Genomic DNA, 72,089 nt, shown 5'->3' with positions numbered 1-72,089 from the left:
CTTTGTAAAATTGAGGAAAATTTGACATAATATTTGAAAACTTTATATTAATTAGTTTTGTTTGAGTGTACAAAAGTGTGTTAAATATCATTTGATGAAAAAATGTGTCTCATACATATCAGTCTTCAGAAAATTACTTTTCCAGACAGTTATACTTAGTTTACTTATTCAAAGAGTAACTGTTGCAGTTGAAATTACTCATGATTATGTCAGTGAGTAACTAGTTTTACAGTTATTTGAAAAACTAACTTAACGTAATTGCATTCCTTCTAAACATTGTAAGGATATACAGAACTCTCTACCTTCATTACATGAGGCTGGATCAATAAAATCAATGTATTTGAAGTAACCTGAAATGAATTTCTAAGGAATTCTAACTAAAGAAGGTAGCTGTAACCGTAGCAGAGTTTCATTTTTGCAATAGATGTAACTTTATGACGTTACTTTTACTATTCTTTAAGACAAATTTTTAACTTTAAAATTTGTAGCGTTGGGGGAAAAAGTTAAATTTCGCAACACTGTTTCAACTATGGGCTCCCGCGTAGCCAAATTATTAGTGATTTAACATTTGGCGCTAGCGGTCCAGGGTTAAATTCCTGGTGGGAGCCCTCCAAAATTTCAGTCCTGCCCAGCTACGCGAGGACAGTAGTTGAGCTAGTTAAGGAGTGGGTTCTGTCTTGAAAGCCAGAAATAGCTGCGATGGACTATGCGCGGACCAAGCGTCATCCTTTGAAAAATCAGCTTAGAGTTGTTGGCATTTGAATAATTAGTCTTGTTTGTATACGTCAAATTGATTTAAGGGCCTTTCTCTTAGAGGGGTAGTTTAGCTTCCAACTATTTCTTTTCTGGACGCTTTTGTTTCCTTTTTTTTTTCGGAATCTCCTACTAAGGCAAGAAAGCTGGGCTTCGTTCCATTTTGAATTTAGGACATCCACGCTTTGTTGCAATTCGTCATTTCTAGTTGCTCATTAAAACTTCAGTGTTTGGTTTAATCTTGATTGTTGTCATAATATTACAATGCGATGACATACCACAGACATAAAATCCAAAATAAAATTTCTTAAATATTTATTTTCTTGTAATTAATGATCATTGGGTGTGTTCAATTTTTCGCAATAAAATATCCAACAGAAAGTAACTGCAAAAGTAAGTTATTCTTAAATTGAGTAGCTGCACCGAACCTACTTTTTGAACCAAGCAACTGACTCTAGTAACTTTCCGAACACTGATTAAGACTGTCCGTTACTAACAATGAAAATAATTTCATTCGTATACAATGTGAACATACTAAGGAATACATGTAAAGGACAATCTGACGACATTGATGAAAATACGCACCTGTCAGAAGCTGGCATCGCTTCCAAAAGAGGATTCACTATATCTTGAAATGCTTGGTCATTCATCAGTGAAAAAGGACGTCCGTGCTCCGAGATGAGTCGGATGCAAGACTGCCTGAGGATGTCTGCGGTCATCTTTACATTTAGGAGAATATTGGCTTTCGGATTACTAGAGATAGCATTTCTCATTTTCTTCTTCTGCAGAAATGACAGCTTATCTTGATGCCTCCGCTTGATATGTTTCTCTAGGTTACCACTATGATCTCCCTATAAAGAAAATAGTTTTATTCATACTGAAAGAATTAATATCAAAGTAAAATCTATGTGCGAGTTTGTGTATTCGTACAATATACCCATATACGTAAATATATGGAGACCACTAACTGTCATTATATAACAATATGCTTAATGTATGGAGATTAGTCACAAATTGGAATCCCAGCACTTTTTACGCCTGATTAAAATACTATAGAATACCCTACACATAGTGGATGGTAGTGAGCTCGCCCTGTTGAATAGGATGGGATTTCTGAGTGGAATGTTCAATGCAGCATATTGATCAAGATACAACAACTGAATTACGGCGAAGTAGGTTAGAAACCCTGCGTGCTCAAGAGCAGCTTCGATAAGGCACCTGAATTGTCTAGAGCTGAACAAGGAAATGGGCGATCTTTATTTCCCAAGGCCATTCCGCAAAACTAATGCCACAAGAAGTTTCCTGTGTGGATTTGTGAGCATGAAATTGTAGGTTGATGATAGTACTACAAGACGTCAAGTGGATTTTTTCCGTTTCGTTATTTTATATCGCTTTGCTACCTATAGAGTTTGAATAACTAATTAATCATTTGATGAGCAGACAAACACAAAGTAGCCGATCCCGTGGCAAATTAATTAGCGTAATACAATGCGAAGTCTAAAGTCTGATTAGAACCTGGACTAGAAGATATTGTCTTTATACCACTTCCATCATCTATCGCATCCTTTATCATCGCGATTAACAGTGGTAGACGCGAAATAAAAATAGAACCTTTGCAAGGACGTCCGAAAGAGGGGCAAGGGGTGGACGACCCCCCTGGAAAATGAAAGTCAACCAAAAATTATATATATATATATATATATATATATATATATATATATATATATATATATCACATATAATGTCATTTCAGCTACAATAATATATGTTAATTATTGCATGAACATAACTTCAAATTAAAGTAATGTTTTTTTTTAAAAGACAACACTTATGGTGTAGGACATGCACCTTGTTTCCCCCCCTGGAAAAAACTACCTTGCTTGCCCTTCCCTGAAAAAAAATGCGGGCGTCCATGAACCATTGGTATCTACTTCGGAGTATAAAGCGTTGTTTCTTCAATGTATAGCGCGGAAGTAGACCGCAACAGCCTCTTATTTGACAGGAAATAGCAACACGAGAATAGGGATTCCTCGTATTTTAGATTTTCTCAAACTAATTTCAAGTATGTGGTGGAAATTCCTTCTATATAGTATGCAAATCGAGGTTTGCAGTTTGAATGGGCGTATTCCTTTTCTCGGTTTTTCCTGGAGACGATATTTTCAATTACTTTGAAGCATTTTGTACCATTTTTTATTTTTATAAGCAATTTCATTAATTATACATATGATAGAATGATCTAAACATGAAACTCATTGTCTCTTCCAATGATTAACAGTTTTCCTTGCCTTTCATTACGCTAGGCCTCTCAGTCGCTATCTTTGTTGTGAACCTAGATTAAGTGTGGGGCTTATCCTCTATGCTTTCATCATACAGCATGGCTGTGGGCTACATGCTTGACATCTTAACACAACTCCTTTCAAATATTTCTCGGGAAACGTATTTCACCTATCGTCCTACGGGAATCAGACGAACGTAACTACAAAAATGCGGTTTTCAGTTTTGTTAAAAAAAAAATCCTCTGAAGGGTATTTGAAGTAAATCGACATTTTTCCACTTCTAATTCTTATCTGTAAGACTGAGTCACGTTTAACAGTCAGACTTTATGCACAGTAAGGCTAATCGGAACTGAACCTACAGTTTATAAAATTGGATCCGAACCACTGTGTGCCTCCACCGGGTATCGAACCCGGGACCCCTGGAATACAAGGCGACGACGCTACCACTGCGACATCGGGGAAGCCGACCTTCACTTCAAGTATCGCTATCACTTTTTAGTAGTCAAGGAGTATTGCATTCATTTCAATTTGGAGTAAGAGTTCAGCATTCACGTAAATCAGCAAACTTTGAGTTTTAGATACAATGTTCAATAACAACTTATATCGTCACGGCCAACAAAATAATGGCCATGAAAAAATTAGTATCAAGACACCATACTAAAATTGCTGCTTGAAGAACACCGTAAAGACTAAAGTCGTTGCCTGCTCCGTGACTGATCAGCTAAGCTGCTATTTGAAACCCTGGCTAAGGTATGGACGTACCATTGAGTTTGTCCCAATATCTATTCAACCTCAACATAGTAAATAACTGAAGAGGTAGGAAAGCTACGTAAAATTGCCGAAATAGGAAATAAAATACTCCTCTACCCCCCACACATGCATATGGAGCCGAGTTTTGAAATGCCGAAGCAACTATTGCCCACGGTCAGACTATATCAGTTGCTTTCAAACGTTAACATGATGAAATGAACGTTTCTATATGCACCTCCATGCAAATAATTTCATAGAATCCCAAATAAAGTTAAATTAATTAATGTATTGAAACTAGGCATTTGAATTTTCCCAAGGCAAACCTGCAGACATGAAAAGATCTGCCCATAGTCTTCAAGCACCTTTAAATACGCTGGCTCATAGCAGAATGTGATGTGTGAGCAAGAGTGCACTCGTGCACAATCCTACGTGTAATTTACAAACGTTAATTATTTTCCATTTCCTTTCGCCTGCATCCTAACATTTTTTTAATCCACGACAATCAGAGCAAAAAGTTTAGTTAGTTTTTTATGATAAGATTGAATTCCTGCAGAAATGAACAGAAACTACTGTGGGACCACAAGGATATAAACCTGAGCAGACTCGCGGCTCGCGTGCACCGTACTCTCGCGTGGAGGAGAGGGGCACAGTAAAGCATGCTTTCTTATGGCCAGAGCTGAATGGAAGAAGGAAAATCTGTGCGTACACTTTTCGGCGTTTTTTTTCCCCTTGTGGTCGCTCTATACGACGTATAACCCCATTGCACTCTAAACTAAGGCTCTCCGACATTTAGACGAGCTGTTTTCAGTTTCCTTTTTCGAGACCACGTTCTCTACGTTGACCCTCACTGGCAGAACAATTGAGAGGAAGAATGTAACTTATAAGATAGAAAACACTTATGATGTTTAAATAGTAATAACACGATCAAGGTGGCTTCGGTCTAGGACGGCTATGAGATTCGACAAGTTAAGATAAGTCCCATCCTGAAATCCTAAATAACGGAATTTACGGCGAGAACTGAAACATTTCAACCTGCCCGAAGATTGCACTTACCGCAACTTTCTTTCCGCAGCCCGGAATAAGACAGTGAGATTCTCGTCGTATGTCATCAAAGGAGAAAAACATGCGAACGGGATTTTTTCTCTTTCTTCCCTTGGATAGCGAAGAACCTTCTCCTTCCATTGTAACCAATCGTAAAAGACCGAGATTCCCATTCACGCTAGTTTTAAGGATCCCAATTTCTTCATCTACCTCCGCTGTAAAATGTAGTTCTAACCTCCTACCCCTCCCTTAAATCGAACACTGCGAATCTGATTGGCTCCATGTAGAAGCAGCTTGTGGCGTATTTGTACACTGCTGAAAAATGCAGAAGCAGAAATAGTTATTTCCGTGGGTTAAAGCAAGATATATATATATATATATATATATATATATATATATATATATATATATATATCTTGCTTTAGTATATATATATACTAAAATGACAAAAAGGTAAGTAAAATAACCTAATTCAATTAATCATATACATATACACACCTGAACGATTATCGCCTGCACCATATTACTGAACAAATCCAAAATAAAACTTTATAATCACTCATTCCACTAAATGCCCTTGAGAACTGGAGATAGGTTGTCGTCGTCTTCTTTGTTTGGCACACACCGCCTATTAGCGATTTCTTGCCAGAGGTCCTATTTGGTAGTATTACACTTCTCTTAAGAAAAACACTTGAGGTGTTTTATCAAACTTTCTAGGGTGCACGCAGTGATTCTAATCCATTTCACCAAAAATATACTTTTGTCCCTATGGATTCATGTCTCACCATATGTACGCTTAGATTTATTTATTGATTTATTTATTTCAGATGTTACCCCTAATGAAGTTAAGGAGTTTTCATTTAATGCCCTTGCATTTTCTTTCTTGTGTCCCTCTGCTTTGATACCGAAATGCTCTTTTGTTGTAAAACACACCTACAAATACTTAAAAAAATAATAATTCTAAAACGTATTAGCTAAAAAATACATTTTTCTTGGACTTCTTTATTAGGCACAAATGTGTACACTAAATACATATTCAACAAATACAAAGTGAGATCACTTACCTTTAAGAAGCCGGGTTCGCATCCAGGATAAAACGTTCAATAAATGTTAGTATTAATATCTCCATTTCCTCTCTTCTTTTTCACTTAGAATTCCATCAAATAAACAGGCGTAATTCTGCAATTCCCCATCATTTGACATTTACAATCAGTGAATATGATAACAAAAGTGCTCACATGTCTACAAATGTCTTTATACTTCACTACCTTCGAGACGTTACGTTGTTCACGTCGCAAACAACAGAAAAACGCTTCGCTAAATAGGTAGACTCTCGAATATTTGGCCAGATAAGACGTTTTCATTTTAAGGCATGTCAGACACATTTTAAATGAAGGAACGTTAGAATTTTTTTTAAAAAAATATCTTCGGTATCGTAGATGTGTGATACAAAGTGGAACAATTTTGAAAAAATACAATTTAGTCAGATATTAAATTATGAACGTTGGACTTTACATAGCAGCAACATTAATATTCGGATACACTTAATAAAATAAGGAACAAAGGAAGTAGCTAAAAATGAGTACATAAAAAATATTACGTGGTAGAGTGGCACAGCACGCTACGACGCCAGGGGTTCCGGTTTCGAATCCCGACCTGTGCAGGAGTGTTCTTTGTGATTGTCCCTTCATCAGTTTCACCATTTCGTCGCTCATACTCATCGTTGCTTTCTTAACCGCCAGATTACCATTTCGGATGTACAGACGGGATAAAATGAAATGTACTTCCGTTTTCCTACCAACTCAGAAGCGAGTTGGAAACTCTTCATTGCTCCTGTATAGATAAGAAAGTGGGGGAGGGCAATAGCAGACAAGGCCAGCACGCAAACTTGTTTCCGGCAAAGCGTCTTGTTGGAGTCTTGGCAGTTTGTGGAAGGATTTTGTGTTCCTCCCCCACCCCAACCCCGCCTTTCTCTCTCTCCTTGAGTTTGTGTTTGTGTGTGTGTGTGTGTGTGTGCGCGCGCCGACACCTGTTTCATTTTAAGTTTGACGTATTTTTATTGCATCGACTAATTGCTGTCATGACTGGAAATGAAACAGGTTAGCAATGGAGACATAATGAGGGATCAAAAATACAAAAATTCCGGGCATGAGTACTTAGTAGTAGTAAAGGTAAGGTAAAGTTCGTCGTGCGTATAGAACCGTGCCATGAAGGCACATTTAAGGGTTTGTGGCAGTAGGGTGTCGCATATTCTCGAGTTCGGACATTTTGGAGGTCATATGACCAGCACCACGCTCCAGCCGTCTTTACTCCCCAAGGATGTAGAAGAAACGAGAAAATAAAAATGTTTTACATTCTGCGTATGTGACAAGTAATTTTTTGGATATTGTCTTTGAAGTATCTGTTAACATCCTAACCCGCAATTTTGTTTAAGGATAAAACTGGTTGAAGGCCGCGAGTGTTCCTGAGAAGTAATGAACATATCACAGAACGCGCAATAGTTTAGCTCGCGTTTTTCTGAAAAAAAGAAAGAATGATATACAAATCAATTCTACGAATGCTTACGTCATTGTGACCATGGAGTGCATTTTGCACACTAACGAGGATCTGGCGTCATGACATAAGGTCAGTATAATGGTCTGTGGGGTTTGGACTGTGTCCTATCCATTTACGTTTGTAGTTGTCCTTTCACAAATTTCATCTTAACACACCTTTCATACTTATCTTTGTGATTACCCAAAAGTGGAAGAAAAGCGAAATAAAATAAATAAACACATCGATTATTGTGTCCCTGCGTTTTTCAATCTTTCTTCATGACCGAAAATTTATGTTTCACTGATGTAATGCATCACTTTAATCATGTGAATTATTTTCCGTCATCGTTGTGTGCTTAATCATTCCTTAAAGCATAGACTCTAATGCTGTTGTCCTTAGTGTAATTGATCTTATTGTGTGGAAGTTTTGATGTGGACAAAATAATGGTGAAGAATAAATCTCAATTGATTGTTCGAAATTTAAAATATAATAACTCCGAGGTGACGCATATTAACTGTTCTTAGTTCGAAGTCAAAGAACGATTTCTCCTATACATTAAGAAGGATTCCGGCCTCCGTGGTAGAGTGGTTAGCACAGCTTGCTTAAACACCGGCTTTGGCATTGTGTTCATTCGGTGTTCATTGTGAGTGTCCCTTCATTAATTTCATCATTTCATCGACCATCCTCATCGTCGCGTTTAGCCAAAAGTGGCACAAGAAGCGAATTAAAATAAAGCAAATCAATCAATCAATCGATCATAGGGTCTCCGGTTTCATAGAGCAGTATGCAAAGCACTTCGTCATGGATGCCCTCAAAATTCAAATAATAATTTGCAACAGAAAACCTGCTATTAGAGTATTTTAATAGTTTAGGCATATTAACAATTCACGTCAACCAACAATAAACAATTTATTGATTGATTTTCTTTTATTATACTTCGCTTTTTGTGCCACTTTTGGCTAATTTGCAAAGATCAAACATTCATGGCCAGGCCAGGATTCGAACCCGGAACCCCTGGTTCTGAGATTTCGGCCTGTGTATGGGGTTGGTGGCCATCCACCGTCGTGAGGAAATTGAGGAGCTACAAATTAGTAGCGTGACGCGGCCATGGAAACCTGCAAAGACTGAAGACCACAGATTAGCTGAAGACTTGTCTTGTTAACCACGCGTCACCCCATAATTCCAACCTCGGCAGGTGGAAGTGAAGCCGGCAGTCGGTAGGTAGGACGTGGCCCTCACGGACCGTTGCGTCACGGGTTATTATTATTATTATTATTATTATCATCATCTTCAATCAAATAAAGCTTTATCGTTATATATTACCGTATTTCATCGCATAATCGTCGCACCCTGTTTTTCAATCCAAAGAGAGAGAGGAGGGGGGGAAGGCAGAACACAAAATCCTTCCACAAACTGCCAAGACTCCAACATAAAGCTTGCTGGAAACAAGTTTCCGTGGTGGCCTTGTCTGCTACTGCCCTCCCCCACTTTCTTATCTATACAGGAGCAATGAAGAGTTTCCAACTCGCTTCTGAGTTGGTAGGAAAACGGAAGTACATTTCATTTTATCCCGTCTGTAAAGCAGTCCCAATGTCTGCTCCAAGTTGCACAGCTGCTTTCAGAGCCCTTGGTTTGAGAAGGGGGTGGGGGTGAGGAAAGGGTCTTGATTTTTCATACCGAAGCTCCTTCATTTCTTTCTCCCATTTATCTTGGTTGAATTTTCTGAGATACGGAATTTACCTCATTTTGCTTTTCATTACGTTTTATTGCGTTACCCACGGTACGCTTACATGTACTTAACATTTTCAATTTCCTTGCACGTACCGACACCCTTTGGTTAGATACGGCAAATATAAATAGCTGTCGTTCGTCAAATGTTGTTTTTTTGTTTTGTTACCCATTTTTCTCGTACTTCAGTCAGGGATCAATGCAGTTACTCATAACAGATGTAGTCAGGAAGTAGCATGAATTGTTCTTTCCCCGCATTGTAGTTGACCGGTAAAAAACTATGTAACAGTAACAGAAGGCTTTCAAGATTTGTCTGAATATTAAAGTGATCTTTTTTTTCACACCCAAATATAAATAACTAATTTCAGATTTGAAAACGTAACAGGGGTGTAAGGGGTGACCTTCCACGCAGTACATACACCCAATCGTCAAAATCAGTTCCACGTAGTACACCCTGGGCTGCCTTTTGCTGACTAACAAGTCTCTGGCGACTGGCCAGTATAATTCTGTATGTTCTCCTGCTTTTTGTCATGTGTGCTGAGTGCCCCTTTACAGCCTCAGCTTTTAACCTAAGTCAGAATATTTTCATATTTCAGTTATGCGACCTTACAGTTATGTTATTTGTTGTGGTAAGGGGCTGGACCCAGTATAACGTGGCGGGTGCAAAATAGCCTAAGTGCTGAAACACCCAAAATTAAACAAAAAGAGAAAAACGTAACAGGGAATATAGCTTTAATAAATGCGTATAAATATTTCACAATGGATTATATTTATGTACATGTTGTTAATTGTGAAATATTGTGAAGAAATGAAACAAAATGCTACGTTTCGGTTACTAATGTGAGCCACTGTATATGTAATGTTTTTATTTCATTAACAATGTACAATGGTCAAATACAACTTTGCAGACCTCCGTGGCGGAGCGGTTAGCACATCGCAATACGACGCCACAGGTCCCGAGTTCGTATCCCAGCCTATGCATCATTTTCATTTTTCTTTGTGATGTCCTTTCGTCAATTTTGTAATTTCATCACCCATCCTCGTCTTCGCGATTAGCCAAAAGTGGCAGAAAACCAAAGTTAAATATAACAAATCAAAATCAAACATTACTTGGCATGACAAGAATGGATAGGTTATTTTGAAGCTGCTGTTATTAAAAGCAAATTTTATGTAGCTTTCCTAGACAGAAGTTTCAAACACAGAAACTGATTGATTGGATAACGCCTGTGGATTCCTACTCGAGCAGAAAATGTATATGTTTCCATTTATTACTTACAACAATAGCAGACTGATTTCCCGCTAAATCAAAGAAAACTTGCATTCACAGTTACAAATTGACGTGTTGAATGATTTCTCTCACTCCAATTCTGCTTAATCGAACAGCACACCACAACGTGGGTCATTAAATATTTGCAACTTACTCTCGAGTTCCTCAACTAAAAATAAATTGACTGCGAAACAAGACCTCGTCTGCGATAACTATATACCACGTTATATGAAGAGTATACGCAAGTTGAAATTCCATCATAATAATTTGAATTCTTCTAGTAGCTACAAACATATTTTTTCATACATATTTTCTTAGCAAAATATGAAGTTCCTCACTTCAACAAGGATAACATATACACAGTATTCCACAAGAGTTTTTAGTTCGAGCTAGTCGTAATATGAATATACACGTCACTTCATTACTTAGTTTAAAAAAAGTGCCAGGCAATGTGAATTCGACGGCATGCCTGAAATTATTTGCAGTATCTCATGTATCAAGGGGGCTTTTTAAGTAAAATGAAGGACACATACCACATGCTTGGGTCAATTGAGAGTAGTAGAAACGTAATTATACTGCATGTTGCAACTGAAACAGTATCCTCGAAGCCGAAGTCGTTGAGTGATCCACTCATAAACTCTCTACCAAACATTTCAAGTTCGAGTAGACACCTGGGCATGAGCGTTTTCTTTGGTAACCATCCCTTCATAGATTTAATATGATCATCATTAATGTTCATAGTCGCGATTATCTACAAGTGGCAGAAAAGCGATACAAGAACAATACAAAAGTAGAAGAAACAAAAGAGGATAAAAGGATGAACTTAGTTAATGATAGGAAGTTTTATAAAATTACTGTTTCTTGAAGAATCTTGTCCTTTGTTCCGATTGTATTTCTCAGTCACACGTTGCTCAATGTCCATGTCGACTGTCGTTCTTACATTCTTGAAAATTACTTTAATGTCTGCCTATGCTCTTCTTTCAAACGTGGTAGGCGCTCTGTCTGTTTCTACACCACAAAGTTTAATTCATCTCCTGTCCAAAAAGGCACGAATTACTGAAAGTAATTTTCAAAATTGTAAGCAGATGAGGGCCCTTGTAAAATACGTGTACTGTCCTTTTATTCGCTTAGTTTTGAGAATCACTCTCCATACAATTGTTGCCTACTTCAGAGTCCAAAGGCCCTGTCTAGCTACAGACCAGTTGCGCAAACGCGGTTTCATTTGTTTCGTACACAAATTCCATCCTTTATACGTATTTCCTACTTGCTAAAAGCAGCGGCGGCTCAAGGGGGAGAGCCGCCGTGCCATGGCACTACCCTCAGAAGAAATGCATACCTAGCCCCTAGCCCAAGTATTGTTAAATTAATACATTGATAGTTTACAGACAATGAGATTCGAATCTTTCAATCGGTCAAGCTGACGTGACGACCGCCCCAACCACAGACTAGATATGAACCGCCCCAACCTCCTCACTGCATCGCCAGCTGTTTCGTATCCTCGGCGAGGCAGCGGTCGGCGCCACCCAAGAGCTGGCCTAACCAAGTTGAAACGCGTGCAGAGGGTTGGTGAAGTCTCAGCGAGTAACCTTTGCACCATAAGCCGGGAAGAAGGTGGCAGGGGGTGGTGTTAGCCAATGGGGTTAGCCCATAAGACACCAGCCGTGCCCGTTTAGCACAGCGAGGGAACTTTCTCAGTGTTGACACCGTTGCCATCTTCAGAGATAAGTCGCTAAATACGACGGATTTGTACGACCCGTTGGGGAAGTAATTCGTGAAAAAGGTACTATCTACTTTTCTGCCAACATTTGGAGAAACGAACCTAGTATTTTTCCGAAGTTAAATGAACATTTTGATAATAGATAGATGCGCCTAGAGGGCCATCCAGACTTTTTAAAAATATAAAAGTAAAAATTCCTTTGGCATTTCGACAATTTCTTTTTACATCAAATGTAGAATATTTTCAACGTCCAGTTGGAATACGTGTGCATGGGGGAGGAGAAGGTGAGAAGATTTGCTTTCCCTTCCTCTTGTAATTGTGTTTTTAGTGAAGTGTCCTGTAGTGTTTAAAGATAGGTTAGTGAGTGAAGATGAATCGTATTAGTGTGTTATTACTTAAACACACTGTTTTCCACGTTACCAAACAAGGATATACATCTTGGCCAGTGGGGCAACCTCAAGGAGGGGGGCCAAGGCATTGCGGAGGTTTTTTTTCTTCGATTTCTTGATCACGTTGACAGTACCCGCCGGCCGCCACTGGCTAAAAGTGCCTTTCATATCGCCTCAGGGCGTTGTCTACTCGGATGCTTCGTGATCGAAGGTCACGTGTACAAAGTTTCAGATTTTCCGATTTGCGTGGTGCTGCTGCTATCAGTTCGGTTCGCCTTCTCAAGGTCGCGCAGCAAGCAATTATTTTTCGTCTTCCGATAGGAAAAAGCTTGCCTCTCGCTTATGTGGACGAACGCGTGGCACGGATGACTTTTTGGCTCGACCATGGTTGGTCCTTTATGTTTCGTCCTTCAGCATTTTAATCTAAGAACGAATCATTCTCATCGAAAAACATAATGTATTTTTTTTTAATTGATGTAACACATGTAAACCGAGAGCGAGAGATAGATAGATAGATAGATAGAAACGTTTTCCTTCAACAAACGTTTGTTTTCCTATTGTATAAAGTGAACGCACATGTTAAAATTCATCTTACATAGATATTCAAATTAGAACAAATTCACGTAAAGTGATTAAGTATGCAGAAAAGAAATATATTTGTGATAAATACATAGTTAGTCAGTAAATTCCGATAACCAGAATTCTGTCACGCCGAATGAAACGTTTTGTTTTACAATTTAATGTTTTCACTGACATCCAAAACGAAAATACGTATTATAACTTAATGACTTTCAAGGTGTCAAAATATTGTAATGTTACTATGCTGCCGATCACAATTATGAGAACGCTACGGGTCCCGGGTCCGAATCCCGGCCTGGGCGTGGATGTTTGTGAGTGTGCATTCATCAATTTCATATTGTTATCACCAATCACCATCTTCGAGAATTAGCCAAAAGTGGCAAAAAAAAAGCGAAGTCAAATACAGCAAATCAAAATCAAACAATTATGAGACTTCTTCGAAAACGCCTTCGATAACGGTATTTGCTATTCGTAACGGATATGTGTATCACTTTTTCGAAACAGACTTTTGTGGAGGAAAAGAACTGTAACGTTACAAAAGTAACGAGCACAATTATACGAGAGACCTATGTTATTCTCTCCGGAACACGGCATCGGACACGGTATTGCACATCGGAACGTCTGTATGATACCAGCTATAAATAACGTTGTTGCTTTGAAAAAAGGAGTGTAACGTTTTTTTCAGTAGTGACCTCAATTAAGTTACTGGTTAATTGTAACGTTACTATCACTTTCCACACACACTAAAGTTACTAGTCAATACGTGACGAACCTCTTTCTTACCCTGTAACGTTACTGGTTGCCGGCAATGGATGTAACGTTAAAGTGTCACGTGAAGACCTACTCCTTTAGAGATCAGTTATGGTTCGGTACCGTTATGCACACCTGTAACGTAATGTTCATATACCTGAGGTAACGTTTCTGTTCACGAAAAAAGTTATTCTGTTTCTGGTTGTAACGTAACGGAAACCGTAATTGAAAATACCGTTCCATTTCGTTACGTTACGACTCCCTGCCTCAAAGTGTGACCATCTGTTTATTGGATCCCAAAAATGTTTATGACCTGACCTGTCTTCGTGTCGATGAACAAGGGTCCTTGTGCTTCACCGTGTTTAATGGTTAAATTGATGAAGGGACACTTACAAATACCCATGTCCAGGCCGGGATTCGAACCGCACCCCTGGCAAGATCATAAACCGCTACAAAACCAGAGGTCCCAGGTTCGGACCTTGGACTGTTATGGTTGCATCATGTCTGTCCCATCGCCATTTCATCGTGTCATCATTCAATCTCATCATCGCATTTAAACCAAGAGGTAGAAAAATGGTACATTATATTAATAGCCTAAAATAACAGGAAATTTTCCCAGGGAGCCTTTACCAGACTTCAGAAAATGGACACATATTCAAGAATTGAAGTTGGAATATCCAAAGTTTTATGTGATGGAATCGATGGACATTTTACTTGGAGCAGAGTTGTTTCCTTTTCTTATTCAAATTGGCAAACGTGTTGGGCCAAAGAGAACACCAACTGCACTACGTACTGTTCTTGGTTGGATTCTGTGTGGCAGTTTGGACTTGCCCAATGTAAGGTCAGTAGCATCATTTCATGTATCTTGTAGTCTTGATAGTGCACTTTGTCAGTTCTGAGAGGTAGAGAAGGTCCCAAGGCAAATGCACCTGACATTAGAGGAGAAACAATGTGAAGAGCACTTTTCAGTGACTCATGTTCGAGAAAACAATAAGTTCTGTGTGAGCCTTCCATTCAAGGAAGACAGTCCTCCCTTAGGATACTCTCGTGAAACAGCGGTGGTGATATTACAGCAAATGGAACGGAAGTTTGCAAGATCTCCTGTTTTTCATCAGAATTCATGCACGAATATTTAGACTTTGGACATATGGAGCCTATTCCTGCAAGTGAAGTGAAAAAAAGAATCCATGTGATAGTTTCTATAATTACCGCATCATGCTGTGATCAATCCAAATTCCACCAGTAAACCTCTTCGTGTAGTTTTTGATGCCAGTTCAGTGACTTCAACTGGGATAAGTCTCAACGATAAGCTTCTAGTTGGGCCAAAATTGCAAAGTGATATCTTTCCATTCTTACTTAGGATCAGGAAGCATCCAAGTCCTTCGTGTTCAGACATTCCCGAAATGTATAGACAAATATTGATCCATCCATCCGATACAGACTTCCAGCAAATAGTATGGCGAGACAATCCTCAAGAATTGATAAAGGACTATAGATTGATGGATTGATTGATTGATTGATTTCCTTTATTTTACTTAGCTTTTTGTGCCACTTTTGGCTAATTTGCAAAGATGGGGCTAAGTGATGATATGATTAAATTGATGAATGAACACTCACAAACATCCATGCCCAGGCCAGGATTCGAACTCGGGACCCCTTGCGTTGTAATAAAGGACTATAAGCTACTCACGGTGACGTATGAGACTTCCAGTGCAACTTATATTGCAACAAAATGTCGTCAACAGTTAGCTATTGATGAAATGAATGCGTTTCCATTAGAAGCCCCAGTGTTATTAAATGATTTTTATGGTGATGATTTGGTATCTGGTTCCAGTACTGTGGAAGAAGATATCGAACTGCAGTCACAATTGATAGATAAAAACTAACTAATTAACTAACTCTCTAGCCTTCTTAAACCCGAAGCTTAACGGCTGCAGCAACACAGGCCTTCCATCTGTCCCTACCTTGAGCAAGATATATATACTCTTTTCCATCCCTACCGATTTCCTTTCGGTCCATTTCAACTTTGTCCCTCCATCTTCGTCTTGGCTTTCCTACAGGTCTCTTACCATCAGGTTTCCCAACAAGAATCCTGCAAACTCTTCTTTCCTCTCCTTTTCGTGCCACATGACCTGCCCACCTAAGTCTTCTTGATTTAATTATTCTAGTAATATCTGGACATGAATACAAATTATGTACTTCTAAATTATGTAACCTTCTCCACTCACCTGTCTCCTCATCCCTTTTAGGTCCAAATATTTCCCTAAGGATCTTATTTTCAAATACTCTAAATTTATGTTCCTCTTTCAATGTAAGGGACCAAGTTTCACACCCATATAATACTACAAGCAAAATTACTGTCTTGTATATTTTAACTTTTAGATTCTTACATATTTAACGAGAAGACAAAAGATTATGAAGAGAGAAATAACATGCATTTCCTGAATTAAGCCTTTTTTTATTTCCTCTTTAATAAAATTTTCATTTGTTAATATTACTCCGCAGTGGCGGCTCAAGGGATAGAGCCGCCATGCCATGGCAGTACCCTCAGGAGAACCGCATACCTCTCCAAGTATTGTTAAATGAATACATTGATAATTTACAGACAAGGAGATTAGAATCTTGCAATCGGTCAATCTGACGTGACGACCACCCCAATCTCCTCACTGCATCACCAGCTATTTCGTTCGTACCCTCGCGAGGCAACAGTCCGTGCCGCCCAAGAGCTAGCCTAACCAAGTTGACACACGTGCAGAGGGTTGAAGATGTCTCAGCGAAGAACATTTCCACCATGAGCCGAGAAGAAAGTGGCAGGAGGCGGGGTTAGCTCATAAGAAACCGTGCTCGTCTTGGCCTGGCACGGCGGGGGTATTTTCGCAGTGTTGACACAGTTGCCACCTTCAGAGAAAAGTCGCTAAATACGACTGATTTGTAAGACCCGTTGGGGAAGGGAAGTAATTTCTGCCTACTTTTGGATAAATGAACCTAGTACTTTTCCAAAGCTAAATGAACATTTTTGATAATATTGTTGATAGATGCACCAAGAGGGCCATTCAGACTTTTTTTTAAAAAATATGAAAGTGAAAAATCCAATGATGATGCGAGTTTCCTTTGGCATTTTGACAATTTCTTTTCATGACAAAGATATTTTCGACATCCAGTTATAATTCGTGTGAATGGAGGAGGAGACGGTGATAGAATTTGCTTTTTGCTTTCCTCTTGTAATTCTTATATTTTTAGGGAAGTGTCCTGTAGTGTATAAAGATAGGTTAATGAGTGAAGATGAATCGGATTAGTGCGTTATTACTTAAACACACGTTGTTTTCCACATTACCAAACGAGGATAAACGTCTTGGCCAGTCGCGAAACGAAAGGGGAGGGGGTGGCATTGCGGAGGGTATTTTTTTTAATTTTATTTATTTCTTGATCACGTTGGCACGACCCATCATAGTTGCCGCCGGCCGCCACTGCTCCTAAGTATTTGAATTTGGAAACTGGTTCAAAAGAGTTGTTATCAATAATTAGATTTTGATTATTACCTAACACTTGGTTTCGGCCTGTAAGCATATATTTAGTTTTCTCTTCGTTAACTTCCAAACCTATCTGTTTACCAGTTTTGAAAAATAATTTAGCATTATTATTAATTGTATTTATATCATCCCCTAATAAGTCTACACCATTTGCATATGCTAACAACTGAGTCACACCATTTAATTTTAGTCCTTCTTCAGTTTCTTTTACCTTTCTAACAGCATATTCTAAGGCAAAATTAAAGAGTAATGGAGATAATGCATCTCCTTGTTTTAACCCATCATGAATTGTAAATTTGTCAGACACATTAATACCCTCACGAATTTTACTTTCTATTTCACTGGTGCATACTTTTATCATACTAACAAGTTTCTTAGCTATTCCAAACTCGACTAATATATTATATAATTTATCTTTTTGACAAAATCATATGCTTTTTTGAAATCAATGAATAGCTGATGGACATTTTGATTATATTCCCAATTTTTTCAAGTGTCTGTCTGATGTGAAAATTTTGATCTGTAGTTGATCTGTTACGTTTAAATCCACATTGATAATCATCTATAATTTCATTAGCATATGGGGTTAGTCTTATTAAAAGAATGTTAGATAATATTTTATATGTTGTTGAGAGTAGAGAGATCCCACGGTAATTATTGCAGTTCATTTTATCACCTTTTTTAAACATAGGAACAATTATGGATTCTTTCCACTGTTGAGGGATTTCTTCTTTATTCCATATTAAACAAATTAGTTCATGAATTTGACATATTAACGAATTTCCACCATATTTAATTAACTCAGCTGGTATTAAATCAATGCTAGGGGCTTTGTTATTCTTTAGCCTTTTAATAGCTCTAGTCAAGTTATGTTCTGGAACTAAAGTTTCTGCTATGTGTACTTAATTTACTTCTCATTTATCTCCTACATGAACATTTTAAAAGGTCATTAAAGTTGTGCTTCCATCTATTTAGAATATCGCTTGGGTCAGCTAGAAAATCACCGTCTTTATCTTTTATCAAGTTTACTTTAGGTAGCCACCCCTATCTAAATTCATTTACACATTTATATAAATTTCTGATATTTTTTGTTTTTGCTGTTTGTTTCAATTTCGTTAATTTTGCTTTTCAAGTAATCTCTTTTTTTACTTCTAAACGTGCGGTTAACTTCTCGCTTTATTCTATTATAATTGCTTAGATTTGTATCATCAGAGTTATTTAACGACCTAAGTCTAGCTTGATTTCTTATTTCTATTAGATTATGACATTCATTATCAAACCACGGCTTACTTTTTCTTGGTTTATGGTATCCTATACTTTCTTTAGCTGCTGATTCCATTGCATTACGTATGCGCTCCCAATTCTTATTTACGTCTGTTTCATTTATATTTTCATCATCATTTAAATCCTGCGAAACATCAAATCTATTTGACAGTTGAGTTTGGTAATCTTTCTTAATTCTATTATCAGCAAATTTTCCTGTATTAAATTTTAGAACTTTTAGATTTTGTTGCTTATGATTTATCACTGCGAGTCTTTTTCTTAATTTAGCAATTACTAAATAATGATCACTGGCACAGTCAGCACCTCTATGTGAACGAACATCAATTATACTAATATGCCTTGTCTTATCAACGAGAAAATGATCTATCTGATTATGAGTTTTACCATCTGGAGAAGACCAGGTATATTTGTGGATATCTTTATGTTTAAAAGTGGAATTTTTGACAATTAAATTCTTTGAGGTTGCAAAATTAATCAATCTCATACCATTATCATTACTTAATTCATGAAGACTTTCTTTACCAATCGTGGGTTTAAATGTCTCTTATTTACCAATCTGTGCATTACAGTCACATAACAGAATTTTCATATCATACTGAGAAAATTTATCAAAGACCTGTTCTAACTCTGCATAAAAATCATCTTTAGTATTATCATCTTTATCTTCCGTTGGTGCATGTATGTTTATTAAAATAATTTTACACAACCTACCCTGTAAAACTGCATATGATATCCTATCATTAATAAATTCTACTGCTTTAAGAGCAGAGATAATTCTATTATTTACACACATTTTCGTACTTTTAATTTTGAATACTTATTTCTTAATTCTTATATCTAATAGTATGCGAGTGTATGACAATTCTGGTTTATATTTAATAAATGTTAGTTAAATAATGAAAAAACAGTGTATTTGTCGATTTTTGGGTAATTTCAGGCTCCTTGCCAGAACAGAACATATTGTCCGTGGGGCGCCAAATTTTGCACTGTAATTAACCATACATAGGTGCAACTTTTGCACACTACCGCAAAGTGCTGTGAAATTTGAAAAAAAAATAAAAAAAAATGCCCATTTTACTAAATTTTTGAAATTTCACGTCCCTTTCCAGAACAGAAGACATTATCCTAGGGTGGTGAAATTTTGAACAGAAGTTACTTATGTATAGAGGCAAACGCCAAAAGCATCATAAAAAATTTGCTTTTTTCGATACCCCCTACTGCAGATCTTGCTACAAGAGGTATCAGTGCTTCAGCCTTATCTCAGTGCGAGTTATTATGGTGGGAGGGACCAGAGTTCTTACGAGCACCCTCATTGGCAACATTTGATCATCATGAAACAAGCAACGAAATCTTGGAAGAAGTAATAAAGGAATAGAAGAAGATTGCCATTACAGTTACGTGCATTACAGTAGAAGAAGATCTGATCAGTAGATATTCAAGCTTTACTAGAATACAAAGAATAATAGCATGGATCCAACGATTTGTGTTCAATGCTCGTCAATCAGTGAACCAGAGAAGGCAAGGAACATTGACAACTGGAGAGCTTATGACAGCGACGACATCTCTAGTAAAACAAGTTCAGAAAAGTGATTTCTCAGAAAAGTGATTTCTTTGTTTACAAACTAAAATTATTCTGCCAACGAAAATCAGGTTATTGTGTTTTTCACCCTTTGTTGATCAGGCAGGTGTCATTCGTGTTGGAGGAAGGCTACAAAAGGCGAGAATAACAGTGGACCATAAACATCCAATGTTGCTACCTGCAAAACACAAATTGACTCAGTTATTAATTAAAAATTAATAAATAAACAGAGTTCCTTGGAATGAGATATGGAAGAAAGGAGTGGATAAAAACCTAATAAAAGCAATCCAAAGTTGGTACAAAGGATGCAGATGCTACGTGAGGACGAGAAACCACCAGTCAGAGGAATTTGAAATAACAACAGGAGTTAAACAGGGAGATATACTATCACCATATCTATTTATAATCTTATTAGATGAAGTAATAAAGGAATGCCATATAAAAATGAAACAATTCCATGTAGGATACTGGAATATGAAATCAATTAAACTAACAGAGCTCATATACGCTGATGATATTATACTAATAGCTAATACACAGGCTACTTTACAATATAACCTAAATATTCTTAATGAAGAATTAAAGAAAAAGAATATGGAAATAAATACAGATAAAACTAAAACAATGATAATTAGCAGAGAAAAGACAAACCATAAGATAAAACTGAATAACAAACCTTTAGAACAAGTGACAAATTTCAAGTATCTTGGAGTAATTATAAACAGTCAAGGAAAAGAAGAGGAAGAAATAAGAGATAGAATCATGAAGACAGGAAAGCTATATCAAATGATAAACAGAGGATTTAGAGGCAAAAAAGAAATATCTACCCAAACAAAATTCACTGTATATAAAACAATTTATATACCAACACTTACATATAGTAGTGAAAATTGGACAATGACTGGAAAACACCTGCAAAGTGTACAAACAATGGAAATGAGGTACCTTCGAAGAATAAGTGGGAAAACCAGGAAAGATCGGATAAGGAATCAAACCATTCGGCAATCTTTAAATGCTCAGCCACTACAAGAAACAGTTGAACGTAATCAACTCAGATGGTTCGGCCATTTGAGCAGAATGAGTGAGACGAGACTGCCAAAGCAGATATGGGAAGCACATCCACGAGGAACAAGACCAAAAGGAAGACCAAGAAAGACATGGAATATGAGTGTCAAAGAGATTTTGGAGAAACGAAGCATAAGATGGAAAGAGGCACAGGAAAAGGCGTTGGACAGAAACGTCTGGAGAGCTCTCTGTAACCCCTCGACACCGGCAGGTAGAAGAGGACGCGACTAAGTAAAGTAAGTAATTAATTAAAAATGAACATTTAATTAATCTTCATGCTGGTCCTCAGTTAGTGTTGGCCTCATTGCAACGAAAATTCTGGATACTGAGAGAGCGTGATACGGTGCATAACCTTGTGAAGAAATGTGTAACTTGTCATCGCTTCTGTACACAAGCTGGAGAACAATTAATGGGTAGTTTACCGGAATCTAGGATCAATCCTTCTCGTCCATTTATAAACTGTGGTTAGGATTATGCAGGGCCCATACTGTTGAAGGAAATGGTTGGACGCTCTCGTAAGCAGTATGAGGGTTATGTTGCCTTATTTGTCTGTTTCGCAATGAAGGCCATTCACTTTGAAATAGTAAGCAGTGGAACGACAGAAACGTTTTTGGCTGCACTTAGGAGATTTGTATCTCGTCGTGGAAAACCCAGTAATATTTACAGTGATTGTGGGACAACGTTTGTTGGGGCTAATAGAGAGTTAAAGGAATTCATGAAACTTTCAAGCACTTTCAAGTCCTCTAAGCAGCTTAGACATCCAGTGGCATTTTAATGTTCCTCGTAAGCCTCATGCAGGAGGCTTGTGGGAGAGTGGTGTCAAATCAGTAAAATATCACCTCAAAAGAGTTGTTGGGAATGCCATATTTACCTTTGAAGAGTTTTATACAGTATTAACACAAATAGAAGCATGTTTAAATTCCAGACCGTTAACAGCTCTATCCAGTGATCCCAACGACTTACTCTAGGCCATTTCTTAGTAGGAAATGCATTGATAGCTACTCCAGATAGGGACTTTGCTACAACAAAAATGAACAGACTATCAAAGTGGCAGCTCGTGCAAAGGCTGACGCAGTACTTCTGACGCAGATGGTGTAGGGACTACCGATCTCAGTTACAACAACGTTCTAAGTGGAGTGGAGGTGGGAGCAACGTAATCTACTTGCTGATGACTTGGTTGTGGTCAGAGAAGATCAACTTGCACCTCAACAGTGGAAACTTGGCAGAGTAATCAACGATCATCCAAGTGAAGATGGATTGGTTAGAGCAGCAACATTGAGAACCAGTCAAGGGACCTACAAGATGCAAATAGTCAAACTGTCTCTTTTAACATTGAGTGAAGTTGTACACCAATGAGAAAAAATATATACTTTCAAATTTATGCATAAAAAGCCATCATTAGTCTGTTCAAATTATTTGTAATTTTGTGTTGTCATTTTTAGTAAGAATGTTTGGAAAATTGCATTCAATTTACAATTGTTCATTAAGAATATGTTATATAGTGTGTATTTAGTAAGGTGTTGAAATGGATCATTTCATATTGGGCGGTATGTTCCGTACTTTGTACATTTAGAGCCAGGATGGCTGCCAGAGTACTCTCAGAACACTAGTGCCTACTGAAAAGGGAGTGAAAAGTATGTGAGAGCGGAAAAGCGACGCTACGAGATCTATTGCAGGCTGTCTGCAATTAATGTATATTTTGCAACGAATACATCATATATATGTATTTGAGTGTTTCTATTATGTGTAGTAGTCTGTCTACAGAACCATTAACATTCCTGGAAATGCTACAAACAGCGTCCGAAACATGAAGAGCGCTTCCTGTTGGTCAACGGGCGCGAACAACTGTCGAACTCACCAATCCAACAATTAAAGTAAATGATGATGCCATACCTAGAGCTCAAGTAGTTAAAAGTCTTGGACTAGTATTTGACTCGTCTGTCATGGGATGAGCATATTAGCCATCTCATCAAGAAATCATTTGGAACACTTAGGTTCTCGTTTAAATTTAACAAACTATTATCTTCAGAAATCACGCAGCGATTACTTGAAGAACGTATATATCCATTTCTCGACTATTGTGACGTAGTGTACTCTGGTAGAATAAATAAAACTTTGGAAGTAAAATTTCAAAAATGTCAAAATGCTGTTCAGTAGTATAAAAGTATATACTATAAACTCAACAAATGATGAACCCCCCTCAGGCAGATTTGGCTACACTTAAACCTTGCTCAAGATGAGCATATGAGCTTTTTGCTCAAGTGTAGCACCCTGTCTAATCCAAGATTTTTGTAAAAATGCCCTCGGGAATTTCCCGAAACTACAGTGTACAAATGATGAGCCCCCTCAGATTGATTTACCCATACTTACAAAAGTTGCATCAGCCAGATTGTTGTCCATAAGCTTGTTAAAAATATGCCCCTTCTTGATATTGTTTTGGATACACTTGAAATTAAGCTAAAATCCTCATAAAACACACACCCACACACACACACATACACACACACACCCACCCACACACACACATGCTTACTTCTGGTTTATTTCTATTGCATCATGCTGTGCAACAAATTATTATCCAATATTATGCATGTGTTGTTTTCTGATTGGTTAATTATGACATAATGTGATGATGTGTTATATTCTGATTGCTTTGTTGTTTCAGATGTTTTAATCCATGCTTAGGGTATATAAAGAGATTTTGCATTACATATCAGCCAGTATTGTGAGAGTGGCTGAGGAGTACAGATGTGTTGTTACAGTGCTTCTCATACTTACAGGCCTGTTTGGTTTAATATATAATATTTCTTATTATTCATATTAAATATATTTCTGGTATATTGAACAAAAAGGGCTTATATTTTGTATAAAAAATCTGATATTTGTTGCATCCAGCTTGTTTGTTGTAATCCACTCTTATTTAGAGTCAGGCTTATATCTGTCCCAGCCTGTTATACAAAAATCAATACATAACACAGTGCTAGGTCATTGCCTTTCTAGGACATGCATGTCTGTGCAGGTATTTGCGGAAGGTCAGTGTAGATCAATATTTATTCTCTTTTTCCACTTGTAGGCTATTAGCTTTACAACCTTTCATAATAAGCATAGAGTTTTGATTTAAAACACAAAACATTTTGTATAATAAACCGAGAATGAAAATTAATAATATTAACATATTAAATATACACAAGAAATATACAAAGCACACAGCTGAACAAAATATATATATATATATATATTAAGTACAAAATTTTGAATTGAACCCCAGGAAAACTTATATAATAAACCAACAACAAAAAATGCCAAATCAAAAATATTGCAATCAGTGTAATAAAAATATATCCAGCCCCAATTTTGCTAGGCACCAAAAAAATTGTGACCCAGGCAAATATAGAACTCCCACAAAAATATGCCCCAAATGCCATAAAATATTTAGCAAGGCATATTTCAATAGACATGTAGGCTCTTGTTCTGCACAGTCATCAACATTGCCCCCACAACCATCTACATCTGGTCTGAAAAGGAAGCATGAAACACCTGTTAATGCTGGACCGGCAAAGCAGCCACGCTATGCACCACCTATCCATAGCAGTTTTAATGGCCAACTTAGGGATTACCGTTTTGTATCAGAGCCAAGATGTGACATTAAGAATTTTTTGAACAGTATAAATTCTGATGTGCAGGCAATTCTAAATGCACAAAATGGCTCTTGTAAGCTGTCCCTCAAATTGTTTACACAATATAAGAAGCCAAATGGCAGAAAATTTACACAGCCCCACATAACAGAAACTGTAGCTGTATATTCAAATGCAAATTCAGACAAAATAATAAGCAGTTTGATAGATCAATTGAATATTAAACACTCTGAATTTGCTGGAAAAGAGTCTGGATGGAGCCTATGCGGATCTCCACACAAGCTCTATGTTAATATTTCTGAATTCAGCCCATTACAAGGATCTACATATTTGCCATTACCTGCCAATATTAAAAACAAAAGAGCCGTGGTTAACATAGAAAATAATGATGAGAAATGCTTTTTGTGGTGTATTTTAGCTGCTTTGTATCCAGTTTCAAAGGCATCCTGAGCGAATAAGTTATTATAAACAACATGAAAATGATTTTGATGAAGCAATGGAGGGTTTAGAATATCCAATGTCTGTTCAGAATATTGATAAATTTGAAAAAAAGGCCAGGGATATTAATGGTAAACAATTATCTATTAATGTATTTATTTGTTCTACTGGCCGTGGCAATTGCTTGATAGCACCTCTCAGAATCAGTACATTTGATGATGATTCTGCTGTTCCGATTGATCTGCTCTTAATTGAAGGGGATGATACACACCATTATACTCTGATACATAATCTTGAAGCTTTAGTGAGAACACAACTAGACAAATCCAATACAATATTCAAGTTGTGCAGAAGATGTTTAATTGTATTTGATGGTAGAAAAATGGTGAATGGTGTTTGTGAAGAGAATGCAGAAATTGCTAAAAACAAGTTAATTGAGCATCTGAAATACTGTGGCAACCATAAACCTGTTCATATGCTTAATCCTAACCCAAATGAAAATGCCAAATTCAAAAAATTTGAAGCCTTGTTGGAACACGCAGCATATATAGCCTGTGATTTTGAATCAAACCTCAAACACCTTGCATTCTGCAGTCCAGATCCTGATGAATCTTCAATTACATCATACCAGCTACATGAACCTTCTAGTTTTTATTATGTGGTTGTACAGGATGGGGTTGTTAGTAAAGAAGATTTATACATGGGAGCAGATGCCATCAAAAAATTTGCAGATAGAATAGAAAATGAGTGCCATGACATAGCATCTAATGTCTTATTAAAATCAAAACCCATGTTGCCTTTAACAGAGAAACAGATTGAAGATTTCAACAATGCAGAAAAATGCCCGGTATGTGATTGTGAATTTTCAGATGCAAATATCAAGGTGAAACACCATTCCCATACAGATGGTAAATTCTTAATGGCCCTGTGTAATAGCTGTAATATTAAGATCCAGAGACCAAAATTTGTCCCCATATTTTGCCATGGTGCATCCAATTATGATTTTCATCATCTGATCAGGTACGAGGGGTTTAACAAGCAGAATTTAAATATTTTAGCTGAAAATAATGAGAAATACATTGCCATTAGCAAAATAATTAAAGTTAATGGTGTTCCTATTCACTTAAGATGTCTTGATTCATACATAATTTTATCGGCTAGCCTGGCTACACTGGCCACTCAATTATCTGATGATCAATTCAAAATCACATGTGCTTTGTTTCCAAATCAGGAGCTGAAATTAATTAGGCGGAAGGGTGTATATCCATATGATTATGTTACAGATTTTTCTAAATTTGATGAGTGTTCTCTGCCACCACAACAAGAGTTTTACAGCAAAATCAGAGGATCTGGCATCACTGATGATGATTATCACCATGCCCAGTTGATGTGGAACAATTTAAAATGCCAGACATTTGGTGATTATCACAAGGCTTATTTAAAACTTGATGTGACCCTCTTAGCTGATATACTGCAGGCATTCAGAAAATCTTCCATGCAAAATTATAAGCTGGATCCAATGTATTTTTACAGTGCTCCGGGCCTAGCATGGTCTGCAATTTTTTTAAACACTAAAATGCAATTGGATCTGATCCAGGATCAAGATATGTATATGTTTATGGAACAATGTATAAGAGGGGGCATGGTGCAATGCTCTCAGAGATATGCCAGAGCAAATAACAAATATATTCCTGATTATGATCCAGCACTGCCATCAAATTATATACTGTATGTAGATGCCAACAGCCTCTATGGTTATGCTATGATGGATAAATTGCCATATGCAGGGCTTGAGTGGGTTGAAGATTTCAATATTGAAGATCTTAAGGATTTTGATGACAGTAACTATGGCCTGTTCTTAGAGGTTGATCTGACAATTCCTGATGATTTACACAACACATTTTCTGATCTGCCCCCAATTCCCGAGGTTAAGTGTTCACCTGGCTGTAAACAGAAGAAATTGATGATGACTCTAGAGCCGAAACAGGATTATGTCATATATTACAAAAACCTCCAGTTCCTGATGAAACATGGTGTTCAAGTGACCAAAGTTGGAAAAGTTTTGAGGTTCAGGCACTCAAGATGGTTGAAGCCATATATTGATACAAACACAGAGCTTCGAACATCTGCAATGAGCCAATTTGATAAGACCTTGTTTAAATTCAGTGTATGGCACAACAATTGAAAATGTGAGAAAACATATTGATGTTAAAATAATTACTGACCCCAGCCGGAGCAAAAAATTGATTGCAAAGCCCAACTTCAATTACAGAAGAATTTATGATGAGAATATGGCACTTTTCAACATGAAAAAAACAAAGATTAAGTTTGATAAGCCTATTTATGTAGGGGCTGTGATATTGGAATTGGCCAAATTACACATGTTAAAATTGTATTATGATGTGTTGAAGCCTTTTTATAAGGATCGAGTAAAACTGATGTACATGGACACAGATAGTTTTGTTCTTGATATTCAAACAGAAGATGTTTATCAAGATATAACACAGCCTGAATTATTTAAATATTTTGATACCACTGAACATTCAAAAATTAAACACCACAACAAAAAGGTGCCTGGCAAGTTAAAAGATGAGACACTTGGTGATGTTATTGTGGCATTTGCTGGGTTAAGGGCCAAGATGTACAGTTTTGAAACATGTAGTGGCGCTGTTGCCAAAAAGGCCAAGGGCATTGGCAGAGTGACTGTAGACAAAGAGCTTGAATTTGAAGATTACAAAAATTGCCTCAAATTATGTAGCACAATCAGAACATTGGAATCCAGAATTCAGAGTGTGGATCACTTGTTGACTAGCAATATTGTAAGAAAAGTGGCTCTGGACCCACATGATGACAAGAGATGCATTTTGTCATGTGGCATACATACTCTACCATGGGGTCATTGTGATTTGAAAAGTGGTAATCAATGCCCAATTACAGAGCATGATTTGAAATAAATATACATGCCTATGAACTTATTTGGGTTCAAAAAACAGGCTATTATGGACCTGCCAACACCACAACCCTCTTCTGATATGATATCTAAACTAAGTGCTTTGTTAATTATTCATCTGAACAGCATATTTACAGATGTTGATGATGAAACAGGTAAAACATTGTACATATTTAACAATAATTTAAATCATTACCAATTACCTGTAGGTGGTCAATTGCAATTTATTACAACCCCTGAGGGTAATGTCAAGATTTCAGTAGGGAAAAATATTTATAGAATTAAGAACTCAAACATGATTTCTGGCACTGTATATACTGTTTCTGCTGGTGACTGCTTATATATTGAGGTCCCGGGATCATATGACAAGCTTATACCTTTTTTCATAGAATTAAGAATCAGATATTCAATAATAAATAACCACTAAAACAAAATGCCTAATGATATATTTGGCCATACAAGGCATGAAGATCACAGTGATGAGATTCTGATGCTTGATGTCAGAGTCAAGAAATTAAGAAGTGATTTACAAGCTTTACAAACCACACTCAATGCCAGTCTACAATTAGAAATTACAAATTTACAATCACAATGCATGGACCCTCTTCTTAAAATTGATTCTGAACTCAAATTGCTGCTTCAAAAATATACTGACCTGGCCACATTGGATAATTTTCAAAGTTTAGAAGAAGCTGTAGCAGCTCGTCAAGCCAAATTTAAGACCCAGGCCACCAACTCTGAGCAATTGAAACAGAAATTGGAAGAGCAGATAAATAATGTCCAGGCACAGCTCCAAACAATTGTCAAAAGCATAAAATCACAAGAAGATTTTGATCTAGTGATTTCCACTCTAAAAGAACAGATTCAATCACTCCAAATACCTAATCTGGACCCTCTGAACAATGCCATAGCCGAGGTTAAAGAAAAAATTGAGACACTTGAAAATTTTATGAACAACTTGCCATCTTCTGATGCTTTGAGTGCAATAACTCGGAGTGTTGCCAATATTAAGCTGCAACTTGAAACATATGAAGATTTTGGAAAAATTCAAATTACCATAACCCATCTTGAGGGTACAATAGCAGCAGTGCAAAGTGATTTGACAAATGTACAAGAATCTCTAGAATCCCGCCTGCCTGGTATTGTAGACACACTTGTCAGTGTCCAGCAACAAATCACAAAGCTTGAAAACCTCAACACTGAATCTGAGCCATCTCATTTTCATCACTTGATCGATGATATCCAAACAAAGCTTGAAATTTTACCACAATCAACACCCACTCAGGCAGATATAGCCCTGCTTCAAAATGCTATGCGTGGTGTGGTTGATGCTTCTGAATTAAATGATGTGAAATTGGCACTTGAATTTTTGCAAAATACTGTATCAAATCTGCCTACATCACAGGAACTTAAAAATATTAAGAGAGCTGTGAATCGCATATTGAAATCAGAAGATATCAAGAATATCCAGACAGAGATCAAACAACTTACTCAGACAGTGGCCACTCTACCAACTAATCAACATATTAATGAACTGCATGCCCTGTTTGAGGATATCAGAAGACAGGTCCATGATCTTACTGCTCAAAATTCAAAATTGGCAGTTGTTGAAAATTTACAGCAAATTGTAGCTAATATCAAGCAACAGCTAGGGACCATGGAATCCAATCAAGCAAATGCTCTGTCTGTTTTTGCCACCCAGCTTCAAGAGATTGTGCAACAATACAAGAAACTTGTTGTGGACATAAAAATCAAGCCAGGCCATGATGATGTTGGTAGGACCATCAATGAGCACCTTGAATCTGTAACAAGCAGATTGCTTACAGCAGAAAAAGAAATAACAGGCATAATCGAGAATCCAAAACATACAGTAATTCTTGAATTGTACAGCATCCCCAACAAAGAATATGATTCACCATTTACACCAGGTGGCAAAATATATATGCTGTCCCCTGCACAATTTTATTACCAGTTTTTTGTTGGGGGCACACTGAGACCAATCAAGATCAAATATTGGCTTCAACCACAGGCACACCTTTACCCCACCTTATCAATAACAAATGCTCACAACAAACAAAAAATCACCAGTGTAGAGTTAGAGGATTTTACAGATCCCAATACATTAGAAACATCTTTTGCTGAAGATGATGGCTCTCTGGAATTTCATATACAAGTAGGAGACAAATTATATTTAGAAAATCCTGTAGTATCAGCTGCTGAACACCCCATAGTTGCAATATTCTTGTTTTCATATTATGTCTAGACAAATTATTGTTGATGAATTACACAGACAAGCCGGACATAATTATAAGAGACTGCCAGTAGTCACAAAAGGCATAGATGATTTATGGCAGAGCGACTTGATTGAGATGGCAAGTGGACAGCTGAAAAACTTAGACAAAATCAACAAAGGCTACAAGTATCTACTCACTGTAATAGACACATTTTCAAAATTTGCCTGGGCTGTGCCACTCAAATCAAAGACTGGAAAATGTGTTACAGAAGCCTTCAGGACAATCATCAATCAGAGTGGAAGATCACCGCGCTATTTGCAAACAGATAATGGCAAAGAATTTTATAATTCTGTGTTCCAACAATTTATTAAAAGTCAATCAATACAACATTATTCGAGTTACAGTGATCTCAAAGCCTCAATTGTAGAAAGATTCAACAAAACCTTAAAAAATCATATGTATAAACAATTTACACTTCAAGGTAATTATAAATGGATTAATATTCTTCCAGAACTTCTACATAAATATAACAACTCGGTCCATTCCACAATCCACATGAAACCCTCTGAAGTAACTTCATCTGATGAGCAAAAATTGATCAGGACTGTTTATTATCCTAGATACCAGCCAACAACAAGAAAGGCCAAATACAAGGTGGGTGATCAAGTAAGAATCAGCAAATATAAGCACTTATTCAAAAGAGGCTTTACAAGAAACTGGAGCACTGAATTATTTACAGTGGTTCAAATTAAACCTGGGACCCTTAACACTTATATAATAAAAGACCACCGAGGAGAAATTCTCAAAGGCAGATTCTATGAAGAAGAACTCAGCAAAACTAAACAGCCTGACGCATATCTCATAGAAAAAATCATCCGCAGAAAAGGCAACAAGTTATTTGTCAAATGGCTAGGACTACCAGAACACAGCTGGATCGATGCAGACAAAGTGATAATATGAGCACCTGGGATGTTATAAAAAGGCTGCCAGAACCTGAACAGCAGATTAAGAGAAATGGCAAGTTGCTGCCTGATAATATTAGATGTCTTATTGTTGGGCCATCAGCTTGTGGTAAAACTACACTAATGATTGATAATTTTTCATTGGCACCCAACTGGTTAGACTGGAAAAACAGGCACTTGTATGTTTTCTCTAAGAGCTTGGAACAATTAAAATATCAGCAGCTGATGAAGCTATATGATGGATTGGATATAGCCACTTTTGAACCAGATGTTAAGCCACTCCATGAATGTCTCGATAATTCTGTTGTTGTGTTTGATGACATTATACTGGATAATCAAAACAAGGTTAGAAATCTCTTTACACAGGGCCGACACAAAAACATAGATTGCTTCTACCTGGCACAGACTTTTTCTAAAATACCGAAGCAGCTGATCCGAGACAACAGCAATTTTCTATGTGTGTTTCATCAAGATCATACCAACCTCAAACACATACATGATGAATATGTAGGTGGGGACTTGAGCTACAATGATTTTTCCAAGTTTTGCAGTAGGTGCTGGAACCAGGACAGTTATGGGTTTGTCACAATTGATATGACAAGAAAACCCAATAGTGGCAAATATAGAAATAAAATTAACAATTTTCTAGACATTGAAACATATATAAATAACCATGAAAAGGCCAATCATTGATGATCTTAAATTAAGAGATTATATTGTAAAAAGATTTAAGGGATGGAAATCACAGAACCGAGGAATTTATGAACAACACAAACAAACAGAACAGCCTATTATTGATGCTATTAGTGAATTAGGCAAAAATATCAAAACTGTTACAGAGCAAAATCAAAATTTTATCACAGAGCTTGTACCTGTAGCTGCTAGGAACATATTAGATTATCCAATCACCCCACTTTCTAGTATTCATACACCTAGTCCTGTTGCTCCTCGAAGAATTGAAGCTACTCAGGATCCTATTGAATTGGGTCTTCTTGCTCAAAAATATTTAAGCACACCTAAAGACAACAAAGATGAGGTTTTTGGCTTATAGCTGACACAGAGCGTGATGGTAGCATCATACATAGAATTGGCAATTTCAGAGTAACATTTATGGGAGATGATCTCATTGTATATTCAGAATCTCATCTTGGAGAAAAAGGTGGTTTTGTTAAATATCCCGGCACACCTGGGTTGTGGGAACTGATGACTAGGAAGAGACCTGGCAGCTATACAGATCAAGATTATGAGCACTACAAAGAAATATTAATAAAATCAGATGCTCTATACCAGAACAATGATCCCACACAAAAAGAGTCAAGTCTAGCAGTGGAGCAAAATACAACAACTTAATCAAGCCCATATGGTCACAAATTAAGACAGGCAGTGGAATCAAACAATACAACACCCTGCCTAAAGAATTTGTCTGGGTTGATGATGTCAGGAAACTTGTAGATAGGTTATTGGTGATAGCTGGGGAGGAAAATGCTGGCAACCACAATTTTTACAATGAAAAGGTTGGAATTATCGACATGATAAGCACAAAATTGTCTAATTTTATAGTGAATGACACTAAGGGGATTGGATATCTTATAAAAATTATTAATACTCTACCACCTAAATTTTGGAATATTTCTGAGGGTCGGGGGTTGGTTAATGACATTATAAACAAGCTGCCATTTGAACTACATATTCCAGGGTATCAGTATTGTGGTCCCGGTACAAAATTGGACCATAGATTAAACAGAGGTGATCCTGGTGTTAATCCCCTAGCTGCTGCTTGTAGAGACCATGACATAGCATACAACACACATTCTGATCTTGACAAGAGACATGTTGCAGACAAAAAATTAGAAGAGGCTGCATTTGGTAGATTTGTAAGCAAAGATGCTTCTTTGAGTGAGAGAATAGCAGCATTGGCGACCACCATAGCTATGAACACCAAACAAAAACTGGGGTGGGGGCTGTGAATATGTATATAATAAACCTAGGATGAAGGCCAAGGGTGTTATGTATCAGATACCTTATGCAGGTCTTAAATCTCTTAAAACTATTGATAGTCTTTTAACCAAAAAGCAGCGCAAGAAAAAAAGCTCTTGTCTTGCAAAGGGCCATGGTATGAAATTGTTGCTTAGTACCCCCCAATTACAAAAATTACAACAATCCAGAAAAAAATCACATGTGGGTGGATTTATATTTACTATCCCGGCCATCTTAGCAGCACTTGGGGCTGTTGGGAGCTTGGCTGGGGGATCAGCTGCCATAGCAAAAACAGTAATAGATGCCAAGAAGAATAAGGCAGAATTAGATGAATTGAAGCGCCATAACCTGGCCATGGAGAAAAAAGGCAAAGGTGTTAAGAGAGCCATGAATAAGTTTAAAAAAAACAAGAGCCGCTTACAAACCAAGATATTGAAGCTTTAATCAAGCCACTGAGCATCAAAAATTTTAGAGGAGTGTACATGTCTGATTCTTTACCAGAACAACCACTCAACAAAGAGTGTGGCATTGTTAATTTGGATAAGTACAAAAATCAGGGCACTCACTGGATTTGTTATCTTAAATATTTAAACAATGAGGCATTTGTGTTTGATTCATTTGGAGGTGTTCCACCTGAAAATTTAATAAAATATCTAAAATCAGCTAATCTTTATTACAATAATGCCCGTGTTCAAAATTTCAAAGATGTTAATTGTGGACATTTGTGTTTATCTGTTCTTAGATATATGTCTCAAATAAATAAACCATCAATTGAAAATTTTCAAAAGGCCTTGTGGTATTTAAAACATCATGGGGGTATTCCATCTCACCAGCCAAAATTCAATATTGAAACTTAGATTACATGATGATATAGTATATCCCAAAACAATAGCTCTCAGAGCATTTTATGGCATGTACTTGATCCCTAATATTACACACCACAACAACAAAATTGCAGTAGGGAATCAAAAAATTGTCATCACTCCAGGGCAGTATAATCTGTCCACTCTAAATGCTCAATTACCCAGAGGTATAATCTTAACTCAAAATTCTGTCACTCACAGAGTAGAGATTGTATCTGCTACAGAAACAGTGGATCTGGGTACTATAGGAGAGCTGTTAGGCTTTGAGAACAACACAAAACTTGAACCAGCCATCAAACACACTGCTATTAATATACCTAAATTCTTAGCCATAGAGACTCTGAATATTCACTGTAATGTGGCTGAGGGTATGATCACCAAATCAAATGGCATAGGCACACACAAACAAACTGGCATCATTGCAACATTTAAACCTAATTCTGAATTTATGGAGCCCATCATCTACACTCCATCCCCAACATTATATTTTCCTGTGTGCCATAATAGAATAGATAACATTGAATTGATGGTCACTAATGAAAAAGAAGAATTAGTTGATTTTGCCGGAGCCACAACAACTGCTATCATAGAGATTAATATTTAAATAAAAATACATACAAAAAAAATGGAAAATATTGAGAGTTATGAGCTACAATCATTCCCCCCAAACAGGAGGACCTTTGCAAATTTAAATCAACCCAACACAGAGATTGAGGTTGATCTGGATGTAGGGGATGGCTTTATAGACCCCCACAGAGCAGATCTATACATCAAATTTGATGTTGTAAAGCTCGATGGAACAGATTATCCGGCATATTCAAATATAAGATTGGTAGATAATTTTGTGCCACATCTGTTCTCTGAAATTGAGATCAGAAAGCATGGTGTTGTTATAAACAGAGTGGATTATCCCGGCATTACCTCCACAGTTTTGGCCACACTAAAATTATCCAAAACCGAGGCTTCTTACTACAAAATAGGTGGATTTGAGGCTGGTGATAAAATTATATCTAAGAGCCACACAGTGCTGTTCCCTATGCGCCTGTTGCCAGGATTCTTCTCAGATTACAAAGATATTATGTGGAAGGGTGGTTTAAGAATCACATTTAGAAGAGCTGCCAATGATAATAATGCTTTGATGAGGTACAGTACATTAAACTCTACAGGGGAAGCTTTGCCCAATACCCTACCTGATGAAGGCAAATGCATTATTCAGACTATGGAGCTAAGAATCCCGGTTGTTGAATATGAAGCCAGTTATGCTCTTAAATACAAAGCAGATATAATAAAAAATCCACAGATTCCTTTACAATTTTATACATATCAATGTGTACAGAAGCCTGCCGCTGGTACTTATTATGAGTTTGATGCTACAAATTCATTCTCCAGTATACAATATGACATGCCAGATTTTGTGGTGGTACTGTTTCAAACTGGAAGACACAATAATCAGGAAAAACATTCAAGTAGATTTGATAACTGCAACATCAAGAACATATATCTTAAAAATGGCAGAAATGAGGTGTTCCCCTGAGAAAATTATAATTTAGACATGTCCAAGGATGATTTCCTTAAATTATATGAAGCATTTACAGCATACAAAAGGGTCACTACTGGCAATACTGACATGTATTACACACCAGATGAATTCAAAGCACAGAGACCCATGTTTGTCATCAACACTTCAAAAAGAAAACAAGTTGTGGTTAATGACAGGACAAACATTAAAATTATCTGTGAATTCCACGATACACTCCCTGATGACACCATATGTAGTGTTATTCTCATAGGTGAAAAATCATATGTTTATGATGTAAGAAATGAGAGAGTCACAGAACAATTCTAGACGATTTTTGCATATTACATTGTCTTAGTACTAGATATATGAGTTGAGGCTGGTGTCCAATTGAACTTAAACCAGAAGTAAATATGTGTGTGTGTGTGTGTGTGTGTGTGTGTGTGTATCTTAGCTTAGTTTTAGGTGTGGGCAAAAAAAAATATCAAGAGGGGCATATTTTTAACAAGCTTATGGACAACAATCTGACAGAAGTGCCTTTTGTAAGTGTGGACAAATCAATCTGAGGGGGCTCATCATTTCACAGGAACTTCCCGAGGGCATTTTTACAAAAATCTTGGATTAGACGGAGTACCACACTTGAGCAAAAACCTCATATGGGCATGTTGAGCAAGTTTTAAGTGTAGCCAAATCTGACTGAGGGGGGTTCATCATTTCTCGCACTGGTGTATAGCCAATTACACTACTCTGTTCATATTTCGCATCCCAAGGCCTGAACATATTTTACCTTCCATAAATGATAAGAATATCATGAATATGTACAGTAGGCGACTATGTACTATGTACTATATACTGCATACATATTGCCTTACTACTTCTGGCATGCCGCTGTATCTGCAGATATGTTGATCCCTCGCACTAGTGTGCACAGCCACTACACAACAAACAATTTTAAATTTAACCTTCCACGTTGCAACATACAAACATATCAGACGTCCCTTTCATATTTAGCTGCAAAACCATGGAATGCCCTACCGCAGGGCTCCGTTACTTTGTAACCCCATATTTTTGTACCATCAAAACCTCATTTGCCAAATTTTGTACTATTTTTGTACTACTCAAAAATGCAAAAAATAATTTTTGTACCACTCAATTTACCGTCGAAAAAAAATAATCAAATTTGGGGTTACAGAGTAACGTCTCAACCTCATCATCGGTTTCGGCAATGTTTTCCACATCAAAATATTGTATTATTTATGTACCATTTTGTACCACTATTTAAAAATTTTGTACCCATCAGAAACAGCCAGAAAAAAGGCGGGAAAACTTTTACATTGCAACCATATATTTTTGTACCGTCTCGAGTTGCTTCGAAGAATATTATGCTATTTTTGTACTAATTTCTTTTAAATTAAACTTTATTAACACTACTTTGCAATAAGTGGATATCCGATTTTTATACCGTTCTTAAAAAACCCTCAAAATTTTGAAATTTGTATTTATTTCTTAGAGGCAGCAATTCACGGAAAAATATTGGACAAAATTTTATCGAATACGTGAGGTTTTTGTCTGCGTAATGTTTGAATAAAATGTCTAGAATGACTACTTTCCAATAAGCACCTCCATTATTTTTGTACCGTTACGGAAAACCCGAAAATAATTTTCAATTTTTGGATTTTTCATATCAATGTACTAATTCATATGAATAAATGGACAAAATATTATTACAATGTTGAGTTTAGAGCTCCCCAATTCATCAATACAATTTTATAGACATGTACTTTATATCAAGTCCCTTTTCAAGTCTTCGCAAAGTCACGAAAAACCCGGGAAACATTTTATAAATTTCACATTCCTCTCAAAGACACGCACTTTACAACAAAATATGGACCAAATATTAACGAATATCTGAGGTTTAACGTTTTAAAAAATGCCATATTTTCTATTAGGCACCTTTCTGATTTTTGTACCGTCACTAAAAACCCGGGAAATATTTTTGAATTCTTACTTCTTCGCTGAGACACGAAGTTTAAAAGAAAATATAGACAAAAATATTTTTGAATTCTTAATTCTTCGCTGAGACAGGAAGTTTAAAAGAAACTATAGACAAAGTAATTTCAAGTGTGTGAGGTTTGTATATAAGTAATGTTTAAATTATATCTTATATATTGTTACTTTCTGTTAAGCCCCTTATCGATTTTTGTACCGTCACGGAAAACCCGGGAAATATTTTTGAATTCTTACTTCTTCGCTGAGACATGAAGTTTACAAGAAACTATAGACCTAGTAATTTCAAGTGTGTGAGGTTTGTATATAAGTAATGCTTAAATTATATCTCCCATATTGTTACTTTCTATTAAGCCCCTTATCGATTTTTGCACCGTCACGGAAAACCCGGGAAATATTTTTGAATTCTTACTTCTTCGCTGAGACACGAAGTTTACATGAAACTATAGACCAAGTAATATCAAGTGTGTGAGGTTTGTATATAAGTAATGTTTAAATTATATCTCCTGTATTCTTACTTTCTATTAAGCCCCTTATCGATTTTTGTACCGTCACGGAAAACCCGGGAAATATTTTTGAATTCTTACTTCTTCGCTGATACACGAAGTTTACAAGAAACTATAGACCAAGTAATATCAAGTGTGTGAGGTTTGTATATAAGTAATGTTTAAATTATATCTCCTATATTGTTACTTTCTATTAAGTCCGTTATCGATTTTTGAACTGTCACGGAAAACCCGGGAAATATTTTTGAATTTTTACTTCTTCGCAGAGACAGGAAGTTTAAAAGAGACTATAGACCAAGTAATTTCAAGTGTGTGAGGTTTGTATATAAGTAATGTTTAAATTATATCTCCTATATTGTTACTTTCTATGAATCCCGTTATCGAGTTTTGTAACGTCACGGAAAACCCGGGAAATATTTTTGAATTCTTACTTCTTTGCTGAGACAGGAAGTTCACAAGAAACTATAGACCAAGTTATATCAAGTGTGTGAGGTTTGTATATAAGTAATGATAAATTATATCTCCTATATTGTTACTTTCTATTAAGTCCGTTATCGATTTTTGTACTGTCACGGAAAACCCGGGAAATATTTTTGAATTCTTACTTCCTCGCAGAGACAGGAAGTTTAAAAGAAACTATAGACAAAGTAATTTCAAGTGTGTGAGGTTTGTATATAAGTAATGTTTAAATTATATCTCTTATATTGTTACTTTCTGTTAAGCCCCTTATCGATTTTTGTACCGTCACGGAAAACCCGGGAAATATTATTGAATTCTTACTTCTTCGCTGATACACGAAGTTTAAAAGAAACTATAGACCAAGTAATTTCAAGAGTGTGAGGTTTGTATATAAGTAATGTTTAAATTATATCTCCTGTATTGTTACTTTCTATTAAGCCCGTTATCGATTTTTGTACCGTCACGGAAAACCCGGGAAATATTTTTGAATTCTTACTTCTTCGCTGAGACACGAAGTTTACAACAAACTATAGACCAAGTAATTTCAAGTGTGTGAGGTTTGTATATAAGTAATGTTTAAATTATATCTTCTATATTGTTACTGTCTATTAAGCCCGTTATCGATTTTTGTACCGTCACGGAAAACCCGGGAAATATTTTTGAATTCTTACTTCTTCGCTGAGACACGAAGTTTACAACAAACTATAGACCAAGTAATATCAAGTGTGTGAGATTTGTATATAAGTAATGTTTAAATTATATCTCCCATATTGTTACTTTCTATTAAGCCCGTTATCGATTTTTGTACTGTCACGGAAAACCCGGGAAATATTTTTGAATTCTTACTTCTTCGCTGAGACAGGAAGTTTAAAAGAAACTATAGACCAAGTAATTTCAAGTGTGTGAGGTTTGTATATAAGTAATGTTTAAATTATATCTCCTATATTGTTACTTTCTGTTAAGCCCCTTATCGATTTTTGTACCGTCACGGAAAACCCGGGAAATATTTTTGAATTCTTACTTCTTCGCTGAGACACGAAGTTTACAAGAAATTATAGACCAAGTAATTTCAAGTGTGTGAGGTTTGTATATAAGTAATGCTTAAATTATATCTCGCATAATATTACTTTCTATTAAGCCCGTTATCGATTTTTGTACCGTCACGGAAAACCCGGGAAATATTTTTGAATTCTTATTCTTCGCTGAGACACGAAGTTTACTAGAAACTATAGACAAAGTAATATCAAGTGTGTGAGGTTTGTATATAAGTAATGTTTAAATTATATCTCCTATATTGTTACTTTCTATTAAGCCCGTTATCGATTTTTGTACCGTCACGGAAAAACCGGGAAATATTTTTGAATTCTTACTTCTTCGCTGAGACACGAAGTTTACATGAAACTATAGACCAAAAAATATCAAGTGTGTGAGGTTTGTATATAAGTAATGTTTAAATTATATCTCCTATATTGTTACTTTCTATTAAGCCCGTTATCGATTTTTGTACCGTCACGGAAAACCCGGGTAATATTTTTGAATTCTTACTTCTTCGCTGAGACTCGAAGTTTACAACAAACTATAGACCAAGTAATTTCAAGTGTGTGAGGTTTGTATATAAGTAATGTTTAAATTATATCTTCTATATTGTTACTGTCTATTAAGCCCGTTATCGATTTTTGTACCGTCACGGAAAACCCGGGAAATATTTTTGAATTCTTACTTCTTCGCTGAGACACGAAGTATACAACAAACTATAGACCAAGTAATTTCAAGTGTGTGAGATTTGTATATAAGTAATGTTTAAATTATATCTCCTATATTGTTATTTTCTATTAAGCCCTTTATCGATTTTTGTACCGTCACGGAAAACCCGGGAAATATTTTTGAATTCTTACTTCTTCGCTGAGACACGAAGTTTACAAGAAATTATAGACCAAGTAATTTCAAGTGTGTGAGGTTTGTATATAAGTAATGCTTAAATTATATCTCGCATAATATTACTTTCTATTAAGCCCGTTATCGATTTTTGTACCGTCACGGAAAACCCGGGAAATATTTTTGAATTCTTATTCTTCGCTGAGACACGAAGTTTACTAGAAACTATAGACAAAGTAATATCAAGTGTGTGAGATTTGTATATAAGTAATGTTTAAATTATATCTCCTATATTGTTATTTTCTATTAAGCCCTTCATCGATTTTTGTACCGTCACGGAAAACCCGGGAAATATTTTTGAATTCTTACTTCTTCGCTGAAACAGGAAGTTTAAAAGAAACTATAGACAAAGTAATTTCAAGTGTGTGAGGTTTGTATATAAGTAATGTTTAAATTATATCTCCCATATTGTTACTTTCTGTTAAGAACCTTACCGATTTTTGTATCGTCACATAAAACCAGGGAAATATTTTTGAAATCTTATTCTTCGCTGAGACACGAAGTTTACAAGAAACTATAGACAAAGTAATAACAAGTGTGTGAGGTTTTTATATATTACTGTTTAAATTATATCTCCTATATTGTTACATTCTATTAAGCCCGTTATCGATTTTTGTACCGTCACGGAAAACCCGGGAAATATTTTTGAATTCTTTGTTCTTTGCTGAGACACGAAGTTTACATGAAACTATAGACCAAGTAATATCAAGTGTGTGAGGTTTGTATATAAGTAATTTTTAAATTATATCTCCTATATTGTTACTTTCTATTAATCCCGTTATCGAGTTTTGTACCGTCACGGAAAACCCGGGAAATATTTTTGAATTCTTACTTCTTCGCTGAGACACGAAGTTTACAACAAACTATAGACCAAGTAATTTCAAGTGTGTGAGGTTTGTATATAAGTAATGTTTAAATAATATCTTCTATATTGTTACTGTCTATTAAGCCCGTTATCGATTTTTGTACCGTCACGGAAAACCCGGGAAATATTTTTAATTCTTACTTCTTCGCTGTGACACGAAGTTTACAAGAAACTATAGACCAAGTAATATCAAGTGTGTGAGATTTGTATATAAGTAATGTTTAAATTATATCTCCCATATTGTTACTTTCTATTAAGCCCGTTATCGATTTTTGTACTGTCATGGAAAAGCCGCGAAATATTTTTGAATTCTTACTTCTTCGCTGAGACAGGAAGTTTACAACAAACTATGGACAAAGTAATTTCAAGTGTGTGAGGTTTGTATATAAGTAATGCTTAAATTATATCTCCTATATTGTTACTTTCTATAAAGTCCGTTATCAATTTTTGTACTGTCACGGAAAACCCGGGAAATATTTTTGAATTCTTACTTCTTCGCTGTGACAGGAAGTTTAAAAGAAACTATAGACAAAGTAATTTCAAGTGTGTGAGGTTTGTATATAAGTAATGTTTAAATTATATCTCCTATATTGTTACTTTCAGTTAAGCCCCTTATCGATTTTTGTACCGTCACGGAAAACCCGGGAAATATTTTTGAATTCTTACTTCTTCGCTGAGACACGAAGTTTACATGAAACTATAGACCAAGTAATATCAAGTGTGTGAGGTTTGTATATTAGTAATGTTTAAATTATATCTCCTGTATTCTTACTTTATATTAAGCCCCTTATCGATTTTTGTACCGTCACGGAAAACCCGGGAAATATTTTTGAATTCTTACTTCTTCGCTGATACACGTAGTTTACAAGAAACTATAGACCAAGTAATATCAAGTGTGTGAGGTTTGTATATAAGTAATGTTTAAATTATATCTCCTATATTGTTACTTTCTATTAAGTCCGTTATCGATTTTTGAACTGTCACGGAAAACCCGGGAAATATTTTTGAATTCTTACTTCTTCGCTGATACACGAAATTTACAAGAAACTATAGACCAAGTAATATCAAGTGTGTGAGGTTTGTATATAAGTAATGTTTAAATTATATCTCCTATATTGTTACTTTCTATTAAGTCCGTTATCGATTTTTGATTTGTCACCGAAAACCCGGGAAATATTTTTGAATTTTTACTTCTTCGCAGAGACAGGAAGTTTAAAAGAGACTATAGACCCAGTAATTTCAAGTGTGTGAGGTTTGTATATAGGTAATGTTTAAATTATATCTCCTATATTGTTACTTTCTATTAATCCCGTTATCGAGTTTTGTACCGTCACGGAAAACCCGGAAATATTTTTGAATTCTTACTTCTTTGCTGAGACACGAAGTTCACAAGAAACTATAGACCAAGTTATATCAAGTGTGTGAGGTTTGTATATAAGTAATGATAAATTATATCTCCTATATTGTTACTTTCTATTAAGTCCGTTATCGATTTTTGTACTGTCACGGAAAACTCGGGAAATATTTTTGAATTCTTACTTCCTCGCAGAGACAGGAAGTTTAAAAGAATCTATAGACAAAGTAATTTCAAGTGTGTGAGGTTTGTATATAAGTAATATTTAAATTATATCTCTTATATTGTTACTTTCTGTTAAGCCCCTTATCGATTTTTGTACCGTCACGGAAAACCCGGGAAATATTTTTGAATTCTTACTTCTTCGCTGATACACGAAGTTTACAAGAAACTATAGACCAAGTAATTTCAAGAGTGTGAGGTTTGTATATAAGTAATGTTTAAATTATATCTCCTATATTGTTACTTTCTATTAAGCCCGTTATCGATTTTTGTACCGTCACGGAAAACCCGGGAAATATTTTTGAATTCTTACTTCTTCGCTGAGACACGAAGTTTACAACAAACTATAGACCAAGTAATTTCAAGTGTGTGAGGTTTGTATATAAGTAATGTTTAAATTATATCTTCTATATTGTTACTGTCTATTAAGCCCGTTATCGATTTTTGTACCGTCACGGAAAACCCGGGAAATATTTTTGAATTCTTACTTCTTCGCTGAGACACGAAGTTTACAACAAACTATAGACCAAGTAATATCAAGTGTGTGAGATTTGTATATAAGTAATGTTTAAATTATATCTCCCATATTGTTACTTTCTATTAAGCCCGTATCGATTTTTGTACTGTCACGGAAAACCCGGGAAATATTTTTGAATTCTTACTTCTTCGCTGAGACAGGAAGTTTAAAAGAAACTATAGACCAAGTAATTTCAAGTGTGTGAGGTTTGTATATAAGTAATGTTTAAATTATATCTCCTATATTGTTACTTTCTATTAAGCCCGTTATCGATTTTTGTACCGTCACGGAAAACCCGGGAAATATTTTTGAATTCTTACTTTTTCGCTGGTACACGAAGTTTACAAGAAACTATATACCAAGTAATTTCAAGTGTGTGAGGTTTGTATATAAGTAATGCTTAAATTATATCTCCCATATTATTACTTTCTATTAAGCCCGTTATCGATTTTTGTACCGTCACGGAAAACCCGGGAAATATTTTTGAATTCTTATTCTTCGCTGAGACACGAAGTTTACTAGAAACTATAGACAAAGTAATATCAAGTGTGTGAGGTTTGTATATAAGTAATGTTTAAATTATATCTCCTATATTGTTACTTTCTATTAAGCCCGTTATCGATTTTTGTACCGTCACGGAAAAACCGGGAAATATTTTTGAATTCTTACTTCTTCGCTGAGACACGAAGTTTACATGAAACTATAGACCAAGAAATATCAAGTGTGTGAGGTTTGTATATAAGTAATGTTTAAATTATATCTCCTATATTGTTACTTTCTATTAAGCCCGTTATCGATTTTTGTACCGTCACGGAAAACCCGGGTAATATTTTTGAATTCTTACTTCTTCGCTGAGACTCGAAGTTTACAACAAACTATAGACCAAGTAATGTCAAGTGTGTGAGGTTTGTATATAAGTAATGTTTAAATTATATCTTCTATATTGTTACTGTCTATTAAGCCCGTTATCGATTTTTGTACCGTCACGGAAAACCCGGGAAATATTTTTGAATTCTTACTTCTTCGCTGAGACACGAAGTATACAACAAACTATAGACCAAGTAATTTCAAGTGTGTGAGATTTGTATATAAGTAATGTTTAAATTATATCTCCTATATTGTTATTTTCTATTAAGCCCTTTATCGATTTTTGTACCGTCACGGAAAACCCGGGAAATATTTTTGAATTCTTACTTCTTCGCTGAGACAGGAAGTTTAAAAGAAACTATAGACAAAGTAATTTCAAGTGTGTGAGGTTTGTATATAAGTAATGTTTAAATTATATCTCCTATATTGTTACTTTCTGTTAAGAACCTTACCGATTTTTGTACCGTCACGTAAAACCCGGGAAATATTTTTGAAATCTTATTCTTCGCTGAGACACGAAGTTTACAAGAAACGATAGACAAAGTAATAACAAGTGTGTGAGGTTTTTATATATTACTGTTTAAATTATATCTCCTATATTGTTACATTCTATTAAGCTCGTTATCGATTTTTGTACCGTCACGGAAAACCCGGGAAATATTTTTGAATTCTTTGTTCTTTGCTGAGACACGAGGTTTACATGAAACTATAGACCAAGTAATATCAAGTGTGTGAGGTTTGTATATAAGTAATGTTGTAAATTATATCTCCTATATTGTTACTTTCTATTAATCCCGTTATCGAGTTTTGTACCGTCACGGAAAACCCGGGAAATATTTTTGAATTCTTACTTCTTCGCTGAGACACGAAGTTTACAACAAACTATAGACCAAATAATTTCAAGTGTGTGAGGTTTGTATATAAGTAATGTTTAAATAATATCTTCTATATTGTTACTTTCTATTAAGCCCTTTATCGATTTTTGTACTGTCACGGAAAACCCGGGAAAAATTTTTGAATTCTTACTTCTTCGCTGTGACAGGAAGTTTAAAATAAACTATAGACAAAATAATTTCAAGTGTGTAAGGTTTGTATATAAGTAATGTTTAAATTATATCTTCTATATTGTTACTGTCTATTAAGCCCGTTATCGATTTTTGTACCGTCACGGAAAACCCGGGAAATATTTTTGAATTCTTACTTCTTCGCTGAGACACGAAGTTTACAACAAACTATAGACCAAGTAATATCAAGTGTGTGAGATTTGCATATAAGTAATGTTTAAATTATATCTCCCATATTGTTACTTTCTATTAAGCCCGTTATCGATTTTTGTACTGTCACGGAAAACCCGGGAAATATTTTTGAATTCTTACTTCTTCGCTGAGACAGGAAGTTTAAAAGAAATTATAGACCAAGTAATTTCAAGTGTGTGAGGTTTGTATATAAGTAATGTTTAAATTATATCTCCTATCTTGTAACTTTCTATTAAGCCCGTTATCGGTTTTTGTACCGTCACGGAAAACCCGGGAAATATTTTTGAATTCTTACTTCTTCGCTGAGACACGAAGTTTACAACAAACTATGGACAAGGTAATTTCAAGTGTGTGAGGTTTGTATATAAGTAATGTTTAAATTATATCTCCTATATTGTTACTTTCTATTAAGCCCGTTATCGATTTTTGTACTGTCACGGAAAACCCGGGAAAAATTTTTGAATTCTTACTTCTTCGCTGTGACAGGAAGTTTAAAAGAAACTATAGACAAAATAATTTCAAGTGTGTAAGGTTTGTATATAAGTAATGTTTAAATTATATCTCCTATATTGTTACTTTCTGTTAAGCCCCTTATCGATTTTTGTACCGTCACGGAAAACCCGGGAAATATTTTTGAATTCTTACTTCTTCGCTGAGACACGAAGTTTACAAGAAACTATAGACCAAGTAATTTCAAGTGTGTGAGGTTTGTATATAAGTAATGCTTAAATTATATCTCCCATATTAATACTTTCTATTAAGCCCGTTATCGATTTTTGTACCGTCACGGAAAACCCGGGAAATATTTTTGAATTCTTATTCTTCGCTGAGACACGAAGTTTACTAGAAACTATAGACAAAGTAATATCAAGTGTGTGAGGTTTGTATATAAGTAATGTTTAAATTATATCTCCTATATTGTTACTTTCTATTAAGCCCGTTATCGATTTTTGTACCGTCACGGAAAAACCGGGAAATATTTTTGAATTCTTACTTCTTCGCTGAGACACGAAGTTTACATGAAACTATAGACCAAGAAATATCAAGTGTGTGAGGTTTGTATATAAGTAATGTTTAAATTATATCTCCTATATTGTTACTTTCTATTAAGCCCGTTATCGATTTTTGTACCGTCACGGAAAAACCGGGAAATATTTTTGAATTCTTACTTCTTCGCTGAGACACGAAGTTTACATGAAACTATAGACCAAGAAATATCAAGTGTGTGAGGTTTGTATATAAGTAATGTTTAAATTATATCTCCTATATTGTTACTTTCTTTTAAGCCCGTTATCGATTTTTGTACCGTCACGGAAAACCCGGGAAATATTTTTGAATTCTTACTTCTTCGCTGAGACACGAAGTTTACAAGAAACTATAGACCAAGTAATTTCAAGTGTGTGAGGTTTGTATATAAGTAATGCTTAAATTATATCTCCCATATTATTACTTTCTATTAAGCCCGTTATCGATTTTTGTACCGTCACGGAAAACCCGGGAAATATTTTTGAATTCTTACTTCTTCGCTGAGACACGAAGTTTACAACAAACTATGGACAAGGTAATTTCAAGTGTGTGAGGTTTGTATATAAGTAATGTTTAAATTATATCTTCTATATTGTTACTGTCTATTAAGCCCGTTATCGATTTTTGTACCGTCACGGAAAACCCGGGAAATATTTTTGAATTCTTACTTTTTCGCTCAGACACGAAGTATACAACAAACTATAGACCAAGTAATTTCAAGTGTGTGAGATTTGTATATAAGTAATGTTTAAATTATATCTCCTATATTGTTATTTTCTATTAAGCCCTTTATCGATTTTTGTACTGTCACGGAAAACCCGGGAAATATTTTTGAATTCTTACCTCCTCGCAGAGACAGGAAGTTTAAAAGAAACTATAGACAAAGTAATTTCAAGTGTGTGAGGTTTGTATATAAGTAATGTTTAAATTATATCTCTTATATTGTTACTTTCTGTTAAGCCCCTTATCGATTTTTGTACCGTCACGGAAAACCCGGGAAATATTTTTGAATTCTTACTTCTTCGCTGATACACGAAGCTTACAAGAAACTATAGACCAAGTAATTTCAAGAGTGTGAGGTTTGTATATAAGTAATGTTTAAATTATATCTCCTATATTGTTACTTTCTATTAAGCCCGTTATCGATTTTTGTACCGTCACGGAAAACCCGGGAAATATTTTTGAATTCTTACTTCTTCGCTGAGACACGAAGTTTACAAGAAACTATAGACCAAGTAATTTCAAGTGTGTGAGGTTTGTATATAAGTAATGTTTAAATTATATCTTCTATATATTTTTACTGTCTATTAAGGCCGTTATCGATTTTTGTACTGTCACGGAAAACCCGGGAAATATTTTTGAATTCTTACTTCTTCGCTGAGACAGGAAGTTTAAAAGAAACTATAGACCAAGTAATTTCAAGTGTGTGAGGTTTGTATATAAGTAATGTTTAAATTATATCTCCTATCTTGTAACTTTCTATTAAGCCCGTTATCGGTTTTTGTACCGTCACTGAAAACCCGGGAAATATTTTTGAATTCTTACTTCTTCGCTGAGACACGAAGTTTACAACAAACTATGGACAAGTTAATTTCAAGTGTGTGAGGTTTGTATATAAGTAATGTTTAAATTATATCTCCTATATTGTTACTTTCTATTAAGCCCGTTAATGATTTTTGTACTGTCACGGAAAACCAGGGAAATATTTTTGAATTCTTACTTCTTCGCTGATACACGAAGTTTACAAGAAACTATAGACCAAGTAATTTCAAGTGTGTGAGGTTTGTATATAAGTAATGCTTAAATTATATCTCCCATATTATTACTTTCTATTAAGCCCGTTATCGATTTTTGTACCGTCACGGAAAACCCGGGAAATATTTTTGAATTCTTATTCTTCGCTGAGACACGAAGTTTACTAGAAACTATAGACAAAGTAATATCAAGTGTGTGAGGTTTGTATATAAGTAATGTTTAAATTATATCTCCTATATTGTTACTTTCTATTAAGCCCGTTATCGATTTTTGTACCGTCACGGAAAAACCGGGAAATATTTTTGAATTCTTACTTCTTCGCTGAGACAGGAAGTTTAAAAGAAACTATAGACCAAGTAATTTCAAGTGTGTGAGGTTTGTATATAAGTAATGCTTAAATTATATCTCCCATATTATTACTTTCTATTAAGCCCGTTATCGATTTTTGTACCGTCACGGAAAACCCGGGAAATATTTTTGAATTCTTACTTCTTCGCTGAGACACGAAGTTTACAACAAACTATGGACAAGGTAATTTCAAGTGTGTGAGGTTTGTATATAAGTAATGTTTAAATTATATCTTCTATATTGTTACTGTCTATTAAGCCCGTTATCGATTTTTGTACCGTCACGGAAAACCCGGGAAATATTTTTGAATTCTTACTTTTTCGCTCAGACACGAAGTATACAACAAACTATAGACCAAGTAATTTCAAGTGTGTGAGATTTGTATATAAGTAATGTTTAAATTATATCTCCTATATTGTTATTTTCTATTAAGCCCTTTATCGATTTTTGTACTGTCACGGAAAACCCGGGAAATATTTTTGAATTCTTACTTCCTCGCAGAGACAGGAAGTTTAAAAGAAACTATAGACAAAGTAATTTCAAGTGTGTGAGGTTTGTATATAAGTAATGTTTAAATTATATCTCTTATATTGTTACTTTCTGTTAAGCCCCTTATCAATTTTTGTACCGTCACGGAAAACCCGGGAAATATTTTTGAATTCTTACTTCTTCGCTGATACACGAAGTTTACAAGAAACTATAGACCAAGTAATTTCAAGAGTGTGAGGTTTGTATATAAGTAATGTTTAAATTATATCTCCTATATTGTTACTTTCTATTAAGCCCGTTATCGATTTTTGTACCGTCACGGAAAACCCGGGAAATATTTTTGAATTCTTACTTCTTCGCTGAGACACGAAGTTTACAAGAAACTATAGACCAAGTAATTTCAAGTGTGTGAGGTTTGTATATAAGTAATGTTTAAATTATATCTTCTATATATTTTTACTGTCTATTAAGCCCGTTATCGATTTTTGTACTGTCACGGAAAACCCGGGAAATATTTTTGAATTCTTACTTCTTCGCTGAGACAGGAAGTTTAAAAGAAACTATAGACCAAGTAATTTCAAGTGTGTGAGGTTTGTATATAAGTAATGTTTAAATTATATCTCCTATCTTGTAACTTTCTATTAAGCCCGTTATCGGTTTTTGTACCGTCACTGAAAACCCGGGAAATATTTTTGAATTCTTACTTCTTCGCTGAGACACGAAGTTTACAACAAACTATGGACAAGTTAATTTCAAGTGTGTGAGGTTTGTATATAAGTAATGTTTAAATTATATCTCCTATATTGTTACTTTCTGTTAAGCCCGTTATCGATTTTTGTACTGTCACGGAAAACCAGGGAAATATCTTTGAATTCTTACTTCTTGGCTGATACACGAAGTTTACAAGAAACTATAGACCAAGTAATTTCAAGTGTGTGAGGTTTGTATATAAGTAATGCTTAAATTATATCTCCCATATTATTACTTTCTATTAAGCCCGTTATCGATTTTTGTACCGTCACGGAAAACCCGGGAAATATTTTTGAATTCTTATTCTTCGCTGAGACACGAAGTTTACTAGAAACTATAGACAAAGTAATATCAAGTGTGTGAGGTTTGTATATAAGTAATGTTTAAATTATATCTCCTATATTGTTACTTTCTATTAAGCCCGTTATCGATTTTTGTACCGTCACGGAAAAACCGGGAAATATTTTTGAATTCTTACTTCTTCGCTGAGACAGGAAGTTTAAAAGAAACTATAAACAAAGTAATTTCAAGTGTGTGAGGTTTGTATATAAGTAATGTTTAAATTATATCTCCTATATTGTTGCTTTCTGTTAAGAACCTTACCGATTTTTGTACCGTCACCTAAAACCCGGGAAATATTTTTGAAATCTTATTCTTCGCTGAGACACGAAGTTTACAAGAAACTATAGACAAAGTAATAACAAGTGTGTGAGGTTTTTATATATTACTGTTTAAATTATATCTCCTATATTGTTACATTCTATTAAGCCCGTTATCGATTTTTGTACCGTCACGGAAAACCCGGGAAATATTTTTGAATTCTTTGTTCTTTGCTGAGACACGAGGTTTACATGAAACTATAGACCAAGTAATATCAAGTGTGTGAGGTTTGTATATAAGTAATGTTTAAATTATATCTCCTATATTGTTACTTTCTATTAATCCCGTTATCGAGTTTTGTACCGTCACGGAAAACCCGGGAAATATTTTTGAATTCTTTTTTTCTTCGCTGAGACACGAAGTTTACAACAAACTATAGACCAAATAATTTCAAGTGTGTGAGGTTTGTATATAAGTAATGTTTAAATAATATCTTCTATATTGTTACTGTCTATTAAGCCCGTTATCGATTTTTGTACCGTCACGGAAAACCCGGGAAATATTTTTGAATTCTTACTTCTTCGCTGAGACACGAAGTTTACAAGAAACTATAGACCAAGTAATATCAAGTGTGTGAGATTTGTATATAAGTAATGTTTAAATTATATCTCCCATATTGTTACTTTCTATTAAGCCCGTTATCGATTTTTGTACTGTCACGGAAAACCCGGGAAATATTTTTGAATTCTTACTTCTTCGCTGAGACAGGAAGTTTAAAAGAAACTATAGACCAAGTAATTTCAAGTGTGTGAGATTTGTATATAAGTAATGTTTAAATTATATCTCCTATATTGTTACTCTCTATTAAGCCCGTTATCGATTTTTGTACCGTCACGGAAAACCCGGGAAATATTTTTGAATTCTTACTTCTTCGCTGAGACACGAAGTTTACAACAAACTATGGACAAAGTAATTTCAAGTGTGTGAGGTTTGTATATAAGTAATGTTTAAATTATATCTCCTATATTGTTACTTTCCATTAAGCCCGTTATCGATTTTTGTACCGTCACGCAAAACCCGGGAAATATTTTTGAATTCTTACTTCTTCGCTGAGACAAGAAAGTTTACAAGAAACTATAGACCAAGTAATATCAAGTGTGTGAGGTTTGAATATAAGTAATGTTTAAACTATATCTCCTATATTGTTACTTTCTGTTAAGCCCCTTATCGATTTTTGTACCGTCACGGAAAACCCGGGAAATATTTTTGAATTCTTACTTCTTCGCTGAGACACGAAGTTTACATGAAACTATAGACCAAGTAATATCAAGTGTGTGAGGTTTGTATATAAGTAATGTTTAAATTATATCTCCTGTATTCTTACTTTCTATTAAGCCCCTTATCGATTTTTGTACCGTCACGGAAAACCCGGGAAATATTTTTGAATTCTTACTTCTTCGCTGATACACGAAGTTTACAAGAAACTATAGACCAAGTAATATCAAGTGTGTGAGGTTTGTATATAAGTAATGTTTAAATTATATCTCCTATATTGTTACTTTCTATTAAGTCCGTTATCGATTTTTGAACTGTCACGGAAAACCCGGGAAATATTTTTGAATTCTTACTTCTTCGCTGATACACGAAGTTTACAAGAAACTATAGACCAAGTAATATCAAGTGTGTGAGGTTTGTATATAAGTAATGTTTAAATTATATCTCCTATATTGTTACTTTCTATTAAGTCCGTTATCGATTTTTGAACTGTCACGGAAAACCCGGGAAATATTTTTGAATTTTTACTTCTTCGCAGAGACAGGAAGTTTAAAAGAGACTATAGACCAAGTAATTTCAAGTGTGTGAGGTTTGTATATAAGTAATGTTTAAATTATATCTCCTATATTGTTACTTTCTATTAATCCCGTTATCGAGTTTTGTACCGTCACGGAAAACCCGGGAAATATTTTTGAATTCTTACTTCTTTGCAGAGACACGAAGTTCACAAGAAACTATAGACCAAGTTATATCAAGTGTGTGAGGTTTGTATATAAGTAATGATAAATTATATCTCCTATATTGTTACTTTCTATTAAGTCCGTTATAGATTTTTGTACTGTCACGGAAAACCCGGGAAATAATTTTGAATTCTTACTTCCTCGCAGAGACAGGAAGTTTAAAGGAAACTATAGACAAAGTAATTTCAAGTGTGTGAGGTTTGTATATAAGTAATGTTTAAATTATATCTCTTATATTGTTACTTTCTGTTAAGCCCCTTATCGATTTTTGTACCGTCACGGAAAACCCGGGAAATATTTTTGAATTCTTACTTCTTCGCTGATACACGAAGTTTACAAGAAAGTATAGACCAAGTAATTTCAAGAGTGTGAAGTTTGTATATAAGTAATGTTTAAATTATATCTCCTATATTGTTACTTTCTATTAAGCCCGTTATCGATTTTTGTACCGTCACGGAAAACCCGGGAAATATTTTTGAATTCTTACTTCTTAGCTGAGACACGAAGTTTACAACAAACTATAGACCAAGTAATTTCAAGTGTGTGAGGTTTGTATATAAGTAATGTTTAAATTATATCTCCTATATTGTTACTTTCTATTAAGCCCGTTATCGATTTTTGTACCGTCACGGAAAACCCGGGAAATATTTTTGAATTCTTACTTCTTCGCTGAGACACGAAGTTTACAACAAACTATGGACAAGGTAATTTCAAGTGTGTGAGGTTTGTATATAAGTAATGTTTTAATTATATCTCCTATATTGTTACTTTCTATCTAGCCCGTTATCGATTTTTGTACCGTCACGGAAAAACCGGGAAATATTTTTGAATTCTTACTTCTTCGCTGAGACACGAAGTTTACATGAAACTATAGACCAAGAAATATCAAGTGTGTGAGGTTTGTATATAAGTAATATTTAAATTATATCTCCTATATTGTTACTTTCTATTAAGCCCGTTATAGATTTTTGTACCGTCACGGAAAACCCGGGAAATATTTTTGAATTCTTACTTCTTCGCTGAGACACGAAGTTTACAACAAACTATAGACCAAGTAATTTCAAGTGTGTGAGGTTTGTATATAAGTAATGTTTAAATTATATCTTCTATATTGTTACTGTCTATTAAGCCCGTTATCGATTTTTGTACCGTCACGGAAAACCCGGGAAATATTTTTGAATTCTTACTTCTTCGCTGAGACACGAAGTATACAACAAACTATAGACCAAGTAATTTCAAGTGTGTGAGATTTGTATATAAGTAATGTTTAAATTATATCTCCTATATTGTTATTTTCTATTAAGCCCTTTATCGATTTTTGTACCGTCACGGAAAACCCGGGAAATATTTTTGAATTCTTACTTCTTCGCTGAGACAGGAAGTTTAAAAGAAACTATAGACAAAGTAATTTCAAGTGTGTGAGGTTTGTATATAAGTAATTTTTAAATTATATCTCCTATATTGTTACTTTCTGTTAAACCCCTTATCGATTTTTGTACCGTCACGGAAAACCCGGGAAATATTTTTGAATTCTTACTTCTTCGCTGAGACACGAAGTTTACAAGAAACTATAGACCAAGTAATTTCAAGTGTGTGAGGTTTGTATATAAGTAATGCTTAAATTATATCTCCCATATTATTACTTTCTATTAAGCCCGTTATCGATTTTTGTACCGTCACGGAAAACCCGGGAAATATTTTTGAATTCTTACTTCTTCGCTGAGACACGAAGTTTACAACAAACTATGGACAAGGTAATTTCAAGTGTGTGAGGTTTGTATATAAGTAATGTTTAAATTATATCTTCTATATTGTTACTGTCTATTAAGCCCGTTATCGATTTTTGTACCGTCACGGAAAACCCGGGAAATATTTTTGAATTCTTACTTTTTCGCTCAGACACGAAGTATACAACAAACTATAGACCAAGTAATTTCAAGTGTGTGAGATTTGTATATAAGTAATGTTTAAATTATATCTCCTATATTGTTATTTTCTATTAAGCCCTTTATCGATTTTTGTACTGTCACGGAAAACCCGGGAAATATTTTTGAATTCTTACTTCCTCGCAGAGACAGGAAGTTTAAAAGAAACTATAGACAAAGTAATTTCAAGTGTGTGAGGTTTGTATATAAGTAATGTTTAAATTATATCTCTTATATTGTTACTTTCTGTTAAGCCCCTTATCGATTTTTGTACCGTCACGGAAAACCCGGGAAATATTTTTGAATTCTTACTTCTTCGCTGATACACGAAGTTTACAAGAAACTATAGACCAAGTAATTTCAAGAGTGTGAGGTTTGTATATAAGTAATGTTTAAATTATATCTCCTATATTGTTACTTTCTATTAAGCCCGTTATCGATTTTTGTACCGTCGATTTTCCGTGACGGTACAAAAATCGATAACGGGCTTAATAGACAGTAACAATATAGAAGATATAATTTAAACATTACTTATATACAAACCTCACACACTTGAAATTACTTGGTCTATAGTTTGTTGTAAACTTCGTGTCTCAGCGAAGAAGTAAGAATTCAAAAATATTTCCCGGGTTTTCCGTGACGGTACAAAAATCGATAAGGGGCTTAACAGAAAGTAACAATATACGAGATATAATTTAAACATTACTTATATACAAACCTCACACACTTGAAATTACTTTGTCTATAGTTTCTTTTAAACTTCCTGTCACAGCGAAGAAGTAAGAATTCAAAAATATTTCCCGGGTTTTCCGTGACGGTACAAAAATCGATAACGGGCTTAATAGAAAGTAACAATATAGGAGATATAATTTAAACATTACTTATATACAAATCTCACACACTTGAAATTACTTGGTCCATAGTTTGTTGTATACTTCGTGTCTCAGCGAAGAAGTAAGAATTCAAAAATATTTCCCGGGTTTTCCGTGACGGTACAAAAATCGATAACGGGCTTAATAGACAGTAACAATATAGAAGATATAATTTAAACATTACTTATATACAAACCTCACACACTTGAAATTACTTGGTCTATAGTTTGTTGTAAACTTCGTGTCTCAGCGAAGAAGTAAGAATTCAAAAATATTTCCCGGGTTTTCCGTGACGGTACAAAAATCTATAACGGGCTTAATAGAAAGTAACAATATAGCAGATATAATTTAAACATTACTTATATACAAACCTCACACACTTGATATTTCTTGGTCTATAGTTTCATGTAAACTTCGTGTCTCAGCGAAGAAGTAAGAATTCAAAAATATTTCCCGGTTTTTCCGTGACGGTACAAAAATCGATAACGGGCTTAATAGAAAGTAACAATATAGGAGATATAATTTAAACATTACTTATATACAAACCTCACACACTTGATATTACTTTGTCTATAGTTTCTAGTAAACTTCGTGTCTCAGCGAAGAATAAGAATTCAAAAATATTTCCCGGGTTTTCCGTGACGGTACAAAAATCGATAACGGGCTTAATAGAAAGTAATAATATGGGAGATATAATTTAAGCATTACTTATATACAAACCTCACACACTTGAAATTACTTGGTCTATAGTTTCTTGTAAACTTCGTGTATCAGCGAAGAAGTAAGAATTCAAAAATATTTCCCGGGTTTTCCGTGACGGTACAAAAATCGATAACGTGCTTAACAGAAAGTAACAATATAGGAGATATAATTTAAACATTACTTATATACAAACCTCACACACTTGAAATTACTTTGTCTATAGTTTCTTTTAAACTTCCTGTCACAGCGAAGAAGTAAGAATTCAAAAATATTTCCCGGGTTTTCCGTGACGGTACAAAAATCGATAACGGGCTTAATAGAAAGTAACAATATAGGAGATATAATTTAAACATAACTTATATACAAACCTCACACACTTGAAATTACTTGGTCTATAGTTTGTTGTGAACTTCATGTCTCAGCGAAGAAGTAAGAATTCAAAAATATTTCCCGGGTTTTCCGTGACGGTACAAAAATCGATAAAGGGCTTAATAGAAAATAACAATATAGGAGATATAATTTAAACATTACTTATATACAAATCTCACACACTTGAAATTACTTGGTCTATAGTTTGTTGTATACTTCGTGTCTCAGCGAAGAAGTAAGAATTCAAAAATATTTCCCGGGTTTTCCGTGACGGTACAAAAATCGATAACGGGCTTAATAGACAGTAACAATATAGAAGATATAATTTAAACATTACTTATATACAAACCTCACACACTTGAAATTACTTGGTCTATAGTTTGTTGTAAACTTCGTGTATCAGCGAAGAAGTAAGAATTCAAAAATATTTCCCGGGTTTTCCGTGACGGTACAAAAATCGATAACGGGCTTAATAGAAAGTAACAATATAGGAGATATAATTTAAACATTACTTATATACAAACCTCACACACTTGATATTTCTTGGTGTATAGTTTCATGTAAACTTCGTGTCTCAGCGAAGAAGTAATAATTCAAAAATATTTCCCGGTTTTTCCGTGACGGTACAAAAATCGATAACGGGCTTAATAGAAAGTAACAATATAGGAGATATAATTTAAACATTACTTATATACAAACCTCACACACTTGATATTACTTTGTCTATAGTTTCTAGTAAACTTCGTGTCTCAGCGAAGAATAAGAATTCAAAAATATTTCCCGGGTTTTCCGTGACGGTACAAAAATCGGTAACGGGCTTAATAGAAAGTAATAATATGGGAGATATAATTTAAGCATTACTTATATACAAACCTCACACACTTGAAATTACTTTGTCTATAGTTTCTTGTAAACTTCGTGTCTCAGCGAAGAAGTAAGAATTCAAAAATATTTCCCGGGTTTTCCGTGACGGTACAAAAATCGATAAGGGGCTTAACGGAAAGTAACAATATAGGAGATATAATTTAAACATTACTTATATACAAACCTTACACACTTGAAATTACTTTGTCTATAGTTTCTTTTAAACTTCCTGTCACAGCGAAGAAGTAAGAATTCAAAAATTTTTCCCGGGTTTTCCGTGACAGTACAAAAATCGATAACGGGCTTAATAGAAAGTAACAATATAGGAGATATAATTTAAACATTACTTATATACAAACCTCACACACTTGAAATTTCCTTGTCCATAGTTTGTTGTAAACTTCGTGTCTCAGCGAAGAAGTAAGAATTCAAAAATATTTCCCGGGTTTTCCGTGACGGTACAAAAACCGATAACGGGCTTAATAGAAAGTTACAAGATAGGAGATATAATTTAAACATTACTTATATAAAAACCTCACACACTTGAAATTACTTTGTCTATAGTTTCTTTTAAACTTCCTGTCACAGCGAAGAAGTAAGAATTCAAAAATATTTCCCGGGTTTTCCGTGACGGTACAAAAATCGATAACGGGCTTAATGGAAAGTAACAATATAGGAGATATAATTTAAACATAACTTATATACAAACCTCACACACTTGAAATTACTTGGTCTATAGTTTGTTGTAAACTTCATGTCTCAGCGAAGAAGTAAGAATTCAAAAATATTTCCCGGGTTTTCCGTGACGGTACAAAAATCGATAACGGGCTTAATAGAATGTAACAATATAGGAGATATAAATTAAACAGTAATATATACAAACCTCACACACTTCATATTACTTTGTCTATAGTTTCTTGTAAACTTCGTGTCTCAGCGAAGAATAAGATTTCAAAAATATTTCCCGGGTTTTCCGTGACACTACAAAAATTGATAACGGGCTTAATAGAAAGTAACAATATGGGAGATATAATTTAAGCATTACTTATATACAAACCTCACACACTTGAAATTACTTGGTCTATAGTTTCTTTTAAACTTCGTGTCTCAGCGAAGAATAAGAATTCAAAAATATTTCCCGGGTTTTCCGTGACGGTACAAAAATCGATAACGGGCTTAATAGAATGTAACAATATAGGAGATATAATTTAAACAGTAATATATACAAACCTCACACACTTGATATTACTTTGTCTATAGTTTCTTGTAAACTTCGTGTCTCAGCGAAGAATAAGATTTCAAAAATATTTCCCGGGTTTTCCGTGACGGTACAAAAATCGATAACGGGCTTAATAGAAAGTAACAATATAGGAGATATAATTTAAACATTACTTATATACAAACCTCACACACTTGATATTACTTTGTCTATAGTTTCTAGTAAACTTCGTGTCTCAGCGAAGAATAAGAATTCAAAAATATTTCCCGGTTTTTCCGTTACGGTACAAAAATCGATAACGGGCTTAATAGAAAGTAATAATATGGGAGATATAATTTAAGCATTACTTATATACAAACCTCACACACTTGAAATTACTTGGTCTATAGTTTCTTGTAAACTTCGTGTATCAGCGAAGAAGTAAGAATTCAAAAATATTTCCCGGGTTTTCCGTGACGGTACAAAAATCTATAACGGGCTTAATAGAAAGTAACAATATAGCAGATATAATTTAAACATTACTTATATACAAACCTCACACACTTGATATTTCTTGGTCTATAGTTTCATGTAAACTTCGTGTCTCAGCGAAGAAGTAAGAATTCAAAAATATTTCCCGGTTTTTCCGTGACGGTACAAAAATCGATAACGGGCTTAATAGAAAGTAACAATATAGGATATATAATTTAAACATTACTTATATACAAACCTCACACACTTGATATTACTTTGTCTATAGTTTCTAGTAAACTTCGTGTCTCAGCGAAGAATAAGAATTCAAAAATATTTCCCGGGTTTTCCGTGACGGTACAAAAATCGATAACGGGCTTAATAGAAAGTAATAATATGGGAGATATAATTTAAGCATTACTTATATACAAACCTCACACACTTGAAATTACTTGGTCTATAGTTTCTTGTAAACTTCGTGTATCAGCGAAGAAGTAAGAATTCAAAAATATTTCCCGGGTTTTCTGTGACGGTACAAAAATCGATAACGTGCTTAACAGAAAGTAACAAATAGGAGATATAATTTAAACATTACTTATATACAAACCTCACACACTTGAAATTACTTTGTCTATAGTTTCTTTTAAACTTCCTGTCACAGCGAAGAAGTAAGAATTCAAAAATATTTCCCGGGTTTTCCGTGACGGTACAAAAATCGATAACGGGCTTAATAGAAAGTAACAATATAGGAGATATAATTTAAACATAACTTATATACAAACCTCACACACTTGAAATTACTTGGTCTATAGTTTGTTGTAAACTTCATGTCTCAGCGAAGAAGTAAGAATTCAAAAATATTTCCCGGGTTTTCCGTGACGGTACAAAAATCGATAACGGGCTTAATAGAATGTAACAATATAGGAGATATAATTTAAACAGTAATATATACAAACCTCACACACTTGATATTACTTTGTCTATAGTTTCTTGTAAACTTCGTGTCTCAGCGAAGAATAAGATTTCAAAAATATTTCCCGGGTTTTCCGTGACGGTACAAAAATTGATAACGGGCTTAATAGAAAGTAACAATATGGGAGATATAATTTAAGCATTACTTATATACAAACCTCACACACTTGAAATTACTTGGTCTATAGTTTCTTTTAAACTTCGTGTCTCAGCGAAGAATAAGAATTCAAAATTATTTCCCGGGTTTTCCGTGACGGTACAAAAATCGATAACGGGCTTAATAGAAAGTAATAATATGGGAGATATAATTTAAGCATTACTTATATACAAACCTCACACACTTGAAATTACTTTTTCTATAGTTTCTTGTAAACTTCGTGTATCAGCGAAGAAGTAAGATTTCAAAAATATTTCCCGGGTTTTCCGTGACGGTACAAAAATCGATAACGGGCTTAATAGAATGTAACAATATAGGAGATATAATTTAAACAGTAATATATACAAACCTCACACACTTGATATTACTTTGTCTATAGTTTCTTGTAAACTTCGTGTCTCAGCGAAGAATAAGATTTCAAAAATATTTCCCGGGTTTTCCGTGATGGTAAAAAAATTGATAACGGGCTTAATAGAAAGTGACAATATGGGAGATATAATTTAAGCATTACTTATATACAAACCTCACACACTTGAAATTACTTGGTCTATAGTTTCTTGTAAACTTCGTGTATCAGCGAAGAAGTAAGAATTCAAAAATATTTCCCGGGTTTTCCGTGACGGTAGAAAAATCGATAAGGGGCTTAACAGAAAGTAACAATATAGGAGATATAATTTAAACATTACTTATATACAAACCTCACACACTTGAAATTACTTTGTCTATAGTTTATTTTAAACTTCCTGTCACAGCGAAGAAGTAAGAATTCAAAAATATTTCCCGGGTTTTCCGTGACAGTACAAAAATCGATAACGGACTTAATAGAAAGTAACAATATAGGAGATATAGTTTAAACATTACTTATATTCAAACCTCACAAACTTGATATTACTTGGTCTATAGTTTCTTGTAAATTTTCTTGTCTCAGCGAAGAAGTAAGAATTCAAAAATATTTCCCGGGTTTTGCGTGACGGTAGAAAAATCGATAACGGGCTTAATAGAAAGTAACAATATAGGAGATATAATTTAAACATTACTTATATACAAACCTCACACACTTGAAATTACTTTGTCCATAGTTTCTTTTAAACTTCGTGTCTCAGCGAAGATGTCAGAATTCAAAAATATTTCCCGGGTTTTCCGTGACGGTACAAAAATCGATAACGGGCTTAATAGAATGTAACAATATAGGAGATATAAATTAAACAGTAATATATACAAACCTCACACACTTCATATTACTTTGTCTATAGTTTCTTGTAAACTTCGTGTCTCAGCGAAGAATAAGATTTCAAAAATATTTCCCGGGTTTTCCGTGACACTACAAAAATTGATAACGGGCTTAATAGAAAGTAACAATATGGGAGATATAATTTAAGCATTACTTATATACAAACCTCACACACTTGAAATTACTTGGTCTATAGTTTCTTTTAAACTTCGTGTCTCAGCGAAGAATAAGAATTCAAAAATATTTCCCGGGTTTTCCGTGACGGTACAAAAATCGATAACGGGCTTAATAGAAAGTAATAATATGGGAGATATAATTTAAGCATTACTTATATACAAACCTCACACACTTGAAATTACTTGGTCTATAGTTTCTTGTAAACTTCGTGTATCAGCGAAGAAGTAAGAATTCAAAAATATTTCCCGGGTTTTCCGTGACGGTACAAAAATCTATAACGGGCTTAATAGAAAGTAACAATATAGCAGATATAATTTAAACATTACTTATATACAAACCTCACACACTTGATATTTCTTGGTCTATAGTTTCATGTAAACTTCGTGTCTCAGCGAAGAAGTAAGAATTCAAAAATATTTCCCGGTTTTTCCGTGACGGTACAAAAATCGATAACGGGCTTAATAGAAAGTAACAATATAGGAGATATAATTTAAACATTACTTATATACAAACCTCACACACTTGATATTACTTTGTCTATAGTTTCTAGTAAACTTCGTGTCTCAGCGAAGAATAAGAATTCAAAAATATTTCCCGGGTTTTCCGTGACGGTACAAAAATCGATAACGGGCTTAATAGAAAGTAATAATATGGGAGATATAATTTAAGCATTACTTATATACAAACCTCACACACTTGAAATTACTTGGTCTATAGTTTCTTGTAAACTTCGTGTATCAGCGAAGAAGTAAGAATTCAAAAATATTTCCCGGGTTTTCCGTGACGGTACAAAAATCGATAACGTGCTTAACAGAAAGTAACAATATAGGAGATATAATTTAAACATTACTTATATACAAACCTCACACACTTGAAATTACTTTGTCTATAGTTTCTTTTAAACTTCCTGTCACAGCGAAGAAGTAAGAATTCAAAAATATTTCCCGGGTTTTCCGTGACGGTACAAAAATCGATAACGGGCTTAATAGAAAGTAACAATATAGGAGATATAATTTAAACATAACTTATATACAAACCTCACACACTTGAAATTACTTGGTCTATAGTTTGTTGTGAACTTCATGTCTCAGCGAAGAAGTAAGAATTCAAAAATATTTCCCGGGTTTTCCGTGACGGTACAAAAATCGATAAAGGGCTTAATAGAAAATAACAATATAGGAGATATAATTTAAACATTACTTATATACAAATCTCACACACTTGAAATTACTTGGTCTATAGTTTGTTGTATACTTCGTGTCTCAGCGAAGAAGTAAGAATTCAAAAATATTTCCCGGGTTTTCCGTGACGGTACAAAAATCGATAACGGGCTTAATAGACAGTAACAATATAGAAGATATAATTTAAACATTACTTATATACAAACCTCACACACTTGAAATTACTTGGTCTATAGTTTGTTGTAAACTTCGTGTATCAGCGAAGAAGTAAGAATTCAAAAATATTTCCCGGGTTTTCCGTGACGGTACAAAAATCGATAACGGGCTTAATAGAAAGTAACAATATAGGAGATATAATTTAAACATTACTTATATACAAACCTCACACACTTGATATTTCTTGGTGTATAGTTTCATGTAAACTTCGTGTCTCAGCGAAGAAGTAATAATTCAAAAATATTTCCCGGTTTTTCCGTGACGGTACAAAAATCGATAACGGGCTTAATAGAAAGTAACAATATAGGAGATATAATTTAAACATTACTTATATACAAACCTCACACACTTGATATTACTTTGTCTATAGTTTCTAGTAAACTTCGTGTCTCAGCGAAGAATAAGAATTCAAAAATATTTCCCGGGTTTTCCGTGACGGTACAAAAATCGGTAACGGGCTTAATAGAAAGTAATAATATGGGAGATATAATTTAAGCATTACTTATATACAAACCTCACACACTTGAAATTACTTTGTCTATAGTTTCTTGTAAACTTCGTGTCTCAGCGAAGAAGTAAGAATTCAAAAATATTTCCCGGGTTTTCCGTGACGGTACAAAAATCGATAAGGGGCTTAACGGAAAGTAACAATATAGGAGATATAATTTAAACATTACTTATATACAAACCTTACACACTTGAAATTACTTTGTCTATAGTTTCTTTTAAACTTCCTGTCACAGCGAAGAAGTAAGAATTCAAAAATTTTTCCCGGGTTTTCCGTGACAGTACAAAAATCGATAACGGGCTTAATAGAAAGTAACAATATAGGAGATATAATTTAAACATTACTTATATACAAACCTCACACACTTGAAATTTCCTTGTCCATAGTTTGTTGTAAACTTCGTGTCTCAGCGAAGAAGTAAGAATTCAAAAATATTTCCCGGGTTTTCCGTGACGGTACAAAAACCGATAACGGGCTTAATAGAAAGTTACAAGATAGGAGATATAATTTAAACATTACTTATATAAAAACCTCACACACTTGAAATTACTTTGTCTATAGTTTCTTTTAAACTTCCTGTCACAGCGAAGAAGTAAGAATTCAAAAATATTTCCCGGGTTTTCCGTGACGGTACAAAAATCGATAACGGGCTTAATGGAAAGTAACAATATAGGAGATATAATTTAAACATAACTTATATACAAACCTCACACACTTGAAATTACTTGGTCTATAGTTTGTTGTAAACTTCATGTCTCAGCGAAGAAGTAAGAATTCAAAAATATTTCCCGGGTTTTCCGTGACGGTACAAAAATCGATAACGGGCTTAATAGAATGTAACAATATAGGAGATATAAATTAAACAGTAATATATACAAACCTCACACACTTCATATTACTTTGTCTATAGTTTCTTGTAAACTTCGTGTCTCAGCGAAGAATAAGATTTCAAAAATATTTCCCGGGTTTTCCGTGACACTACAAAAATTGATAACGGGCTTAATAGAAAGTAACAATATGGGAGATATAATTTAAGCATTACTTATATACAAACCTCACACACTTGAAATTACTTGGTCTATAGTTTCTTTTAAACTTCGTGTCTCAGCGAAGAATAAGAATTCAAAAATATTTCCCGGGTTTTCCGTGACGGTACAAAAATCGATAACGGGCTTAATAGAAAGTAATAATATGGGAGATATAATTTAAGCATTACTTATATACAAACCTCACACACTTGAAATTACTTGGTCTATAGTTTCTTGTAAACTTCGTGTATCAGCGAAGAAGTAAGAATTCAAAAATATTTCCCGGGTTTTCCGTGACGGTACAAAAATCGATAACGGGCTTAATAGAATGTAACAATATAGGAGATATAATTTAAACAGTAATATATACAAACCTCACACACTTGATATTACTTTGTCTATAGTTTCTTGTAAACTTCGTGTCTCAGCGAAGAATAAGATTTCAAAAATATTTCCCGGGTTTTCCGTGACGGTACAAAAATCGATAACGGGCTTAATAGAAAGTAACAATATAGGAGATATAATTTAAACATTACTTATATACAAACCTCACACACTTGATATTACTTTGTCTATAGTTTCTAGTAAACTTCGTGTCTCAGCGAAGAATAAGAATTCAAAAATATTTCCCGGTTTTTCCGTTACGGTACAAAAATCGATAACGGGCTTAATAGAAAGTAATAATATGGGAGATATAATTTAAGCATTACTTATATACAAACCTCACACACTTGAAATTACTTGGTCTATAGTTTCTTGTAAACTTCGTGTATCAGCGAAGAAGTAAGAATTCAAAAATATTTCCCGGGTTTTCCGTGACGGTACAAAAATCTATAACGGGCTTAATAGAAAGTAACAATATAGCAGATATAATTTAAACATTACTTATATACAAACCTCACACACTTGATATTTCTTGGTCTATAGTTTCATGTAAACTTCGTGTCTCAGCGAAGAAGTAAGAATTCAAAAATATTTCCCGGTTTTTCCGTGACGGTACAAAAATCGATAACGGGCTTAATAGAAAGTAACAATATAGGATATATAATTTAAACATTACTTATATACAAACCTCACACACTTGATATTACTTTGTCTATAGTTTCTAGTAAACTTCGTGTCTCAGCGAAGAATAAGAATTCAAAAATATTTCCCGGGTTTTCCGTGACGGTACAAAAATCGATAACGGGCTTAATAGAAAGTAATAATATGGGAGATATAATTTAAGCATTACTTATATACAAACCTCACACACTTGAAATTACTTGGTCTATAGTTTCTTGTAAACTTCGTGTATCAGCGAAGAAGTAAGAATTCAAAAATATTTCCCGGGTTTTCTGTGACGGTACAAAAATCGATAACGTGCTTAACAGAAAGTAACAAATAGGAGATATAATTTAAACATTACTTATATACAAACCTCACACACTTGAAATTACTTTGTCTATAGTTTCTTTTAAACTTCCTGTCACAGCGAAGAAGTAAGAATTCAAAAATATTTCCCGGGTTTTCCGTGACGGTACAAAAATCGATAACGGGCTTAATAGAAAGTAACAATATAGGAGATATAATTTAAACATAACTTATATACAAACCTCACACACTTGAAATTACTTGGTCTATAGTTTGTTGTAAACTTCATGTCTCAGCGAAGAAGTAAGAATTCAAAAATATTTCCCGGGTTTTCCGTGACGGTACAAAAATCGATAACGGGCTTAATAGAATGTAACAATATAGGAGATATAATTTAAACAGTAATATATACAAACCTCACACACTTGATATTACTTTGTCTATAGTTTCTTGTAAACTTCGTGTCTCAGCGAAGAATAAGATTTCAAAAATATTTCCCGGGTTTTCCGTGACGGTACAAAAATTGATAACGGGCTTAATAGAAAGTAACAATATGGGAGATATAATTTAAGCATTACTTATATACAAACCTCACACACTTGAAATTACTTGGTCTATAGTTTCTTTTAAACTTCGTGTCTCAGCGAAGAATAAGAATTCAAAATTATTTCCCGGGTTTTCCGTGACGGTACAAAAATCGATAACGGGCTTAATAGAAAGTAATAATATGGGAGATATAATTTAAGCATTACTTATATACAAACCTCACACACTTGAAATTACTTTTTCTATAGTTTCTTGTAAACTTCGTGTATCAGCGAAGAAGTAAGATTTCAAAAATATTTCCCGGGTTTTCCGTGACGGTACAAAAATCGATAACGGGCTTAATAGAATGTAACAATATAGGAGATATAATTTAAACAGTAATATATACAAACCTCACACACTTGATATTACTTTGTCTATAGTTTCTTGTAAACTTCGTGTCTCAGCGAAGAATAAGATTTCAAAAATATTTCCCGGGTTTTCCGTGATGGTAAAAAAATTGATAACGGGCTTAATAGAAAGTGACAATATGGGAGATATAATTTAAGCATTACTTATATACAAACCTCACACACTTGAAATTACTTGGTCTATAGTTTCTTGTAAACTTCGTGTATCAGCGAAGAAGTAAGAATTCAAAAATATTTCCCGGGTTTTCCGTGACGGTAGAAAAATCGATAAGGGGCTTAACAGAAAGTAACAATATAGGAGATATAATTTAAACATTACTTATATACAAACCTCACACACTTGAAATTACTTTGTCTATAGTTTATTTTAAACTTCCTGTCACAGCGAAGAAGTAAGAATTCAAAAATATTTCCCGGGTTTTCCGTGACAGTACAAAAATCGATAACGGACTTAATAGAAAGTAACAATATAGGAGATATAGTTTAAACATTACTTATATTCAAACCTCACAAACTTGATATTACTTGGTCTATAGTTTCTTGTAAATTTTCTTGTCTCAGCGAAGAAGTAAGAATTCAAAAATATTTCCCGGGTTTTGCGTGACGGTAGAAAAATCGATAACGGGCTTAATAGAAAGTAACAATATAGGAGATATAATTTAAACATTACTTATATACAAACCTCACACACTTGAAATTACTTTGTCCATAGTTTCTTTTAAACTTCGTGTCTCAGCGAAGATGTCAGAATTCAAAAATATTTCCCGGGTTTTCCGTGACGGTACAAAAATCGATAACGGGCTTAATAGAATGTAACAATATAGGAGATATAAATTAAACAGTAATATATACAAACCTCACACACTTCATATTACTTTGTCTATAGTTTCTTGTAAACTTCGTGTCTCAGCGAAGAATAAGATTTCAAAAATATTTCCCGGGTTTTCCGTGACACTACAAAAATTGATAACGGGCTTAATAGAAAGTAACAATATGGGAGATATAATTTAAGCATTACTTATATACAAACCTCACACACTTGAAATTACTTGGTCTATAGTTTCTTTTAAACTTCGTGTCTCAGCGAAGAATAAGAATTCAAAAATATTTCCCGGGTTTTCCGTGACGGTACAAAAATCGATAACGGGCTTAATAGAAAGTAATAATATGGGAGATATAATTTAAGCATTACTTATATACAAACCTCACACACTTGAAATTACTTGGTCTATAGTTTCTTGTAAACTTCGTGTATCAGCGAAGAAGTAAGAATTCAAAAATATTTCCCGGGTTTTCCGTGACGGTACAAAAATCGATAACGGGCTTAATAGAATGTAACAATATAGGAGATATAATTTAAACAGTAATATATACAAACCTCACACACTTGATATTACTTTGTCTATAGTTTCTTGTAAACTTCGTGTCTCAGCGAAGAATAAGATTTCAAAAATATTTCCCGGGTTTTCCGTGACGGTACAAAAATCGATAACGGGCTTAATAGAAAGTAACAATATAGGAGATATAATTTAAACATTACTTATATACAAACCTCACACACTTGATATTACTTTGTCTATAGTTTCTAGTAAACTTCGTGTCTCAGCGAAGAATAAGAATTCAAAAATATTTCCCGGCTTTTTCCGTTACGGTACAAAAATCGATAACGGGCTTAATAGAAAGTAATAATATGGGAGATATAATTTAAGCATTACTTATATACAAACCTCACACACTTGAAATTACTTGGTCTATAGTTTCTTGTAAACTTCGTGTATCAGCGAAGAAGTAAGAATTCAAAAATATTTCCCGGGTTTTCCGTGACGGTACAAAAATCTATAACGGGCTTAATAGAAAGTAACAATATAGCAGATATAATTTAAACATTACTTATATACAAACCTCACACACTTGATATTTCTTGGTCTATAGTTTCATGTAAACTTCGTGTCTCAGCGAAGAAGTAAGAATTCAAAAATATTTCCCGGTTTTTCCGTGACGGTACAAAAATCGATAACGGGCTTAATAGAAAGTAACAATATAGGATATATAATTTAAACATTACTTATATACAAACCTCACACACTTGATATTACTTTGTCTATAGTTTCTAGTAAACTTCGTGTCTCAGCGAAGAATAAGAATTCAAAAATATTTCCCGGGTTTTCCGTGACGGTACAAAAATCGATAACGGGCTTAATAGAAAGTAATAATATGGGAGATATAATTTAAGCATTACTTATATACAAACCTCACACACTTGAAATTACTTGGTCTATAGTTTCTTGTAAACTTCGTGTATCAGCGAAGAAGTAAGAATTCAAAAATATTTCCCGGGTTTTCTGTGACGGTACAAAAATCGATAACGTGCTTAACAGAAAGTAACAATATAGGAGATATAATTTAAACATTACTTATATACAAACCTCACACACTTGAAATTACTTTGTCTATAGTTTCTTTTAAACTTCCTGTCACAGCGAAGAAGTAAGAATTCAAAAATATTTCCCGGGTTTTCCGTGACGGTACAAAAATCGATAACGGGCTTAATAGAAAGTAACAATATAGGAGATATAATTTAAACATAACTTATATACAAACCTCACACACTTGAAATTACTAGGTCTATAGTTTGTTGTAAACTTCATGTCTCAGCGAAGAAGTAAGAATTCAAAAATATTTCCCGGGTTTTCCGTGACGGTACAAAAATCGATAACGGGCTTAATAGAATGTAACAATATAGGAGATATAATTTAAACAGTAATATATACAAACCTCACACACTTGATATTACTTTGTCTATAGTTTCTTGTAAACTTCGTGTCTCAGCGAAGAATAAGATTTCAAAAATATTTCCCGGGTTTTCCGTGACGGTACAAAAATTGATAACGGGCTTAATAGAAAGTAACAATATATGAGATATAATTTAAGCATTACTTATATACAAACCTCACACACTTGAAATTACTTGGTCTATAGTTTCTTTTAAACTTCGTGTCTCAGCGAAGAATAAGAATTCAAAATTATTTCCCGGGTTTTCCGTGACGGTACAAAAATCGATAACGGGCTTAATAGAAAGTAATAATATGGGAGATATAATTTAAGCATTACTTATATACAAACCTCACACACTTGAAATTACTTTTTCTATAGTTTCTTGTAAACTTCGTGTATCAGCGAAGAAGTAAGATTTCAAAAATATTTCCCGGGTTTTCCGTGACGGTACAAAAATCGATAACGGGCTTAATAGAATGTAACAATATAGGAGATATAATTTAAACAGTAATATATACAAACCTCACACACTTGATATTACTTTGTCTATAGTTTCTTGTAAACTTCGTGTCTCAGCGAAGAATAAGATTTCAAAAATATTTCCCGGGTTTTCCGTGATGGTAAAAAAATTGATAACGGGCTTAATAGAAAGTAACAATATGGGAGATATAATTTAAGCATTACTTATATACAAACCTCACACACTTGAAATTACTTGGTCTATAGTTTCTTGTAAACTTCGTGTATCAGCGAAGAAGTAAGAATTCAAAAATATTTCCCGGGTTTTCCGTGACGGTAGAAAAATCGATAAGGGGCTTAACAGAAAGTAACAATATAGGAGATATAATTTAAACATTACTTATATACAAACCTCACACACTTGAAATTACTTTGTCTATAGTTTATTTTAAACTTCCTGTCACAGCGAAGAAGTAAGAATTCAAAAATATTTCCCGGGTTTTCCGTGACAGTACAAAAATCGATAACGGGCTTAATAGACAGTAACAATATAGAAGATATAATTTAAACATTACTTATATACAAACCTCACACACTTGAAATTACTTGGTCTATAGTTTGTTGTAAACTTCGTGTCTCAGCGAAGAAGTAAGAATTCAAAAATATTTCCCGGGTTTTCCGTGACGGTACAAAAATCTATAACGGGCTTAATAGAAAGTAACAATATAGCAGATATAATTTAAACATTACTTATATACAAACCTCACACACTTGATATTTCTTGGTGTATAGTTTCATGTAAACTTCGTGTCTCAGCGAAGAAGTAATAATTCAAAAATATTTCCCGGTTTTTCCGTGACGGTACAAAAATCGATAACGGGCTTAATAGAAAGTAACAATATAGGAGATATAATTTAAACATTACTTATATACAAACCTCACACACTTGATATTACTTTGTCTATAGTTTCTAGTAAACTTCGTGTCTCAGCGAAGAATAAGAATTCAAAAATATTTCCCGGGTTTTCCGTGACGGTACAAAAATCGATAACGGGCTTAATAGAAAGTAATAATATGGGAGATATAATTTAAGCATTACTTATATACAAACCTCACACACTTGAAATTACTTGGTCTATAGTTTCTTGTAAACTTCGTGTATCAGCGAAGAAGTAAGAATTCAAAAATATTTCCCGGGTTTTCCGTGACGGTACAAAAATCGATAACGTGCTTAACAGAAAGTAACAATATAGGAGATATAATTTAAACATTACTTATATACAAACCTCACACACTTGAAATTACTTTGTCTATAGTTTCTTTTAAACTTCCTGTCACAGCGAAGAAGTAAGAATTCAAAAATATTTCCCGGGTTTTCCGTGACGGTACAAAAATCGATAACGGGCTTAATAGAAAGTAACAATATAGGAGATATAATTTAAACATAACTTATATACAAACCTCACACACTTGAAATTACTTGGTCTATAGTTTGTTGTAAACTTCATGTCTCAGCGAAGAAGTAAGAATTCAAAAATATTTCCCGGGTTTTCCGTGACGGTACAAAAATCGATAAAGGGCTTAATAGAAAATAACAATATAGGAGATATAATTTAAACATTACTTATATACAAATCTCACACACTTGAAATTACTTGGTCTATAGTTTGTTGTATACTTCGTGTCTCAGCGAAGAAGTAAGAATTCAAAAATATTTCCCGGGTTTTCCGTGACGGTACAAAAATCGATAACGGGCTTAATAGACAGTAACAATATAGAAGATATAATTTAAACATTACTTATATGCAAACCTCACACACTTGAAATTACTTGGTCTATAGTTTGTTGTAAACTTCGTGTATCAGCGAAGAAGTAAGAATTCAAAA

Source organism: Lepisma saccharinum, chromosome 2 (assembly GCF_977018435.1).
Source record: "Lepisma saccharinum chromosome 2, izLepSacc3.1, whole genome shotgun sequence".
NCBI lineage: Eukaryota > Metazoa > Arthropoda > Insecta > Zygentoma > Lepismatidae > Lepisma > Lepisma saccharinum.
This window is presented reverse-complemented; position numbering follows the sequence as displayed.